Here is a 72,089-nt window from a genome sequence, read left to right as displayed (position 1 = left end):
TTAAATAAAGGAGTTTTATTTATTAGTAATGTTACTGTCTTATGTTAATTGTTTAACTATTGTGTCACTTTGCATGTTTTGACTTCCAAAATAATTGAAATTAGTAGGAATAATGGAATTGTTCAAATTGTCCACAATCGTTCATATGTTGGAAGTAGATATGAATGAAGATTGTCATGAATTGGTGTGTAGATTGTCTAAATGGTTTTAGACATAGCAAAGGGTTGCTGCAACGTTCATGAGTGCTTATGAACTAGTTTTGAGCATTGGAACAAACCCGCGCTTGCTGGAATCACCTTATGGAATATGATATAAAAGGATGATCGCAAGACGATAATATCATATAGTCTTAGAACCTAGATATATGGTTTGTTATTTGTTAATTGATTGTACATTGATAATGCGAAAACGCATCAGTAACTCGGTCTTTTAAAACGCATTGTTGTGTATAGTTGGTTAATGAATAAGTAAATGCATATAAGTTGAAGTTTATCTGTAACTTTTATCTAAGAAGGAAAAAGCGATATCTCGGCCGCTCGATGATTTGATTTGACGTATGTGCCGGGCCCGGTCAGAACTGAATTGATGTGTTCGATTAAGTTCTATGTCGAATAAATCAGAGATTGAGAAACCTAAATGCTTGATTAACCATTCCATAGGATTGTCAGCATGATATCTAACAGAGGACTGTACGATCCCTTATCTAAAGGACAAGATTGATTAGATCAGAGTTTGACAGCGTCTTTGAGAGCTACGATTGCAAACCGAATTGTACTTGTGCATATAGTTACTAGACTTATCCAAGTGGGAGACTGTTGGAATAGTGTCTAAGGCTGCAACTATATTAGGCAAGTATTTGACCCGGTTGTGCATGGTCCTTTTGGGTTGCCTTCACCATAGCAACTTGATAGGATGATTTAATAAGAGAGAGTAAATATTATTAGTATATTATGAGAATAATATAAAGAATAATATATTGTTATTTGATTAATATAAGTCATAGAATTAATTGGAATTAATTTGGTGACTTAAAGAGGTTAATTAAATAAAGGGGTATAAACTGTCAATTGTTTGATAGTTAAGCTTTAGACTGTAAATCCATGTAGATATAATAGGGACGGATTCTAGAAGCTAGGATAGCTTCAAAATCGTCCAAGGAGTTATCTATGGAATGGATTTGGATAGCCTTAAGAGAAGATTATCCAATTAGGATTTAGGTTGTAACCCTTAAGGAGTCTACAAGTATAAATAGATCCCATGGGCAAGGCAAGTCGGCACCTCTCCTAAAGTAAGAGAACCCTGGTCGATTTCCTCCCCTCTCCTCTCTCCTAAATCATCTTTCTTGCTATTGGTGTTTGTAAGCCATTAGAGGAGTGACATTTGTGACTCTAGAAGCTCCAAGACCACAAGATCAACAAGGAACTCAAAGGTATGGTTCTAGATCTGTTTCAATGTTGTTATTTAACCTAATTAGTCATTAGAAGTCTTGGATTCAAAGCATGTTTAATTAGAAAGCCTAGATCCAAGCATTAGGGTTTTGCATGCGCACATAGGAAAGTTCTTATGGCTAAAACCCATCAGTGGTAAGGCAGGCCACAAGAGGCGGATTAAGTCCTTTATATAGGGTGCGAACCCTAAAAATTAGGGTTTTCCTTTATAGTGCCTACTCGTCGAGTTGGGGCCTTCTGACTCGTCGAGTGGGATTTAAATCACACATCCTCATAATTGAACTCTACTCGATGAGTTGGATTTCCCCAACTCGTCGAGTTCCAACACAAAACCCTAAAACTTAAGAAAAATTAAATGATACCTGGAACAGGTGTTACAAGCATCATAGAGGACTTCATAGCATACTTGTCTCATTAAGGACCAAGATGGTCCATCTTGTACCATCATGGCATAATAGGAATATGGATGGCGCAAGAGGTATCATGTGTGGCATAAGAGAATCTAGGTTGAAGCAACATCTCCATCTTGGTGCAACAATAACATGCATGGTGGAACATGGCCATGCTTGGCATAACAACTTACTACATGGCGCAACAGAAGTACCCCATGACGCAATAGGGATACCCTATGGCACAAGAGGGAGTATATTGGTGCAAGAAGGAGTACCCATGGCACAACAACATCCTTCTTGGCCTAAGTCTTCAGCAGATGGCGCAACAAAGTCCCATTGTTTCTCCATATCACTCCCAAGTGCTCCAAGCCTCTTCTAGGTGCTCCAAACCCCTGTATAATCCATTCCTTTGGCACTTGTTTCGTTCCTTTTTCAAACGATCCATTCCTTTCTCAGATGATCCAATCCTTTTTCACATGCTTTACGAACCCCAAGTACTCCTCTGTGATCTAAGTGCTCCATGTTGGACAAGACTTCGTACCTCAACAATCTCCCACTTAAAGGCTTGAAGAACTTCATATGCCATTTAAATTTCACTATTCTTCAAAGTACTCTCCCTTTCTCTCTCTCTCTGCCAAGCCCTTCTCTTTAAACTTCTGAAAGGCTAGTGGAAGCCATACAAAGCTTCAACTTTTCGGTGGTAACCACCTTGGTGAACATATCAGTTGGATTCTTCGTTCCAAGGATTTTCTTCAAGTTTAGAGTTCCTTCATTGATTAACTCTCAAATGAAATGGTACCTCATCTAAATGTGTTTCGTTATGTTATGAAACACTGGATTCTTTGCTAAGTGAACTACACTTTGGTTGTCCCAATACATTACACAATCCTCCTACTGCCTTCAAAGTTCTAACAAGAAACTCTTCAACCATATGAGCTCTTTGGCAGCTTCTGCAAGTGCCATGTATTCTGCTTCTATGGTTGAAAGAGCAACACTCTTTTGTATCCTTGACATCCAACTGATTGCTATACCTCCAATTGTGAACACATAACCGTTGTGCTCTTACAAGAATCTGCACATCCACCTAAGTCTGCATCATCGAACCCTTCTAAAACTACTCCTTTTCTCCTGAAACATAAGGAACGCTCATGTATTCCTTTTAAGTAATGTAACAATCATTTCACTCCTTCCTAATGTTGTCTTCCTAGATTTGACATGAATCTACTCACAACTCCCACTGCATGAGCAATGTCTGGTCTGGTGCAAACCATTGCATACATTAAACTATCAGTTGTATATGCGTATGGAACTTTAGCCATGTATTCTCTGTCTTCTTCCATTTTTGGGGATTGCTTCTTGGCAAGTCTCAATTGACTCCCCAAAGGTGTACTTCTAGCTTTTGCTTCTACCATGCTGAACGTTTCTAAAATTTTCTTGATGTACTTGGCTTGTGAAAGTTTTAGTGTACCAGTAACTCTGTCCCTGGCTATGATCATGCCCAATATTTCATTAACATCCCTTAAGTCCTTCATCTCGAACTCACTAGCTAGCTGCCTCTTTAGCTTGTTGATCTCCTGCATGTCGGATCCAGCAATCAACATGTCATCAAAATATAATAATAGGTTGATATAAGAGGAATTGAATTTCTTAGCGGTGATCCATTTCACATCTATTTTACCTATTTCTCTACATAAAGCTACCAAATTTCAACTACCACTGCCTTGGAGCCTGCTTCAAACTATACAAACTTTTCTTTTGTTTGCACACCAGATTTTCCTTGCTAACTGTAGGAAAACCTTTTGGTTGTGCAATGTAGATGTCTTCTTCAAGGTCTTCATGGAGAAAAGCTATTTTCACATCTAGTTGCTCTAGATGGAGATCTTCAGAGGCCACAATTCCTAAAACCATTTTGATTGTAGTCATCTTCACAACTGGAGAAAAGATCTCATTATAATCAACCCCCTTCTTCTGTTGGAAACCCTTGACTACCAATCTTGCCTTATTTCTCTTGCTGCCATCAATCTCATCCTTAACTTGAAACACCCACTTTTTTTTTGCAGTGCTATCTTCCCTGTTGGGAGCTTGACTAAGGACCAAGTGTGATATTTGTTAAGTAAGCCTAATTCTTATTCCATAGCCTTCTTCCAATGTATGTATTCTTTAATCCTCAAGGCTTTTGGATAAGACTCAGGTTCACCATTCTCTCTTAACAACAAGAAGTTTGCTAAATGAGAATACCTGACCAGAGGCCTTAAACTCTAGTGGATCTACGGAAAGTAGGACTTTCAGTTTATACACCTTCATTCTTTGAAATACTATCATATCTGCTCCCACTATCTCCAATTTCATCAGAGCTCCCACTTCTTCCTAAACTTTCACCTATCTTTGGAGTACTAACAGGTTTTATAATGTCATCTTCTAAAGTTTCTTCTAACTCAACTTGTTCTTCCTTTTCTGGTTGTTTTCTACTACATAATCCCTTAACAAGTTCATCCTTGTATAGCACATTCTTATTGAAAACCACATCTCGACTTATGATAAACTTTTTCTACTCATTATCCTAGAAGTGGTAACTCATGTCGTCCAACCCATAGCCTATAAAGGTTCACTTCTTTGATTTTTTCTTTAGCCTTTCTCTATCAGAGTCTTTGACTTTTACATACGAGACACAACTGAAGACCTTCATGTGTTTGAATGAAACCTCACGACTTTTCCATTCTTCTTATGGAATCTTGAACCCTATGGGAACTAAAGGTCCTCTATTGATTAGGTATGTAGCTGTGTTGACCACATCTGCCCAAAACATCTTGGGCAAACCTGCATGTAGTCTCATGTTCTTCACCCTTTCATTTAATGTTATGTTCATCCTCTCAGCTACTCCACTTTGTTGAGGTGTTTCTGGAATGGTCTTTTGCATCATGATTCCATGTTCAACACAAAAATCAACAAATTCTTTGCTACTGTATTTGCCCCCATTATCGGATCTGCAAAGGTTGATTTTCAAGTTAATTTCATTTTCCACAACCACTTTCCATTTCTTGAAAGCACTAAAAACTTCATACTTCTGCGTCAATAAATAGACTCAAACTTTCCTAGTGCAATCATTGATAAAAGTAACATAATGCAACGATCCTCCCACTGAAGCAACTGAAGTGGGACCATAAAATTCTGAATGAACAAGCTCCAATTTCCTTGTCTTGTGTGGATGTCCTATCTTCATGAAAGTAACTTTATTCTGTTTTCCAAGAACATATGGCTCATATAAATCCACTGTCATGTTCTTCAGATCTGGAATTCTTCCTTTGGAGGCAAGCATCTAAATTCCTTTTTTCACTCATATGTCCAAGTCTTTGGTGCCATAAAATGGATGCCCTAACTTCTTTAACAACATGTACCTCACTATCAGAATCTTTCCCCATGTAAAGTGTACCCCACTTTTGAATGAACAACCTTCCACTGATGATCACCAAAAGTGACATGGTGACCTTCGTCATCAAGTTGCCCAACTGATATCAACATTATTTTCAGTCTGGAATGAACTTGACATTTTTCAAAGTCCACTTCTTACCTAAAGTATTCTTGAGGACCACATCCCCAATAGCTATAATATCAAGGCTCTTGTTGTCTGCCAGTCTGACCTTCCGTTGGTACTGCCTGAAATTTTGTATCATATCTTTGGAATGACTAACATGGAATGACGCACCGGAATTCATGATCCATGATTCAACTGAGTTTTTGACTGCACAGATAAGAGCATCTCCTTTAGAGTCTAATGCAATGTTCATCTTATTCTTGTATTTTTCTTCAAGTGCCTTCGGACATTGATTCCTGAAATTGCCCTTATCTTTGTAGTTCCAACATGTGATGTCGTTCCTGTTTTTCGATACACCTCTCTTCCTCGAATTTGATCTTCCTCTACCCTTACTCCCTCTGTTGGAATTCCTTCCTCTTTCCTTAGTACTAAGAAGACTGTTAGAGGATTCTCCCACACTTCGTCTACGCACATCCTCACCAAGGATTAAGTCATGTATGCCTTCGAATGTCAGCTTGGCACCTCCAACCGAGCTGCTGACAGTTGTCACTGTTGCTGACCAACTTTCGGGTAATGATGATAATAGTAGTAATGCTTGGACATCATCATCAAAGTTAATCTCAGTCGATGTTAACCTTAATAGGATTGAAATAAATTTATTGACATGATTAGTCACTGAGCCACCTTCCTTCTTATTCAAATTTACCAATTGTCGAATCAAGTGAACCTTATTCGCTGCTGAAGGTTTATCGTACATGTTAGATAGCGCTTTGATCAAACCATAAGTTGTCTTCTCATTTACAATATTGTAAGCAACGTTCTTTTCCAATGATAAACGCATCACACCAAGTGCCTGCCAATCTAACAACTCTGAATCCCCTTGTTTCATAAGGAACAAATTATCTTCTGAAAAAGGTTCATGTAAATTCTTCTGGTAGAGTTAGTCTTCATTTTGCATCTTCCAGAAACCGAAATCTTTACCATTGAACTTGTCAATCTTAACTCTCCCGTCTTCAGCCATAGCTTTGATACCAGTTTCTTGGGATACAACAAAACAAGTTAAGCACTTCAAACAAATATGAAAACAAACTTTGGTGAACTCAAAAAACTTCTGAAAAACGTAAATTAAAAGACCATGATATTTAACGTGGTCCGGTCAAGGTGACCTTCGTCCACGGGAGAATGAGAGAGGGAAGATTTTATTAATTTTCTAGAGCAACTACAAGCACTCAAAATTGTATCTCACTTTGAGCTCTCATAGAAATCTAGCAATTTACAATGATAGGGGTATGAGCCTATTTATACTTGAGGGATCAAACCTAAAACCCTAATAGGCCAAGCCTATTGGCCCATAGACCCATGTATGGTGACAACTAATCATATTTCGCCATGCAACATCTTCTGGAACATTCTTTCATCTTGAGCATCATATTTCGCCATGCAACATCTTCTGGAACATTCTTTCATCTTGAGCATCATAGAGGATTTCAAAGCATACTTGGCTCATCAAGGACCAAGATGGTCCATCTTGTGCCATCATGGCATGATAGGAATATGGATGGCGCAAGAAGCATCAAGTGTGGAATAAGAGCATCTAGGTTTGAGCAACATCACCATCCCGATGAAACAATAATATGCAAGGTGCAACAAGTCCATTCTTGGCGCATCAACATACTCCATGGCTCAACAAGAGTACCCAATGGCGCAAGAGGGATTCCCCATCGAGCAAGAGGGAGTATCTTGGCGCAAGAAGGAGTGCCCATGGTGCAACAACATTATTTTTGGCCCAATTCTTCATCAGATGGCACAACAAGGTCCCCTTGTTGGTCCATATCACTCCCAAGTGCTCCAAACCTCTTCTAGGTGCTCCAACCCCCTTTTGTACGATCCGTTCTTTTGACACTTGATTTGTTCCATTATAAGACTATCCATTCCTTTCATAGATGATCTATTCCTTTATCACATGCTCCATGAACCCCAAGTGCTCCATTGTGATCTAAGTGCTCCATGTTTGACAAGACTTATACCCCAACATATATAAGATCGAATTATAAGCCCTTACGACATAAAGATGAGTGTCGAGGGTTCCGCCCCCTTGTTGGGTCCTAGGGCATCACCCCTAGCAGGGTACAATGGAGAGAGCCCCTGGCGATGGTCCCTTTGTGGTCAAAGATGGTCTTATACCACCCTTTGACATAAATCTGGAAAAATGTATAACATGCATGCTTATGAAAGTTACAATACAACCCTTTTTAAGTGTTGCTAGAAAGTCGACTATTTTGGAACTTGTACATAGTAATATGTGTATTTCCACTCTACTCCATATTTGGGAAATAAAAAGTATATGGTCACATTCATTTATGATTGTACTCGGGTTTGCTATGTGTATTTGCTTAATGCTAAAAATGAAGCATTGGAAAAGCTCAAAATATACAAAACCAAGGTGAAATTGCAATTGGACAATCCGGTTAAATTTATTACAAATGATTGGGGAGGTGAATATATGGGTAAACTTCCAATCAATAGGTATCATTCATGAAACCACAACAGCATACTCGTCCCAACAAAATGGAAACATCGAACATAAAAACCAAGTTTTAAAGGAAATGGTAAACTTGATAATTTCATACTCGCGATTAAGTAAGGGATTATGGGGGAGAGGCCATGTTAACGACTTTCTATTTGTTGAATAAGGTTCCAACTAAAAGGAACAAAATAGTCCCATACGAACTTTGGTTCAAGAAAAATCCAAATATAAGCTATTTTTGGGTTTAGGGATGTCGAGCAGCTGTAAAACTCGTTGAGCCCAAAAGGAAAACTTTGGGAGAACATGGAATGGATTTTATATTCATTAGATTTGTTGAACATTACAAAGCATATAGATTCTATGTAATAGAACATAATGATTCGATATCTATTAACACAATTATCGAGTCATAGGATGCAATTTTTGATGAGATACATTTTTCATCAATTCAAAGGCATAAGGATCTGACTTTTGGAACTAAAGAAGTGCAAAATCCAGAAATTCAAGATGGTGGTAATGGACAAGAACCACAAGAGCTTCGTAGAAGCAAAAGATGCCGAGTCGCAAAAAATTTTGGATCCGACTTCCAGCTGTATTTAGTGGAAGGTTCAAGGGATGAAATAAGTCTTCAATACTCATATTTCCATACTATTGAACATGATTCTAAGACATATAAGGAGGCCATGGAGTCTCGATATGTTGTCTTTTGGAAGGAAGAGATTGATGATGAAATGTCATCAATTCTTGAGAACAATACATGAGTGTTGTCTAATTTTACTCCAGGTTCTAGACCACTTGATTGCAAATGGATTTTCAAACAGAAAATGAATAATAATGGGACTAATGACAAGTACAAAGCATGGTTGGTCATTCAAGGTTCTAAACAAAACCCGATGTTGACTATTTTGATACGTACGTTCTGGTTGAACGTATTTCTGCTATTAGATTGTTAATTTCTTTGTCAAGCATTCACAATCTGATTATCCATCACATAGATGTCAAAACAGCCTTTTTAAATGGTGAATTAGATGAATAAGTTTACATTAAACAACCAGAAGGTTTTGTTAAGCCTGTTAAAGAGCATATGGTATGTAAACTGGTAAAATCATTGTATGAATTGAAACAAGCACCCAAACAATGACATCAAAAGTTTGATGAGGTTATTTGGTCTTTTGATTTTAAGTTAAACCAATGTGAGAAATGTGTTTATAGTAGATTCAATGATGCTACTGGTGCAGGAGCAATCATTTGCTTATATTTAGATGATATGCTTGTTTTTGGTACTAATCCGGAATAAGTAGATGAAACAAATCAATTGTTGTCATCTAAGTTTTCCATGAAAGATTTGGGAGAGGCGAATGCAATTCTTGGTATAAGAATTAAGAGGGTGAACAAAGGTTTAGTGATGAATCAAAGTCAATATGTTGAGAAAATTCTCAAACGTTTTAATTTCAGTGATTGTTCTCCCGTGAGTACTGCCATGGATTCAAGTGTGAAATTAATGCGTAAAAATGGCATTCCTATTTCACAATTAGAATACTCTAAGGCTATTGATAGCTTGATGTATGTAATGACAAGTACCATGCCAAATATTGCTTATACAGTAGGAAAGTTGAGAAGGTACACTAGTAATCCTAGTGTTAAACATTGGAAAGTGATCAATAGAGTGTTTAAGTATCAGGGAACCATGGATTATGGATTGAGTTATTTGGCAAGTCCTTCAGTCTCAGAAGGTCATTCAAATACAAGTTGGATAACCAACATGGATGACCATTACTCAACAACCGGTTGGGTGTTCTTGCTTGGGGGAGGTGCCATTTCATGGGCTTCTAAAAAGCAATTTTGCATTACAAACTCAATAATGGAATATGAGTTTGTTGCATTAGCTGTTGCTGGCAAAGAAGCAGAATGGCTAAGGAATTTAGTATATGATATTCCTTTCTAGTCAAAGCCGATAACACCTATATCTATCCTTTGTGATACTACAACTGCTTTAGCTAAGGCTTACAACTAGGTTTATAGTGGCAAGTTTAGACACTTATATGTTAGACATAGTATGATTAGAGAACTAATCATGAATGATGTGATTTCGATAGAGTTCATGAAATCACAACAAAATTTGGCAGATCATTTGACTAAAGGTCTGACAAGAGACTTAGTGAACAAGTCTGTTATATGGATGAGATTAAAGTCCATTTAATTCTATAATGGTGAGACACCCAATTCCCTTCTCACATGAAATTAGGAGTTGAATTCAATGTGGAAAGCACACACTTATAGATTGGAACACATGAAATATACATCCCAGGTATGTGTTTGGTTCTGCAAGTTAGCCAGGTTGAACTTTAACTTTTTAATAAATCCTTTGATAAAATGTATATGCAGATACATGAAGTAAATGAATTACCTAATTGATTGTGAAGTGTAGCCACATTTTAAAAGGTTGAGGATTTGGCCTTTATACAATCATGAGAGGATTAAGACACACGACTTTATAATAGTGACAAGTTGTATTTCGCTAGAAAGTTCAAATAAAATAGTATGTATTTCACTTTCAGGTATTCATTTGGGTTGAAGGGTTCAATTCTTAGAACACCTTAATTCTCGAGTATTTGAATTGTTTGATACTAAAATAAGAATTCAATCGTTACAACATTTTCATTTAGTGTTTAGATAATTTTATGTTAGTTCATGGGTTACACTAAAATGGGGAAGGTTTCTTGGTGATTTTAGTATCACCAGACATTTTATGTAATTGGAATCGACATATGAGCTAAAAGGCTTATCATTGGTACTCTATATTATATGTTTGGAGAATGCGGAGTGCATGCATACATAAGATCGAATTATAAGCGGGTACAACATAAATGTTGGGTTCAAAGGGGCCGGACTCACTTGAAGGGTCCTAGGGGAAGCGCCCCTAGCGGGGTCCAACGGGCAGAGTCGTTGGCAGTGGTCCATTTGTGGTCAAAGATGGTCTTACACCACCCTTTGACATAAATCTGGAAAAATGTAAAACATGCATAAATATCAGTTCGAAGCGCCAAAGTAACCATTGATTATGCCATTAAATTTGTGATTCTCCTAACTAATATAGAAGACGGAAACCCTAATTTGTATGGTATAAATACGAGTCCTTTATTGAGCCGTCATATACCTTTCTCAGCTCTTCTTCTTCTACGCGAACTCAATACCTTCTAGCGATTTGGTTTGTGTTTCTATACCTAGATACACAAGTGTCATTTAGGATTATTCTAGATTGAGTTTCCTGTAACCTAGTCATAGGGTGGAAATATCAGTTTGGAAAGTGAACTTTCCACGATCTAAGATAAATTTGGTTCTCCACCATCACTTTACTCAAACATCCTCCAACAACCAGTTTCTTTTCTAAACGGTTTGATAGTTTGATCTACGACTTGAGATCTAGAATTAACTACAAACAGAGTAATGCATAGATTATTGACTATTTAGTAAGCATAAAATGCAATAACATAGAAATTTAGGCTTTGATTTCATCAAAGATTCAAAGCATTTATATTATACAAAAAGTGAAAATTATACTCTCTGTTACAAGAGAAAAACTATTACAAACCATGGACACTTTGATTGATCAATTACTCATTGTTTACCACAGGCACCATTTCATACCCAACAGTCTCCTGGAATCTCTTTGGAAACATAAATCGACCACCAAAACGTTGCTGCAAGAAGACGATCACTGCAAACACAACACCTCCACAAGCAATGAAAACATCCCAAGAAGGTGAATAGAAATCTGCTCTTGGGTTTGCATATAGATAGAACTGATGAAACTGGTGACTTATGTTTTTTTGACTCCTATAAATATCATACGCATGAGGTAGTGTTCGAACAAAAGTGTTCCCTATGTAAAACAAATAAGACAAAGCATTCCCTTTTGAAATCTTAAACATGTTAAGTACAATCTGTGGGAATAGGAATCCGTCTAGTGTTAACCCTGCATAAGACCTCAAATCACCCCAGATTGATCGATTACTTGAGATAATGTAATCATTGTTCTTCCAATTCGCTAGAAACATCATCAACCCACCAACAATATAAACCGGTAAACAGATGACCAGAGTCCATATCTCATGATTCCAATGACTCTTTCCCTTTCCATTATTGTCATTCCCAGATTTTTTAGACCATGTCAATTGGAGGAGACGGAATTGCAAAGTGAAAGCTACCATTGTAACTATCCTAACAATGACTTTATTCACCTCAAGCAATCCACCACTACCCTCGAGTTGAATGTTTTGAAGATAAGGAGTCTCTGAAAACATTGCCTCGAAATTCAACACTAAAGGAACCATATACCCAAGTGTAAGAATCACCATCATCAAAACCGAAATCAAAGGAATCATATCCGGATTCTTTTTCACATGAAAGATTTGCAGGACAATAAAAAAGCACGAAAGTGTCCCAGAAATCAAGTCCAGTATAATTTCCAAATCCATTCTCCATATCGATTCCATGGCTTCGAGTTTAGTGTAAGTGAGAGAAACAACATTTAGACTTTCGAAATACAAAACATCTGTCTTTTCACGTAAGCTTTCTATGCTTCCCCTGATTAAAAAACTTCCATTATTGCCATTAGTACTCGGGAATTGGAATTGCACCAGAATCTCGCAATCGAAAGATTCATTTTCTGAATTCTTCCCAGAAGAAGGTAGATTTCGACACCCAACCATACAAAGTCTTCCGGTTTCATTATCATAAAACCCTTCTGCAGATATCTCAACTCTACCATTGTTGGTTAAGCATAAGGACGAAATCCCGCTTCCCGATTCCGACGTCGAATTAGCAAACATTCGGAAGCTAATCTCATAGCTGATGTTCATGGGACCGGTGTAACTGGTGGGGTCCTGCCATGAACCAAAATTTGAATCGAAAGCGTCATACGAGTGGTAGAACTGCTCCCCGACAAAGATCGGAATTGCAGAACCAATGGAATCCATGTTTCTGTACTTGACAGACATGTCGAAACTCATATCCCCATTATACCCTGATGGGTACTCAACCCCTTCCCTTTTAGCAACTTCTGTTTTAGGGCAAAATTGTCTTACTTTCTGCAATTTTGTGAACTCATACATTGATCCGTAATACTCCGAACTATGATCAAAGCTTTGAAACTTGATTGGTTCAAAGTACCCGACATCCTCCGCTTTCTTGGTTGACCAAATTTGACCTTCGGTGGTATGTGTGTTCATGATTGACCGAACTTCAGGGAAGTATAAGGTCAGCCTGATCGAACAATCTCCAATATGAGCACTTCCCAAAGGGTCAGTTTGATTCAAGATATGACATGCGACTATACAAAGCTCTTCTTTTGGCCCATTCCATGTTGCATCTCCAATTAACGTTACATTTGGATTGAAAGATTTATCCCAACGGGTATTACTTGTGTTTTGAAATTCTACTAAAAAACGTAGCTTTTTTTCTTCCACTGAACACTGAAACCCATACAACGATAAAAACGAGTAGCCACTACCTTGACTTTCCATCTGGTAAATCAGGAATCGATATGTGAACTTTGAACATAAGTCTAAAGAATCCAGACTAGCTACTGGATGTTCAATTGCGTTTGCCCCATTACAATCTTCATTGGAAACCAAAGAATATTTGTATTTGAACTGAGACACTTGAGGGAATCCCATCATTGAAATCGGCTCAAAGTAATCTGAATCATGGGGGGAAGCTAAACTTTCCAAGGTTCCACTGACTAAGCTAGTATTCAAATTCATTAGCCTAGGTAAATTAAGCTTAAGAACACCATCAAGTTTCAGACTTTTACCTTTTTTGGAAAACCAATTTGCGGATCCAACCATACAAAGCTTATTCGTGGAAACTGACAAGAACCCATCTAAGTTAAACACCAATGGACGATAAAATCGTGAATGGTTAGATTGGAAATGGTATATACTTGGTGGAACGAAGCTTAGTTGAGCTTGGGTTTTGTATGTGTTGGAGTTGTTTGTTTTGAAGATGTTATAATCTTTGGGTCTAAAATGGATATAACTTTGTGAGAGTGAATCTTGGTCGAGAATGTTTTTGGCGCCAGTGTAATGACTGGTTATGGTTTCGAGAAATGGGAATCGGGTGTATGTGATGGTGGTCGGAATGGCTTCGGGGACGAAGGAATTGCAGTGATCGGAATAGGAGATTGTTTTAGTTGAGGAAAAGACTGTTGTAATAAGTATGAAGATGGTGATGGTGATGAAGGGAATGGAAAGGATTTTTGAAGGAAAGAGTGAAGGATTCATGGCTGGAATGAGTGTTGGTTGATTGTTGACTATATTTTGGTCATATAGTGTGTTTAATTGGTCAATGGATTGTGGGAAGTGGGGACAAACTGTCACCTTCTAAGAAAGAAACAAGCATGGATTTTGATTCACTCTCGTTATGTCGATGGCTGGTCAACTTTAACGATTTAACTGTTAAATTGTCACAATGACAAGTTTGTCAGTAAATCCTAAAAGCAAAGAACATTTAACCAAACCAAAAACAAGCTTAGTTGAAGCAAAATCAAAATTAAATCTTAAATTCCAACTCTAAAAGCAAATTCGGGATATTAAGATGTAGGTAACAAAACTCTTTTTGAGGGATGATAAAACCATTTGAAATCTTGAAAGAACCAATTGACTGTTGTTGATACGAGTGAATTATTTATTTGCTCTTTTGGCAGACCGGTTTCAAATTTATATTCACTTCAAATTACAATTTAAAAGGAAAATGATTTTAAAGGGTAATGAACTTTGTATATGTTTAATTATTTTTTTATTTTTATATACAGTTTATCATTAAACTCATCCAAGTTGTTCAAATGCCTATAATTTTGATCGGGTATTGCACGTTAATTGTTTTTTTCATACAAAATTTTACAATTAAACTTTTTTTTTTATACACGATTTACCATTAAATTATGTTCCCGTCATCTTTCTAGGCAACACCATCCACACCCACAACACCATCCATCTCCGACAACAAGCACCGCCTTCTATCACCACCACAACCACCTATCGCTAACATTCACCGTGACCACCAAAAAGCTAATCTAAAATCCTTGAACGGATGTGGTTACAGGTGTGACATTATTCAAGAAGAAATGGGCTAGAGAGGGATGTGGGGTGGGGTGGTTTTCGAAAATTAGGCTGAGATAGGGGCAAGGAATGTTGGGAATTCCGCAAAACACGTTAAGCAACTTTAGACAATAGATAAGCGTATTTGGTAAAACACACGGAATAAAACTTCTAAAAATATGAAAAACATGAACACACATAGAGAGGGAGGGATAGAGAGAGAGAGAGAGAGTTTCATTAACATCCAAGAATAATTACAATCACTCACAAAGGTTGCGCCGCAGTTGCGCTCTCAAAACAAAATAATCGCTCTTAAATGTGCTCACGTAAAACTAGCCCTAAATAATGACCGGGATGTGTGCATAATTATAGAAAAACATGGAAACCCCTAATTATGATGTGTCAAACCCATCCATACTTAAACCCCGAATGGAATCCGTCGATCACAAGACACCATGTTGCTGCATTAAGAAAACCTTCAATCTTGAGGGAAGTGAATGGCCACCCATCATGCACCTAAGAGCACGTTCTCAAGCCCCAACAACACATTCTTAGCTCCAACAGTGCATTCAGGTACTAAAGCATATTCATATACATATGTGTAAATTACTAAATAATAGAGACAAAATACAACTAGAGTTTCATTATTATGAAAAGAAAGTACAAATACAATGAAAGGGAAAAAGAGACTAATAAGAAAACTAATTATGTTAAACCTAGCTAAAGGTCTAAACATAGGGTCCAAACGAAAATATCCTAGTAAACTTATTAGAACTTATTAGGCTAACATCCTTTCTCAAACTCACAATCCGACATCAATAAGCATGGACCCACTCTACTATGACAAGTATGATTTGAAACAAAACACATGACCAAAGGACCTCGAAGAACACTATGAAGCTAATAAAGGCCTCCCGCCCTACCATTTTCCACCATCCCATTCGAATATAAACCCTGAATTCTACAATTATTTTTATTGAAAACAACCTCACATTTGTTTTCTTTGTAAAGTTTATGAATTGAAAGAAGATTTATATTAAAATCTAGGACAACAAAAACATCAAATAGGGTTAAAGAGTTAAACAGTTCAAATTCTAATAGTTTTAATTTTGGCAGAAGAACTATTTGGATCTTTAACAAGAAATATTTAGACACGTCCATAGTGTCATCATGAAGAAGGAAATTAGAACCTGTCATATGTTGATTAACTCCGTACTCAATGACCCTTTTTTGGTAGTTAATGGTAGAATTATAAGAAGTTAATAGTAAAGTACTTGTCATATTTGCATTGATAAGTGCTTCATTAGTTAGGGGCTTTTCATTATTGAGATGAAGAAACTTGTTGATTGTTTTATTGTTAGATGTCAAATTTCAGACCTAGCAGAGTTTTCTTAGAGGTTCAAAAGATGAACAAGTAGATTGGGTAGGACATGAAGAAGTAGTGGAGTAATTTCTACCTTGGTTATTAGGATTATATTCAGCTTTAAATTTAAAGTCTTTTCTAAAACCAACATTCTTATAACATTTGTCAATAGACTGACCCTTTATACCACAATCTTTACATTGAATGTGATTTCTTCCTTTCTTATTACTTGCTTTATTGTTAAAACGAGTACTAAAAGCGGGAGCAATAGTTTTATTAACAATAGAAGAGTTAGTTAAAGAATCACCCTTTTATTGTGGTTCTTTACAAAAGCATTTTTAACATTTGGAAGAGGATCCATTAATCGTATATGACTTTTAACTTGATTAAAAGAGTGTTCCAAACACATAGTAATTGCATTAATTTCATGAGTTTAGCATGATCATTAAGACAAGCAAAAGCTTCATAGGTATACTCAATGAGACTTTTGAGGCCATAAAACTCTTTCCAAAGGGAATCTAATTTATTAAAGTAATCAGAGAAGGAAGATCCACTTTGTGTAACTGAACTAATCTTTTGATGAACATTAAAAGCCACATAACCATCAGATTTATTATATGTTTCAAATAATTCTTTCCAGAATCCTTCAATATTTTCAGAATAAGCATGATTAGCACATATTGACTCAAATATAGACCCCATGATCCAAGAACAAGACCCCATGAACCCAGAACAAATAACAACATTATCACATGTTGAGTAACAACAAACCAAGTTAAGCACTTTAGACAAATATGAAAAAACAAACTTCGATGAACTCATGAAAAATTCTAAAAAAACGTAAATCAAAAGAACACAATGTTTAACGTGGTTCGGTCAAGATAACCAATGTCCATGGGTGAATGATATATATATATATATATATATATATATATATATATATATATATATATATATATATATATATAGAGAGAGAGAGAGAGAGAAAGAGAGAGAGAGAGAGAGAGGCGATTTTATTAACTTTCTGGAAGTATTACAAGCACCTAAAATTATATCTCACTTTGATCTCTCACATAAATGTAGCAATTTACAATGATGGTGGTATAAGCCTATATGTAACATCTCAAAAATCACAACAAATTTTAACTTCTCAAAAACAACAATTCAATCCATAAAATTTTGCAAAACTATTGTTTCAAAAGTGTTTTCAGTAATTGGACTTTCCTAAAAATCCATATAACATAAAACCGAAGGATGTGCATGATCACGCCTTTGCCTTGCCACGATCCTTGGAAGTACCTGAAACAAAACTAAATTGTAAGCCAACGCTTAGTGAGTTCCCCCAAAGTAACAACACATTACATAACAAACAACAACATGCATACAGAGCCTTCAACATTACTGGACCGCTTCTTCGGGCCTTAAACCTATCTGGACCACTCTCTGGGCCTTCGACCTGAGTGGACTGTCTTCCAGGTCCTTAGTCTATCCGAACCGCCATGGGTATCTTGGCCTTTAATATCAGTTGGTCCGCCTCAACATAGTAAACCATAACATATTGATATGCCCATTATCAATCAATAAACAACAAACACAGGTAATCCTATAGATCTACCGGTCTAATCATATAACAACCAGTAATACATATCTCCGCATAACAACATACAACACATCAAGATATCAAATCCAATGAGCCAACCTTGGTGACTTCAACCCATAAGTACAGTAAGGAAAACTCAACTCTCAGTCCGAATACATCTTAAATGAATCTCTACTCCGACAACCAACTCTACCCGACTCTTAATAATCAAAATGTAACATCCCAAAAATACAGACCAAAAGTTTCATTTTTGATATAGCAATTTATAAAACACTTTATAGAAAACATCATCAATTTATTTCATTTCATAAAAATCCATATATCATAAGTTTCAAAATCATGTCATCACATAGTAACAATGTCTGAGTACAAATCCTAAGAATCTCATATGTGGAAATCGTGTGTGTGTGATGACATGATTTTGAGACTTATGATCTATGGCTTTTTATGAAATGAAATAACTTGATGATGTTTTCTGTAAATTTTTTTTATAAATTCCTATATTAAAAATGGAATTTTTGGTCCGTATTTTTGGGATGTTACAAGTTGGTATCAGAACCTTGGTTTGAGGGATTCGGACACACCTTCGGGGGTGTCTGGACTCAAATTGAGGGTTTGAAAGATTTTTACAAAGAAAATAGTTTTTCTAAAAATTTAAAATAAAGAGCTTTGAGAAAGAACAAGGTGTGTGATTCTTGCAATCGGCTGAGCCCAAGTAAGTTTTCCCCAAGATACCCATACATGTTATGTTATGATATGATATGATTATGAGAACCGCATGCTAGATTAGGGTCGAACATCTAGGAAGGATGCCTTATATGCCTATTTTATGTGTATTAGAAATACATGCTAGATTAAGGCTAAGGATCTAGGAAGATGCCTTATGCGCCTGCTATATGTGCGTACTGAATTTCATGCTAGAACTGTTTAGTCAATGATAAGATGGCCTGTATAGAATATGCTTGGTTCTGTTACTCAACGCTCGAATGCAGCTTGCTTTGTGCTTTTTGGAGTTCTAGTTATCATTGACTAACTAGCAAATGAATACGTTAAGTTACCTATTGCGACGAATAAATAATTTCAGAAGGTTAGGTCTAGCCCTGTTTTGCAGCTCTTGTTTGAGTCCAACCGTTGTAGGGTAGGACCTCTCATTCGAAGAATTGTCTGGTCATAGTGATATGTAATGGTATTCGTGAGCTAGTTAGGTAAAGGTATCAGGGATTTCTTATGTAACTAATGGCGGAGAGTAGGTCGGAGAGTTACCCTAGGGTAAGCCTAGGATAAGATTAGTGCAGCGAGCAGTAGTAGTAGAAGGGACTTGGTGAAGTTAAGGCAATCCTTAAGGAAAGTACGAATAAATGTGGAAGGTAGTATGGGCCCGTATTACTGAAAGCAGAGGATTCATACTCGAGTTAAGGAGGGCCGAGATAGAACTTGGGAACTTGTAGAATGTGTGAGACCTCTCGAGGTTATGTATGACCCTAAAAATTATGTTTTTTTTGTTTCAAAATGGTAGTGACATGTCACGGAGCAGGAGGTTCAGGGTCTGGGTCAGGATCAGGTTCAGGTTCAGGTGTAGGTTTCGAGTCGGTTGATGACAGACTACACGAGTTCATCGCGTCTGAGATTACGAGAGGTATCCTTGAGGCGACCTCGGTGATTTTAGGGTCGATCAAGGAAGGGATCATCGAGTTGATGGAGGAGCACCTCAGGGAGTTTAGGAGCGACATGGCATCTGGCCAGTCCGGGACACACACACTCTCCTTCAAGGATTTTAGGGGATGTGGTGCGCTGGACTTCCACGGGGTGAAGGACCCGATTATAGCCAGGAGGTAGACTGCAGACATGGAGTTTGCTTAGTTGAGTAGCTTCTTCCCTGAGGGGTCGAAGGTCCGGTATGATGTAGGATGTCTGAGGGACAAAGCTAGAGATATGTGGGAAGCGGTCAGAGATTTGTTGGAGCCCCAGCCATTGAGGCTATGACCTGGTCAAACTTTGTGACTAGGTTTAGGGCTGAGTTTGCACTAGCTGTGGAGATTTAGCAGCTGGCCCGGGAGTTTCAGGATATGAGGCAGGAGATTGAGTCGGTGGCGGAGATTACCGCTAAGTTCAGGGAGAGGGCCTTACAGATGCCTCAGTATGCAGGGGACGAGGAGATGAGGAAGACTCGATATCAAGACACGTTGAGGGTTGACATCCAGAAACATGCTAGCTAGTCGGCATGCCCGACCGTGGAGGACATGATAGCCAGGGAAAGGGAGAGGGATATTGACATTAATCACCTCCAGAAGAGGAAGGCGGAGGCTGGGCAGGTTAGTGGGGTTTCGGGGAAGAAGCCCAAGGGATCTGATTCTAGGTCGAGGGGACAACAGGGCCGGAGATGCTGTGGGAAATGCGTTAGGCCACATGAGGGAGTTTGCAGAGCTGGGGGCTCAGGCTGCTACAAGTGCGGCAAGACCGGGCACTTTAGCAAGGATTGTACAGCCCCTACCCTACCATTCAGACGTCAGACCTAATTTGCTTTCATTGCAATCAGAGGGTCCATAAAAAGGACAACTTCTACAAGTACGGAAACTAGAGATCGTCTGTGTGATCGTCGGTATTAGGTGAGTCTTCCTCACTATACTTTCTGGTCGAAGGCACCAAGGTCGGCCCATTGGTTAGATAACTTGATATTACTGATATGCTGAGTATGATATAGTATTGTATGCTAGTCTGTTAGATCGGTGGGACTACCTGTAATCCTCTTTGCATGATTATTTGTATATGTTGTTATTTGTCGGCATATTATGTTGGGTTGAGGTTGTATTGCTTTGTGTTGTAGCTAACAAAGCCTAGAGCATTCCAGATATGAGTTGAGGGCCAGGTAGGGCATGCCAGACTAATACTGAGGGCTCAATAGCATTCCAGATACGAGCTGAGGATGCTATTGGTACGCCAGACTCATACTGAGGGCTTGAGGGTATTATAGCAATCCAGATATGAGCTAAGGGCCTGGAAGGGCATGCCAGACTGATACTGAGGACTCATGGGCATTCCAGTTATGTGCTAAGGGCCGGGTAAGGCATCCCAGACTCATAATGAGGGTCAGGGAGCAAGCCAGACATAAGTTGTTGGCCCAGGGGGCAAGCCATACTGATGAGGTGGGTTTAGGCGTAATCCAATCTGTTAGTTGTTGACCCATTGCATGCTGTTACTTTTGTATATGTGTTATTGATTGTGTGTTGGTACTTTGGGAGAACTCACTAAGCTTCGTGCTTACAATTTTGGTTTATGGTTTCAGGTACTATAGTGGAACATGGCAAGGTGAAGGCGTGACCGTATACATCCTTGCGTTTTGGACTTATGATTTCTGGGAAACTATGACAAAATGAACATTTTGAAAACTGTGTTGAGAAAGGTTCTGATTCTAAAATAATGTTTTCGAATTAATGGTTTTTTGTAAACACTTCTATAGAAAAAGGGTTGCTTTGAAAAGTTTAAATTTTATGAAAATTTTATGGATGTTACAAGTTGGTATCGGAGCCTTGGTTTGAGTGAATTGGAGGAACACTCGTGCGAATCCAGTCTCAAAGTAAGGAAAAGGGTTTTCAAAATAAATTTTCAAATGGTTTTCAAAATAATCAAAGGGGATGCGATGTGTACGATCAGCCAGAGCCGAAAAGTTGACCCCAAATTAGCACACGATCATTTGAGATTATGTTATGATATGTTACAATAGCGTGCTTGTGATAGACTAAAGATTAGGAATTGCATGATAGAATTTCCTGATTATATGATGCATGATAGCCTAGGATTCTCCTTTATATGAAATTGACATCATTACTATAGTTGCTTAGTGTATGCATCATGGTTATATATAACTAAGATCTTGTAGCCTGAGAATGTTTGGTTTGGCCTTGTTTCCTGTTCTTTTTTGATGAAGGGCTTAGGGTAGGATCAGATATTTGATTGTCTATAGGGTCCAGTGTTATGTATGGCTAGAAAACACGAGTGTTGTAGGGTTAGTGGAAGTTTCATGGATGAGTTGTATGAGGTCAGCCGACTAGTCGCATTATTGGATGAGGTAGCGGTGCTTTCCTTGGTTTGGGCTCAGTTCATTGTGGGTCATCATGAGGAAGGATTAGCAACTCTTGAGAGAGTGAGGGCTGGGCAAAGATGCGCACGAGATGTTGGGTATCTGAGATTGAGTATTTCATAGGAGAATATGTCTGATCTTATTGCATATAGTTCCAATCGGCTCCTCTAGAAAAATGTTGCTTGCTTTGTGCTTTGTGGAACTCATGAGTGAGTTGAGTTAGCTATTAGGTGAATATGTCAAGTCACATGTGAAAAGGTTGGATAATCATAGAGTGGCAGATTTGACCCTACTGTGTTGCTCTCGTTTGAGTCCAACCATTATAGGGATAAGTTTGTTACATCGAAGGATTATTTGAGCTTTGTTGCATGTGATTATATTCATGGAATAGCTAATTGAAATTGTGAGGATTCCTTCAACAGCTGGTGGCACAAAAGTGTGGAACCCAAGGATAGCCTAGGGAGTATCTTTTAGTGCAGTTGTTCGTTGTTGAACAAGTTTCAGGAGTATTTTATGACTAGGTTTTAGAGGACCCGAGATAATTCTTGAGGAAAGTATGGATAGGTGTGGAAGGTAGTATTGGGCCCGTACTACTGAAAGCATAGGATCCATACTTGATTCAAGGAGGATTCCGGGGACTCTAAGGACTGGTAAGGGAAGATAGCATGGTTGGATACCATGGTTCGAGGCAGTGGTTTTGTATATGTCGATCGTTTGGCTTGGGCTGCTCATACGAGGATGGGTTTTGTGTTTGTTCAGGCCCCTATGGCGATATTGATGTGGGTTGAGTGGTTCAGACCCAGATGAGTATGTTGGTTGGAAGTATCGAGGGTTTTGTTAGGCGTCAGGCCTCGAGCCTCGCGACACGGGGAGGAAGTGGTTGATATGATCGTCTTGGAAATCGCATATGGGATTTAAGTGGAAGATTGTTGGATTAGAATGTCGTTATATGTGGCAAGCATCTTTCCCTTCAATTCTTCTGAGTCAGAAGGAGTGGGCAGGCTTGTGACCTCTCTAGTTAGGTTGGATTCTTAGCTTGGAGTCTGTTGGTCGCAATGGTTAGCGACAATATGTCAGCGCCAGTGTGCACAAATGGATTGATGTGCCATGAGTACCTTAGCGATGCGAGAAAGGGTCCATATTCTTGGGATATGGGAAGGCTAAGTGTCGGATCGTCATTGGTATTGAAAGCAAGGAAGGTATGTTTGGGTCATAGATTGGTAGCTGCCTATGCTTGTAAGCGGTTATAAGTGGGAATTTCAAAGGTCTTCATCTGAAATTCATGTTTATCTTGGGATTCGATTGATCCGTATAGGGAGTATCATTATGCGTATGTTATTCATTCCATCGTCAGGAATGGTTGTACTTGGTTGGGCCGATTGAATTATGCTTTGTCTTCAATACCAGTCGTTAGCGGTTCGAGTTCTAAGTAGGGGAGAACTAGGATTCTCTGGTCGAGTGTCAGCCATAGAGGGGAATTGCCAGTTCGCGTGCTAGATTGTTGTTTTCAAAATTTTGGGCGGATGTTGATCGATGGTCCATTTCCATAAGTGGGTATGTCCAGCTCCAAGTGGGTTTGTGGTTCTTTCGTTTAGGTGTCAAGATGTCCTAGACCATTAGTTTTTGAGCTCATCATTTAGCGGGAATTCTCCAAAGGAGTTAAGTGGTGATAGTTAAAATTCAAGGAATGCGTCAACCACCCTCCAGTGCAGTGTGTTTATGTTTCCCTTGGTCCTTGGGTAAGTTTTCCCTCAGTGGTGGAGTGGAATTTCTGATTCTTAACAGACTCAGGTTTGGCAACCTTGGAGATCGCATTGGAAGTCTTATCGAGCTAGTTTTGTGTTGGTAAGACCTATTCAGTCTCAATCAAATATGGGATCTTGTTTCGATCGTTGATAAGGATGTCTTTTGTTATTGATGGATGTGGTGTGTCGATTTTCCTCGGGAAATTCTTTCCTTTTGGATGAGGTTTACATTTCCTAAGAATGTGCACGGTCCTGTTGGGTTATAGCCTTCGAATTGCGTCGAGAGTTCAACCATTATCCTATTCTCGGGTCGTGTGTGACCATGGTTTCATAAAATTTTGCTTGGCTAGCAGCTTGCTCTGTGGAGGGAATCGGGTGTGGTAGGTTTGCAACATTGTTGTACTCGATTGGTGATTATGATGGACATTGTTTAGGTCCCTTCAAGGAAATGGAATGATGTGAGTATATTTTGGCCCGAAGTGTTTGTTGAATGTTGTAATACCAACAAGGTCGATGTGAGATCAGGAGCATTCCATGCATGGGCTGAGGGTCGGGGAGAGCATTCCAGCCTCATGTTGTGGGCTCGAAGGCAATCCAGACCCATGTTGAAGACCTGGTAGGGGTATTCCAGTCATGGGTTTTGGGCCTAATGGTCTTGATTATTCATTTCATCCATTTGTGATACTCTCAGTATTGACGCGTTCATAGGGATCGGAAGACCCATAAATCAGTTGGTTTGGACAGGGAGCGGTCAAGGGTTGTTGGGAGTACCATTCAGGTATCATAATGAATTTGTAGAATGTCTACTTTGTATTTATGTTTGTTCACAAGTTGTTGTTAGGGATTGGATGAAATGCGGAAATTCTTGGTTTCATCATCTTCTCTCGTCGGTTCAGAGGTTTGTAATGGCATGGCAGAAAGTCAAAGGTTATTCTAAGGTTTTGGTGCATCGTATGGATTCAGATTGGGGGAGGTTCACTATCGACTTGTTTTGAGGATCTTTTCTGCATGTTTTGTGGTATCTTCAGTTAGAGACTTGGGGTGGATTCATGGATGGCCATTTCGAGATGGCTTATGGTGGGAACTTGCTTTGAGAATCGTGTGTGCATCCATGTAATGATTGTAAACCAGGGAGATGTGATTTAAGGAATCGGTATGCTAAAGGCATCAACTGGTGGGTCAGGAGTTAGTTCATGTGTTTGTGCTCTGGGATGATTCTATCAGTGAAGGTCAGGCAGGTCATAAAGTTTCAGAATTTTAGCAACCGCATATCATTCCGACAGTTAAGGAAATTCATGTCCCATATCTCATTGTACTCATGGGGTTATTATCATCACGAGTTGAATAAATAGTTTAATGGATAAGCGTCATGGTTTTGACTCTGGATCAATAAAGGTGGTTTGTCAGGGAGTCAGAACTATTTCAAGTCTTGAGGTTTCATGTAAGGAAGGGTTGGGTTCACATAGGGCGGGATTAATTTTATGCATGGGATTATCGATTCGTCTTCTTCGAGTTAAAAGGATTTCATTTGGGTTTAGTCACCTTTGAGAGGTTGTGATATGTTCATGGTTGTGGTTGTGCCCCTCAAGATGTCGGGTATACCGGGGATGGTAAGGAATGATTTTGAGGACGAAATCGAATTTAAGTGGGGTAGAGTTGTAACACCCCAATCTTCAAGTAATTTCAAATTCATCCTTTAGGTTGTAATTACGTCATTTTTTAGTCCTTAATTTGGAAAGGAGTGGCCACAGGAAGCCCTAGGGGCAAAATGGTAATTTATGGACCAGGAGTTGTATGTTGGGCGTACATGTGAGTACGCTAAGCGTACTAGGGCGCGCATAATACGCTAGGCGTATGTAGGGCGCACTAGTGTCTGGTTGAAACCATAACTTTTAGGATTTGTGGAGTATTTAAGCATCATTATGGCCCTTTTCCCCTATCTTTTCAGCCTCCAAGTTCTTATATTCTTTTTGGCAAACCCTAACTCCTCTAGGGTGTGTGTGTATGTATGAGTTCAGAGTGTGTTTCTTGTATGGTTGAAGGAGAAGTTAGTGCATCAAAGGATTCAAGGAAGGAAGCAAGCTTGTAGATCTAGGATTATCATCTTCTTGGGAAACTTTAGGAGGTATAAACCTTTTACCTTTATGATTAGATTGTTTAGATCTTGATTTGGTAGATTTTTGGTGTTCTTCTTGTCCCAAAAGTCCCATTGTTATGCAGGCTTTGTTTTGGACATTTTGAGATGTCCTCTCAAACCCTAGGAAGGGTTCTAAGTTATAAAAATGAGGTCCCTTTGGTTGGTTTGGCTACATGTTGCTGATAGGGGGTCTTAATGGGTTAAGACCAACCATTAAGCCCTTTTTGGACGACCAAAGTCTTAAAGCTTGAGACTTTATGGTTCTTTAGTGTTTTTGAGCCATGGATCTAAAATTTGGGCTTAAGTGCGTAAGCCATTAAGCACATATTGGACTTTTGGATCTGCGAGGCTACGCCCCGCATAAGGAGTAGTACGCCCCATGTACTTGGTCAGCCTTCCCGTAACATGGTCAATGTGAGGTCTCGTGTACGCTGAACGTACCTCCGGCGTACGCTCTGCGTACGCAACTGTTTTTAGCCTCCTTTGCTTTAGGCTTCGGGTATTGGGCCATCTGTTGGGCTTTGATACTTGGGCCCTAATGAACTATATGGATAATTGTGTTTTGGGATAATTAGAGGATCGAACATTGGATAAGGCCCAATAAGTAGTTGGGACCAATTTGGAAAATTAGGCCAAGTGTGTGCCTTGAGGTAATTTGTGCCTTTTTGGATCAAGATTCAGGTTTGGTTTTCTTTGGGTTGTGTTGGGCCGTCTGGGATTTTTTGCTTTGGGCTTTTGGCTTGATAGATCTTCTTGAGTGAAGGCTAATTGGACTTAAGGAGTTTATTTTGATATTGGGCCTTTTGTCGTCTAGTTTGGTCCTTAGCTTTCGGCTAAGCTTGAGGAAGGGTAAAAAGGTCTTTTACCCTGAATTGGACTCGTAGTATGAGTCAGCGACTAGATGTTGATGGATTGTCCTTTTGGTATCTATTTAGCGAGTGTGTGATAGCGGATATGCAGTTAGAGGTTATTCATGGAATCAACTATTGATGGGGTGTTGTCTTAATGTGGCGGTTCAGGATCTAGCAGCCAGTATCTAGGGATCGTTTGTGTAATCGGCAGTTCGAGGTGAGTCCTTCTCACTATACTTTCGTGTTGAAGGCACCAAGGGCGGCCCATTGGTTGGATAACCTGAAATTCCTGATATGTTGAGTATGATATACTATTGCATGCTAGTCTAGTTGATTGGTGGGACTACCTGTAATCCTGTCTGCACAATTATTTGTATATGTTATTATCTGTCGGCATAGTATGTTGGATTGAGGTTGTACTGCTTCGTGCTATAGCCGACAAACCCTAGAGCATTCAAAATATGAATTGAGGGTCAGGCAGGGCATGCCAGACTCATATTGAAGGCTCAAAAGCATTCCAGATATGAGCTGAGCGGTAGGTAGGGCATTCCAGACTCATAATGAGGGCTTAATAGCATTCCAGATACTAACTGAGGACCCGGTAGGTATACTAGACTCATACTGAGGGCTTGAGTACATTGGAGCAATCCAGATATGAGTTGAGGGTCGCGAAGGGCCACTGAGGGCTTGAGGATATTGGACTTATGATTTCTAGAAACTCTGATAATGTGAACGTTTTGGAAACTATGTTGAGAAAGGTTCTGATTTTAAAATAATGTTTTGGAATTAATGGGTTTTGTAAACACTTCTAGAGAAAAATGGTTCTTTTGAAAAGTTTAAATTTTATGAAAAATTTATGGATGTTACATATTATATAACACAACAAGGTCCCCCTATTGCTACATATCACTTCCAAGTGCTCCAAACCTCTTCCAGGTGCTCCAAAGCCCCCTTTATATGATCCGTTCCTTTGTTAGACGATTCATTCCCTTCTAAAATGATACATTCCTTTGTCACATGCTCCATTGTAACTTAAGTGCTCCATGTTGGACAAGACTTCATATCCCAATAACACATTCCCTTTTTAAAGATTTTCTAGCATCATCATTTTGTTTGACAAGAGTGCCACCAATAAATCCTACTTTATTAGGAAGTTTTAAGCATCTAAGCATAACACTTATCCACATCTGATAGTTTTATGTACCAGTGAGTTTGAATGAAACCAAGGTGGTAATAGTATTATTGGATTTGTAAACGTAAAGAGGATCATTGAAATCAATTACTTCAAACTTGTTAGAACTACCGCCACTCCAGGAGGAATAACCATTTTTAAAATATAAACACAAACTAACAGGTAGTAATGAAGATTTTCCAAACACGACTTCCAAGACAAATAGAAGTAGTAATAGAAAAAAATATATCATATGATACACATGTAGCATGTAAGGAAAAAAAAGAAGTCAATCAACAAACAAATAACTGGCATACTCAAGACAACCAAATTCTCCCACATCTACAATCTAGAAAAAAAAAGAAGAGAACAAGAAGGGCTAAAAAAAGTCAATTAGCCACTTTTGAAGTACCAACTTGGTTCGGGCTTTTAGCCGCAAAACCAAGGTAACAAATGACACTATTAGGCTCTGTATTTTGTTCTCTATTAGATTTAATCGGAGACTAGCAGACATGAGGGTTTTACCAATATACAAGATAAAAAATCGTAGAGTTCCTTTTGGTTCGAGAGTTCCAATCCAAAGACGAGTGGTAAACCTGCAATAACAAGATAGAAGCTCACGGTAACAGAGAACTTGAAAGCAGATAAGAGGAATCCAAAACGATTTAAAAAATCGAAGGTGGAACCTTAAATCAACATCGATAAGCGTCAAATATTCCAAGGATCCACAATCATAACCATAGATTGACACTCTTTGTGTTAGATCTAAAAGATTCACAAAAGAAATAAGAAAAGAAGAAAGAACGATAAAATAACCTAACCTTGGGAACAACGTAAGTTGAAACACCACCGTTGGAGCAACCTTTTGCTCTGATACCATCAAAGAAAATATGAACACAGTAATTCCCAACTTAAACAAATATTTTATTAAGAACTTGTTTGATACATCAACAAGATTATGTAACCTTATTATTGGGAAAGATATACTAATACTCTCAAATATACGAATACTCTCAAATATTTTCTCAAGCTATAAACTTGAATATACAACAAAAATATATAGACCCTAGATTGAGAAGATGAACCATACAAGAAAAAGAGATGACTGGTTCTATGTGTACGAAGATAGACTAGACGAGAGAAGTGATGAATGGTTCTCTGTGTACGTGTCTCTCCACAAGTCTCTCTTTAGGCTTTGGGGCTATGGGAGGATTCCCACGCGTGAAATGTGGATGCGGCATACATGTCCACTGTGTGAACACTATAAAGTTACAGGAGCATGCATGATTAAATCGTGTTTATTACAGAGAAGGTTGGTCATTTTATAGACAATTTACAACAAGGAAATTGAGTGACTATAGGAGGAATATATGGTAAACCTAATTGATTGATATATACATATTCTAAATGATACACTTCCTTTCTATGGAGATTGTGTGTCGCTTATACGCCTCCGCAAGATGGAGGATCCATCGGAGACTCCGATTTTGGACCTGTTGTTGAGAAATGGACTCTTTGCCAAAGGCTTGGTGAGCTTATTTAAGGAGATTCTTCATCCACATGAGCTCAGCACACGCATTAGCTAAGGCTTTGTATTATGCTTCAGTGGAGGAGCGGTAGATTGATTTTTGACGAGTGGATTTCCATGAGACAATGTTGGTACCCAAATAGAGAACATAAGCTGTAGTTGACCGACCGGCATCGTTGACCCTACCCCAATTAGAATCAGAGAAGGCCGAGATGGTGAGTGGAGAGTTTCGTTTGAGAAAGAGACCATGATTAATAGTGCCTTTTAGGTACCGTTGAACATGCTTTAAGGCTTGGAAGTGAGTCTATCTCGGAGCATGCAGAGACTGAGAGAGTTTGTTGACAACAAATGATATATCTGGTCTGGTGAAGGCAAGATATTGAATGGAGCCGACAAGTTTCCGGTAAGGAGTGGCATTTATAGATGGAGAGGGATCATTTAGATACAATAGTTCTATGGTGCTAAGAGGTGTGAGTACATCCTTAGCACCATCCATGTTGAATTGCTGGAGAATGTCCTGGATGCGACGGTGTTAGGAGAGAAATAGACTAGTAGGGGTAGGAATGACTTCAATACCAAGATAATGATGAATTATGCCTAGATCTTTGACACTAAACTTGTTGCTCAAGGCTTGATTAAAGTGATTTAGAAATGTTGTATTATTTCCGGTGAGAACGATGTCGTCAACATAAACTAGGAAGTAGCATGTGATAGTGTTATGTTGATATGTGAAGAGAGATTCATCGGCGAGAGACTTGTAGAATACAAATTGAAGTAGGGAGGTTGTGAGTTCTATGTACCAAGCACGAGGTGCTTGCTTTAGGCCATAGAGAGATTTTTTTATTTTACAGATGTGATTAGGAAATTTGGGGTCGATGTATCCAGGTGGTTGAGTCATGAAGACGTCCTCATGAAGTGTCCCATGAAGAAAGGCATTGTTGACATCTAGTTTTCGTAACTGCCAGTTGTTGGATAGAACAATAGAAAGAATAGTTTGAATTGTGACTGGTTTGATGACAGGACTAAAGGTGTCAAAGTAATATTTTCCATATTTTTGAAGGAAGCCTTTAGCTACAAGACATGCTTTGTATTTTGAAATAGAGCCATTGAGATTTCTTTTGATACAAAATATCCATTTACATCCAATAGGAGTGTGGGAGTGTGGCGTGATAAGTTCCCAAGTTTGATTTTGAATTAGTGCGTTGAATTTTGTGTCCATGGCATTTCGCCATTTTGGGTCTTTAAGAGCCCGAGTTGGATTAGTTGGTTCAAGTGTTAATGGTAGAGGGTGAAGGGTGGTGGTGTTAATGAGGTTTGGATTGAAATATTTTGAATTTTGTTTCTGGTTGCGGTGAGGACGGAGGTTGTATGGTGATAGATGTGGGGAGGGGGTCAACAGCTTGTGGTGAAGGGGGGGGGGGGGTCTGGTGTGGGAGGATCTGGTGAGGGTGGAGTTGGGGAGGGTGGTGGTATTGTGTTGGATACATTAGCATGTGATGAAGATGACTGTGAGGGATTAAGGTTATATATGAGAGTTTGAGACGGGAAGCTAGTGGGGGTGGGATGTTAAGTAGTGGGTGGTGGAGATGAAGGAGTAGAGTCTGGTGGGGAAACCGAGATGGTAGATGTAAAGGAGTCTGCTATTGGTAGGTTAGTGGTGTCTTCGAGTTCTGATATGGAGGGAAATTCATGTTTAACGAACCCAACATATCGGGAATGGTAAAGGCGTTGTGTAGTTGGATCATAGCACTTGTCGGCTGATTTGGCATCGGAGTAGCCAAGGAAAAGACACTTGGCTGATCGTGGATGGAGTTTGGAGGCAGCATAGGGTCATAACCATGGAAAGCATAGGTAGCCAAATGGTTTGAGTTTGGTATAGGTGGGTGCAGTGTTGTAAAGTTTGGTGTACGGGGAGTGAGAATTGAGAATGTTAGTGGGAAGGTGATTTATTAAGTGTATTGATGTTTCAAAAGCATGAGACCAAAATTAGAGAGGCAATTTTGCATTGTGATGGAGAGAGAGACCGGTTTCAACGATGTGTCGATGACGCCTTTCAGCGATACCGTTTTGTTCTGGTGTATGTGGAGGAGTAGCAAAGTGAGAAAAACCATTTTGTTGAGGGCATGAGTGAAGACCAACATATTCTCCACCATTGTGTGAGAAGAGTTACACAAGAGGGGTATAAAAATATTTTTCTACTAGTGTTTTAAACTGAGGAAAGAGGACCGCAACGTCTGACTTGCGTTTCATGAGATACAATTAGGTGTATTTCGAATGAAAATCTACAAATATGACATACTAAGTGTATCCATCGTTGGAAGTTTGAACTGGTCCCCAAACATCAGAGTATATAAGTTCTAGAGGTTTGGATACATGAAAGGAGTTTGCTCCAAAAGGCTATTTATGACTTCTATTAAGAGAACATGCATCACAATGAAATAACGTATTGGATATTTTATTGTAAGAAATGCCTAAAGTATTAAGTAAACTCTTGAGAACTTCAATAGATGGATAACCAAAGTTGTGATGCCAGTAGAGAAGCGATCTGGTGGAAGTTGTAGTGGAATTTATTTGTGACAAACAATGAAGAGAAGTGATGGCAGCATAGTAAACATCATATACGTTCGTTCCCCGCATGATTGGTGCCCCCGTGCGAAGATCCTTGACCAAAAAATGATGGGAAAAAAATTCAACCGAAACATTGTTAGATTTATAGAGTTTTGCCACAGAAATAATATTATTTTGTAATTGGGGAACAAAGAGAACACTTTTTAATTGCAAGGATCGAGATTGAGTTGAAATTGAGGATTAACCGGAGTGAGAGATGGGTATAGTAGTACCATTACCAAGGGCGATTTCCTCAGGCCCTCCATAGTCTGATAGAGTGTGCAATGAGGACCGGTCGGAGGCTATATGGTGGGATGCACCACTTTCAAACATCCAAGGTGGAGTTGTTGAAGCCGGAGTAGCAGCTGAGTGGTTTATGGTTGGAGACGGTTGGGATGTATGGGAAATAGTGATGTTATTTTCTATGAGAAACCTAGCAAATTTCATGCAATCTTTTTTTTCGTGGCCTGCAATAGAGCAATATTGACAAAACATGTAGTTACGGTTATTGTTGAAGTGAGGCCCATTTTTTGATGATCTGGGGTTTCGTGGACCAAAGGTGTTGGGTCGTGAATTATTGCATGAATCACGTCCATTGGGTCGAGTAGATGTCTTGTGGGTATAGTTCACTGTAGCTATTGTGGGTGTTGGAATCTGTTCCTGGAGAGATCGTTCATAGTCGATTAATTTTGCGAATAGATCCGAGAAGGTAAGCGGTGTGTCTCACACTTTGATGGCAGCGGTGATATGCTTGTAATCTTCACCTAATTGAGTGAGGATGTGCACAATTAGGTCTTCTTCAGTGACCGGCAACTGGGCTAGGGCTAGTTCATCCGAAATAGCTTTCATCTCATGAAGGAATTCCGCCATGGATTTAGAACATTTAGGGTTCTGTGCAAGTTTTGATTTAAGAGAAATGATATGAGATCAAGAGACACTTTCATAACTCTCAGTGAGATGTTGAAGGCTTCATTGGATGTCTCTGCAGAAGACACGATCGGTTGAATGGTTTCAGAACAACTACCAAGGAGACCACCAAGTAAGATTTGATCTTGGCGGTACCATTGTTGACACAAAGGATTTGGTTTGTTGTCGATTTTTGCTGGTGGTTTCTCCATTGAATCTTTGACGAATTTGTCAAGATCAAATCCGATGAGTGTGGAGAGGACATGTTTTCTCCAAATAGGGAAATTAGCTGAAGTAAGTTTGATGGGGAAGTGTGTATGAGTGGTGATTTCGACCATGGTGGTCATGGTTAGGGATTTGGTGATGGTTGCTGGAATTTGGGATCGTGAAGGCTCAGAGGAGCATGAGTAGCTCTGATACCATATAAAGTTCATATAAAGTTACAGGAGAATGTATGATTAAATCGTGTTTATTACAGAGAAATATGGTCCTTTTATAGACAGTTTACAAGGAAATTAAGTGATTACAGGAGGAATATATGGTAAACCTATATGATTAATATATACATATTCTGAATGATACACTTCCTTTCTATGGAGATTGTGTGTCGCTTATAAACACCGCCTTAAGGGTTAGTAGGTGTGATGTGGAGTGGAGCTTGTTACGTTTGATTATGCTCAACATAATTCATCCTTTCCAAACAGACAAAAAGCTAGCCAATGAATGCATGTGTTTGTATATTAAAATAATAAAAATAAATAAATAAATAATGTTGAGTGGTAATTATAGATGGTAGTGTACATGTAGTCGAGATGACATGGTGAACAACATTTTTCTTATGGGGATGTAGTGACCGTACATCTTGGTCTTGTACTCTTATATAGATCTTGAAAAAATATCTCAACTTACATAATACCCCAAATGTTTATGGAATCTACACTCTTCTATTAATAACGTGTATAAGATAATTGTTAAGTATTAGTCTACACTTATTTGTATTACCTTTGTATGTTGATTCTTTATTCTTTTAGGGGTTTATATGTAATTATCTCAACTATATAATGAGCATAACCCCCATGCCTTTTGACATGAGATTCATTTACACATGGTAACAGAGCATGACGGGACACACGAATCGCCACAGAAAAGGATTCAAAAGAGTCACCAAGACCACATAAAAACCAATGGAATTTGTCTGATTCATCAACTGCATGACCAATGGCCGCTAGTTGATCACAAATAGCCATAAAACGGCGAACATAATCCGAAAAAGAAGCGGTACCTTTAGAAAGGAGATGGAGTTGATCATGAAGATTTTGAACCCGCTTGATAGAAGAGTTTCCGTAGGCAGACTCGAGAGCCGTCCAAACTGCACGGGCGGTGGAGAGACCCACCACATCGGAAAATGCCTCTTCGATAAGAGATGCTTGAAGCAAAATGAGGATGCATTGGTCCGCGGCTTGCTACTCCGCAAACTCCGGGTTCACGGTGTCTTGTTATCAACCGTAACAGAGGATGGCGGGGCATTAGAAGAGCCGTCAACATGGCCAAGAAGATGTTGATAGGAGAGGAGTGGGGTCATTTGATTCACTCATAGAAGGTATTTAGTGTTCCAACCAAGCTTCAGGTTGCGGATATCTTCACCAAAAGCGCGGATATCTTCACCAAAAGCATGCCTCGTCAGCAGTTTGAGCAGTATTGTCGCATGTTGCGCCTTGGTCCACTATGTGTCGCTTGAGGGGGGATATTAGTCTACACTTATTTGTATTACCTTTGTATGTTGATTCTTTATTCTTTGAGAGGTTTATATGTAATTATCTCGACTATATAACGAGCATAACTCCCATGCCTTTTGACATGGAGATTCATTTTACACATTAAGTTTATTTATTTTATGATAATTGTTAAGTTTGTTATAAAATATTATATCATTTTCCAACATAATCGCTACACTTGGGTAGCGTTTCTCTTTTATACATTTTTTTGTAATAACACACGACATATCGTTCTTGTGACTAGTTTCTTTTGCAAACAGTTCGATAGTTTGATCTACGAATTGAGATCTAGAATTGACTAGAAACATAATAATGCATATATTATTGAGTATTTAGTAAGCAGAAAAACTATTACAGGAAGTGGAAATTATACTCTGTCATGAAGAGAAAAACTATTACAAACCCTGGAAACTTTGATTGATCAATTACTCATTGCTTACCACAGGAACCCTTTCATACCCCACAGTCTCCCGGAATCTCTTTGGAAGCATAAATCGACCACCAAAACGTTGCTGCAAGAACACGATCACTGCAAACACAAAACCTCCACAAGCAATGAACACATCCCAAGAAGGTGAGTAGAAATCTGCTCCTGGATTTGCATACAGATAGAACCGATGAAACTGGTGACTTATGTTCTCTTGACCCCTATAAAGATCATACGCATGAGGTAGTAATCGAACAAAAGTGTTCCCTATGTAAAACAAATAAGACAAAGCATTCCCTTTTGAAATCTGAAAAATGTTAAGTACGATTTGTGGAAACAAGAATCCATCTAGTGTTAACCCCGCATAAGACCTCAAATCACCCAAGATTGATCGATTACTTGAGATAATATAATCATTGTTCTTCCAATTCGTTAGAAACATCATCAATCCACCAACTATATAAACCGGAAAACAGAGTACCAGAGTCCATATCTCATGATTCCAATGACTCTTTCCGTTTCCGTTTTTATCACCATTCCCAAGTTTTTTAGTCCATGTCAATTGGAGGAGACGGAATTGCAAAATGAAAGCTACCATTGTCACTATCCTAACAATGACTTCATTCACTTCAAGCAATCCACCACTACCCCCGAGTGGAATGTTTTGAGGGTAACGAGTGTTTGAAAACATTGCCTCGAAATTCAACACTAAAGGAACCATGTACCCAAGTGTAAGAATCACCATCATCAAAACCGAAATCAATGGAATCATTTCGGGATTCTTTTTTATATGAAAGAGTTGAAGGACGATGAAAAGACACGAAAGTGTCCGTGAAATCAAGTCCAATATGATTTCCAAATCCATTCTCCATATCGATTCCATGGCTTCGAGTTTAGTGTAAGCGAGAGAAACGGCATTTAAATTGTCGAAATACAAAACATCTGTCTTTTCACGTAAGCTTTCTATGCTTCCCCTGATTAAAAAACTTCCATTATTCCCATTGGTACTCGGGAATTGGAATTGCACGAGAATCTCGCAATCGAAAGACTCATTTTTCGAGTTCTTCTCGGATGAAGGTAGATTTCGACAACCAACCATACAAAGTCTTCCCGTTTCACTATCATAAAACCCCTCTGCCGATATCTCAACTCTACCGTTTTTAGTTAACGATAACGACGGAATCCCGCTTTCCGATTCCGATGTTGAATTAGCTAACATTCGGAAGCTAATCTCATAGCTTATGTTCATCGGACTGGTGTCTGCCTGCCATGGACTAAAATTTGAATCCAAAGCTTCATACGAGTTGTAGAACTGATTCCCGACAAAGATCGGAAACGCATAACCCATGGAATTCATGTTTCTGGACTTGACAGACATGTCAAAAGTCATATCCCGACTATACCCCGACGGGTACACAACCCCTTCCCTTTTACCAACATCTGCTCGAGGGCAAATTTGTCTTACTTTCTCCAATTTTGTAAACTCATACTTTGACCCGTAATTCTCCGAACTATGATCAAAGCTTTGAAACTTGATTGGTTTAAAGTACCCGACATCATCGGTTTTCTTGGTTGACCAAATTTGACCTTCGGTGGTATGTGTGTTTTTGATTGACCGAACTTCAGGGAACCATAAGGTCAACCTGATCGAACAATCTCCAACATGAGCACTTCCCAAAGGATCACTCTGATTCAAGATACGACAAGCTACTATGCAAAGCTCGTTTTTTGCTCTATTCCATGTTCCATCGCCAATTAACGTTACATTTGGATTGAAAGATTGGTACCAACGGGGATAACTTGTGTTTTGAAATTCTACTAAAAAGCGCAACTTTTTTTCTTCCAATGAACACTGAAACCCATACAACGACAAAAAAGGGTACCCAATACCTTGATTTTCCAACCGGTAAATCTTGAATTGATACGCTAACTTTGAACATAAGTCTAAAGATTCCATCCTAGCGACTGAATGTTCGTTTCCGTTTGCCCCATTACAATCTTCATTGGCAACCAACGAATATTTGTATTTCAAAAGACCCACTTCAGGGAATCCCATCAATGAAATCGGCTCAAAGTAATCGGAATCATGAGGCGAAGCTAAACTCGCCAAGATTCCACCGACTAAGCTAGTATTTATATTCATAAGCTTAGGTAAATTAAGCTTCAGAACAGCATCAAGTTTCAAACGTTTACCTTTTTTGGAAAACCAACGTGCGGATCCAACCATACAAAGCTTATTTGTGGAAACTGACAAGAACCCATCTAAGTTAAACACCAATGGACGATCAAATCGTGAATGGTTAGATTGGAAATGGTATATATTTGATGAAGCGAAAGTTAATTGAGCTTGGGTTTTGTATGTGTTGGAGGTGTTTGTTTTGAAGATTCTATTTATGGGTCTAAATTGGATGAATCTTTGTGAGAGTGAATCTGGGTCGAGAATGTTTTGAGCACCGGTGTAATGACTGGTTAAGGTTTTGAGAGATGGGAATCGGGTGTATGTGATGGTGGTCGGAATGGCTTCAGGAACGAAGGAATTGCAGTGATCGGAATAGGAGATCGTTTTAGTTGAGGAAAAGACTGTTGTAATAAGGATGAAGATGGTGATGGTGATGAAGGGAATGGAAAGGATTTTTGATGGAAAGAGTGAAGGATTCATGGCTGGAATGAGTGATGGTTGATCGTTGATTATGCTTTGTCTTATAGTCATATAGTGTGATTAATTGGTCAATGGATTGTGGGGAGTGGGTCAAACTGACACCTTCCAAGAAAGAAACTACATTGGATTTTGATATAGACTGGTTTTGATCTATGGTCGGTCAACTTTAACGATTAACAGTCTTTAACTATTAAGTTGTCACAATGAATCGATGACCCGTTCATAAATAAATCATAAAAGCAAAGCACATTTAACCAAAACCAAAATCAAGCTTATAGTTGAAGCAAAAGCAAAATCACAACTTAAATTCAAAAATTAAAAGCAAATTCAGGATATTAAGATATAGGAAACAAAACTCTTTTAGGGACGATGAAACCAGTTGAAGTTTTGAAAGAACCCGTTCATTGTTGTTTGCACGAAGGAATTATTTATTTGCTTTTTTGAAAGAAAAGGTTTTCAAGATATGAAATATGAATTGTAAAGAGAGAATTGTGATGTAAGAGTTTGTGTATTTATCAGTGTACTCATTACAACAATGAAAGAAATCCATTTATAACAACTATAAATGAGCTAACTATGGTTGAATAAACTAACTATCAAGCTAACTAATTCTAACTGAATTATAACAGAATAATTAGCACGTGATTAGCACATGATAAATATTGACATCCTACCCTCAAGTTGCACCTTGATGAATATCATGAAGGTTCAACTTGGACCTGTTATCAAAACATCATCTTCATAAACCACCAAGGCAATAAAATCATCATTTTCACCTTTTATGACAATCTGTGAGTAACTCAGATTGTATGTATGGGAATGTAGGTGGATAATGGAGTGAAGAATAAGTTTTTGAACTTTGATTGTTATCTACTATGCAATGCATTATGTAATCTTGATGCCAAACGGGTTTTATTCTTGTTCTGGTATTGTTCTTGGGAGCATTATCTGATGAAGATGAAGAACTTTGCGATTGAGATGAAGAGTGAGAAATATTATTATTGGTATTGACTTGATCATCATCACCAATATCAACATGATCTGGATCATAATCATCTGAAGGTAAGAAATCATCTTCATGTGTTGTGAAAAACTCATCTTGAGAAGTATCATTAGAAGATGGAACAGAAGTATGATGATCTTCACATAAATCTTCAACTCTGATATTAGGCATTACTAGCTTTATTGTATTTTCATCTTGCTTCATTTGAAATGGAAATGCTTCTTCATAGAATACAACATCTCTGGACATTATGACCTTTTTTCTTTGAGCTCATGTAATTTGTAAGCCCTTTTCCCCTGGATTATATGAAATAAAGCAACACATTATAGCCCTTAATTCAAATTTGGTCTTGTGAGGAGTTACATTAGTACCAAAGCATAAGCCTCCAAATACTTTGACATTTGGGTATGAAGGCTCTTTGTTGTAAAGTATTTGAAATGGTGTTTTCCATTGTAATAATAGAGTTGGAAGAAGATTTATAATGAATTTTTCCATAAGATAAGCATGTGCCTAGAAAATAATTGGCATATTCGATTATGAAAAAAATGCCATAGCAAGTTGGAGTACATGTTGGTGTTTTCTTTCAACTCTCCCATTTTGTCGGGGCTTAAGGTGGGTGAAATGAGGCCATAAGAGTGCTTAAATACAAGACACACCCTAAATAATAGGGTTTCCTTAACTGGAAAGTACGTCCAACATAAACTGATGTATGCCCAACGTACTAGGGCGTGCCTAGTACGCTTAGTGTACACCACGTACGCATGGCGTACTCCGAAGGCCATAATTACAACAATGTCATTTGGGCTCCTTTGCACACTTTGTTGAACTTAGGGACCAAAATGCAACATAATAAATTATAGGGCTGAAATTTGAAGTACCTTATCATCGTGATGTTACACTATCTCACATGACACTATTACAGCCTCTCATTAATTATTTCACCAAACCCTTTACTACCCTGTCATATTGTAAAGTATCATAATATATATATATATATATATATATATATATATATATATATATATATATATATATATATATATATATATATATAGTTTAATTATGTAATAACTATATCAGGTTACACATATATGTTAAACACAACAAGACAACGCACATAGCATTTAAGCATTTAGAATACTTATATCTATATGTAAGCTGAAAGTAACTATGCACTCACTTGATAAAATTGGATAACTGACAATTTCGGTATCGCATCACTTCATACTTTGAAAAGACCGATGTTTTAGTGAAAACCAGGAAAAACGCGCGGACTTGACTCTGAAACCGAAAGCTCCTATTTTGCGAACAACTCGACCCCTCAAAACCTTACTAAATACCCCTAAGGACCTTAAAAAGTCGAACTCAAGAATTTGAAAGGTTTCCAAAGAGAATTTGATAGTTCTTTGTGGAGAAATGAGGATTTCTGAGGGGTTTATAGTTTCAGCAAGGGCGTGCCACTCACCAGACATAGTTGTAGCGTTCATATGTGGTGTGTTGGCTCCTTTGTCGCTCTGCCACGTGTCCAGCTCCCGCTCGCCTGCATCATTTCTTCTAGAAGATGCCACATGTCACCATTTCATGGTGCCATGTGTAACACCCATATTGAGCTACACCATCTTGTCTCTTGGAAAAGGCGGCCTCCCGACATGCCATGTGGTGCACTTTGGTGTTGCCACGTCATCAACATAGTGTATTTTCCCAGATCTTCAGACGGCCATTATGTTCGCATACGAGCTCCATTTCCGGCGTTCTTTATATCCCCGGTATCAACTCAACTATCTCTACAACTTTCGTTAAGGTCTCATCATCTAATTCTTACTCTAACAAAAAATAATATTTAGACCGGTTTAGACTGTTAAAGTCTGTGCGAAATTCATAACTTCTTCATACAAACTCCATTATTAACTGTCTTTTTATTGATGGTTTTATATTCATGAGATCTTCAATTCTTGTTTAAGATTGTTACAACTAACAATCAAATTCTCGACCGAGATACTCTCCTGCACCAGTATGAAATGGGCACTCTTGGTCAACCGATCGACGATGACCCATATGGAATCCACTCGCCGCGCAGTCCTGGGAAGCTTGGTGATGAAGTCCATGGTAATATCTTCCCACTTCCACAGGGGAATATCCAGCGGATGCATCTTTCCGTGTGGCCTCTGGTGCTCGGCCTTGACCTTCCTGTAGGTCAAGCATCGCTCCACATACCATGCTACATCCCGCTTCATGCAGGGCCACCAATAGTCTAGACGAAGATCCCTATACACCTTCGTCGCCCCTGAATGAATGGAGAATCGGGATTTGTACGTCTCTTCCATCAGGACCTGGCGCACACCCCCGTTGTATGGAACCCACAACCTGCGGTGTAGTGTCAATAACCCTCGGCTATCATAGTCGAAGGAGGAAACCTGACCCACAATACACTCACTCTTCCGATGTTCCTCCTTCATAGCCTCCTTCTGGGCCTCTCAGATCTGCTCCAACAGCGGAGTCACCATAGTCATCCGCATGTAGATGTCCTTGATCGGTGTTGCCTTGCAGCTAAGCATGTTGGCCACCACATTGACCTTTCCTGGGTGGTAAAGGATCTCGCAATCATAATCCTTCACCACGTCCAACCACCGACACTGCCTCATGTTCAGATTTGGCTGATCCATGAGGTACCTCAAACTCTTGTGGTCCATGTAAATGGTACAATAGACCCTATAAAGGTAATAAAGCCAAATCTTGAGGGCGAATACAATAGCCCCCAACTCCAAATCATGCGTCGGATAGTTCGCCTCGTGAGGCTTCAATTGCCTCAAAGCGTAGGCGATGACATGTCCTCTCTGCATAAGTATCGCGCCCAAACCCGTAATAGATGCGTCACAGTACACCACAAAATCCTCTACGCCCTCTGGCAGGGCCAAGATTGGCGTCTCGCACAATCTCTGTCTCAGTGTCTCAAACGCTGTCTGCTGCTCAGGCCCCCAACGAAAGACTACGACCTTCTTTGTCAGCCATGTCAAGGGTACGACTATCTTGGAGAAATCCTGGATGAATCTCCGATAATAGCCGGCTAATCCTAGGAAACTCTGAATCTCAGATGGAGACTTCGGAACCTCCCATCTCATCACGGCCTCCACTTTGGTCGGGTCAACCGATATCCCGTTCTGGTTGACAAGGTGCCCAAGAAACTGCACCTCGCGCAACCAGAACTCACACTTGGACAACTTAGCATGCAAGTTCTCCTCCTCAGAGTCACCCGAACCTCTCGTAGATGCTCCTCGTGCTCCTCCTGCGTCTTGGAGTAAACCAAGATATCATCGATGAAAACTATCACGGACCAATCCAGCATCGATCTATATACGCGGTTCATGAGATCCATGAACGCAGCAGGCGTATTGGTGAGCCCGAAGGGCATCACCACAAACTCATAGTGGCCATAGCGAGTCTGAAATGCAGTCTTCTGCACATCCTCCTCTCGGAACCTCATTTGATGATAACCCGAACGCAGATCGATCTTGGAGAACCAAGATGCGCCTTGCAACTGGTCAAAGAGGTCGTCAATCCTCAGGAGTGGGTAACGGTTCTTCACTGTTACCTTGTTCAGCTCCCGGTAATCTATGCACATAAGGTGCGAACCGTCCTTCTTCTTAACAAACAGGATTGGGGCTCCCCAAGCCGAACTACTCGGTCTGATAAATCCCTTGTCTAGTAGTTCCTGCAGCTGCGTAGACAACTCTTGTATCTCGGGAGGAGCCAACCAATACGATGCCTTGGCTATTGGAGCCGCACCATGGACTAGGTCGATCCTGAATTCCACCTGCCTCTCCGGAGGTATCCCAGGCAACTCCTCAGGGAATACATCCGCAAACTCTCGTACCACGGGCACATCGCCCACCATCGCCTTACCCATTTCCCGGGTATCCATAACATACGTGACATACTCGGCACAGCCCTGCTGTAGGTAGCGCCTAGCCCTTGCTGCTTAACACAATGTGGGTCCACGATGTGGCCTCTCGCCATGGATCACCAACTCTCCCCCACCTGGGGTCCTGACTTACACTAGTTGATGTGCGCAATCTATCACTGCCTCATTTGGGCTCAACCAATCCATGCCTATAATTACCTTGTTCCCCCGCAACGGAATGGAAACCAGGTCTACCAGGTAGCACTCCTCGAATAACCTCAACATACAATCTCGGAAAACTACGGATGCTCACACCGATCAATCATCGACAGTCTCTACTTCTAAAGGGCAATCCAACCTGCCCGAAGACTCAGAAAACCTCTTGCTGAGCGCAACACCTGAATCAAACAACACCTGTACCAGAATACCGTTCACATGGAACGATCCTAAACATGTACACACAAAGCATATATCAATATCATAAATATCATATAATAGATCAGGGAGAAAGAATCATGCCCGACACCACATCGGGTGCGGCGCGTGCCTCCTCGGTAGTCAACTGGAAGGCCCGACTCCTCACTACTGGAGCCTCTGACTTGCCCTGCCGGCCATCAGTGATCCGCAGGGTCGTTGGAGTTGGCGCCTTCACTGGCGCTGCTGCTGTCAACTGGGCGCAATTGGCCTTCTTGTGGCCCCTCTGGTTGCAGTGTAAACACAGCAACTCGGATGTCTAAATAGTGGGTGCAGGGGCGGTACGATCCCTGCTGAAGTGCCCCGTCTTGCCGCACTTATAGTAGCCAGACACTCCCAACCTACAAACTCCCTCATGTGACTTACCGCATTTTCTGTAGTGGCTATGGCTCTGTAGGCCTTTCGGCCCAGCATATGATCCCTTAGGCTTCTTCCCCTTAGCCCCAGTCACCTGCCCTTCCTCAGCCTTCCTCTTCCGGATGTGCTCCAGATCGATCTCCCTCACCCTTGCCCTGGCAATCATGCAATCCAGGGTGGGGCAAGCTGAAAAACTAACATGTTCCCGAATGTCAGCTCATAACATGTCATGGTAGCGGGTCCTCCTCTTGTCCTCATCTCCCGCATACTGGGGCACTAGTAACGCCCTCTCCCGGAACTTGGCGGTGATCTCCGCCAAAATCTCCGTAGTCTGTCTCATGTCTAAGAACTCTCTAGCCAACTGCTGTAGCACCACTGTAGGTGCAAACTCTGCCCTGAATCGGGCCACAAAGTCCAGCCACATCATAGCCTCAATAGCTGAGGCACCTAGAGAGTCACCAACCAACACCCACCAATCTCTGGCCCTGTCTCTCAAGCACCCTACTGCATATCTCACCTTTGACCCCTCGGGGGCAGAAGCTGGTTAACTATGCAGACTCAATGTTTGCAATCCACCGTCTGGCAGCAATGGGGTCCTTCGCCTCATGGATATCTGGCACACCACTGCCCTTGAAGTCCTTAAAGGTAAGTGTGTGTGATCGTGACTGGCTGGTCGCCATGTCACTCCTGAACGCCCGGAGGCGATCCTCCATCAGCTCGACAATCTATTCCTTGATCGACCCAAAGATGACCGGGGTCGCATCAAGGATGCCTCTAGTGATCTCGGATACGATGAACTGGCGTAGCCTCTCATCTACTGGTTCGGAACTTGAGCCCGAACCCGATCCCTTTCCTGAGCTGCCAACTGCTGGCCTCGGACGTAGTACCACCATTCTGCAATACATAATGACAACCGTCAGTGATACTGATACATCTAGAGGGATCACAACCATCACAAGTTCCCTGGTTTTGCCTCAGTCTTCCTCGATTCAAGTACGGATCCTCTGCTTCCAGTAGTACGGGCCCATACTACCTTCCACATCTATCCGTACTTTCCACAAGAACCGCCTCGAATCCACTAAGTCCCTTCTACTACTACTGATCTCTGCTATTCTCATCCTAGGCTTGCCCTAGGGTACCCTTAACTCCACCCTAATCAGTCCTCAGCTGCTGAAGGCTTCTTTGTAATGCCAATTAGCTATTAACTGAATACAATCACATGCAACGAGGCCCGAATAATCCTTCAAGTAAGGGACTCATCCCTACAACGGTTAGGGCTCAAACAAGAGCTGCAAAATAGGGTCAAATCCAATCCTCTACGATTATTCAACCCTGATCACATGTGACTTTAACGTATTCACCTAACAGCTAACTCCCATAACTAAAAGTCCCACAAAGCACAAAGCAAGCAGCATAACCTAAGCAGGCTATCCTACTAGCACTAGCATACAATGCTAAGCTCATACTATCAGGCATAACCTAAGCAGGCTATCCTACTACTGTCTACTCAATACTAGCATGCAATTTTCATAAGCTGAAACACATAAAGCAGGAACATAAGGCATCATTCCTAGATCCTTAATCCTATTCTAGCATGCTGTTATACTAAAACTGATAAACATAACATAACTTGTATTGGTACATTGAGGAATACTTACTTGAGTTCGGCCGGTCGTGCACATCACATACTTCGTTCTTTTTCCAAAACTCTTTTAACTTATCTTTTAGAAACCATTTCTTTGAAAAAAAATCTTTTGATCCCTCAATTTGAGTCCAGACACCCTCGAGGGTGTGTCCGAATCCCTCAAACCAGGGCTCTGATACCAACTTGTAACATCCCAAATTTCAAGTCCAAAAATTTCATTTTAATTAACTGAGTATAAAAACATTCATAAGAAAACTACGTAGAAATATATCATTTCGTAAATCAACATATCATGTCTGAAAACCCAAATCATAAAATAGCAACATGTCAGAGTACAATCCCAGAATATCTCAAGTGCGGAAAATCAATGTGTGTGTGTATGATATGCTGCTACCGCGCCAGCTCCTTCCCCTTTCGCAGAAGAGGTACCTGAAACTAAAACTGTAAACTGCAAGCATGAAGCTTAGTGAGTTCCCCCATCGTACCACATACCATACAATCACATAACATACATATACTATCAGGCATATATGGGTGCTAGCCTACCCCTTCGGTCCTGTCGACCGGATACTGGGGACTATTTCACCCCTCTACTACTACCACATAACATGTATCACATAATCATATTCTATCTAGTATGACTGGGTATGACTACCCCTCTTTGGCCCTATCGACCGGAAATCTTTGGGGACTATCTCCCCTACTGCTACTGGCATAATATCATATCATACTAGCACATAACGTATTAGGTAGTAGCAAACCTAGATGAATATCACAAAGACAATCATCTAACATACAACTCCTACTGGTGGGCCGGCATTATGGCCGTAGACCCACCGCTACTGGAAGGTAACCCACCTCGTACGAGTAGCTGCTGATAACCTGCGCGAGAAATCTCTGTTTGCGGCTGCTCCGGAAATCCTCCGGCTATAATCCCCAAAAAACACTCAGTTGGAACCTGATATCTACTCTTAGGGTAAAATGACTATTTTACCCCTGACGAATTCCAAGTCAAAGTCAAAGTCAACTTCCAGTTGATCTGACTCGCCGAGTTGGGCCGCCAACTCTTCGAGTCCCTCTCCTTTTAAATGTCCTCATCTACGACTCTACTCGTCGAGTTTAGGAATGAGTCGACGAGTTCTCCTTCTATACGAACATCAAATGAACCTTCATCCGACTTGCCGAGTTTTATGAACAACTCGTCGAGTTTATCTTCAAGATTTGGGAGATTGCCTTGGACTCGCCGTGTCTGCTCATGAACTCGTTAAGTCCTATGAACTCCAGGACTATGGCTTATCCCGATATATTGGGTCACTCCCCCGGACCCTTTAAAACCTTTCCAGCACTCCACTGGGTCTCTTTGACCCATAACAGAAAAGGGGAGTCTGACCTCGGACTCGCTGAGTCCCAAGAACGACTCGCCGAGTCGATACTGTCCAAGTCTATTTTCTTCGATTTCTGGTGTACAGCTCTTGTCCAAATGATAGATATAGGTCCCTAAACTCGATCTAGCATGTAAAGTTATGAACTTTACGTGCATGCATGGGACTTTGAGCCTAAAAGGCTCTAAAAGAGACTCTTAAGTTGCATGGGGGCTTCCATGGGTGCAAAAGCAGCCTTTTTCTGCCTTGTAACTCCTTCATGGACCTAGATCTGAAGCCTCAACCCCCAACCATGCTTGGAATCATGGTTGGTTACCAAGAATGGCTTATAAAAGCCCTAAATCTCCCCAAAAGGGATCTAGCAAATGAACAAGCAAAGTATCGACTTTATACCTTCTGGGAATTGCAAATGATGCACAAACTTGAACTCCCTTGGTCTTCTCTTGATTCCTCTAGGATTTTCCTTCTTCTGTGAGTTCAAAATCACCAAAAGCACCACAAATGCCTTAGCTCTTTACGCAAACGGTTAGGGTTTGCTATGGGGGGTTTATGGAAGCAATAGGGACGAAGGGTAGCTGGGTGAGATGCTTAAATAGGGTGCAAACCCTTAGATTAGGGTTTTGTCCAATCAGAGTCTACTCGTCGAGTCTGGGAGCCGACTCGGCAAGTCCCGAATCAAATCCGCTTCTACTCGATGAGTTGGGCCTTCAACTCGCCGAGTCCCAGGCCAAAAATGCAAAATACTTAAATCGAATACATACCAGGAACCAGGTGCTACATGGTGTTTCAGGAATTTCTCGGCGAGGATCGGGACTAGAATCGGGTTCTACTACAGTTTCAATGTCACTATAGGAAGCGGTTCCAACATCCGAATCCATGTTAGGGTTACAAGTTTGAGCATGTTCTATTCTCTTTTCTTTTGCCAGAAGCCTGACTTCTTTTTCAATTTATGGATTGTAGACTAAAGCATATGTACGATGAGATATTGGCATAGAGAAACAAATTGATTAAAAATAAATCAGTCCCCAAAAATAGCGCCAAAATTTGGTGGTTGTCGATACCAACAAATATAAACACCCTAGTTATTACCCACTAAAGTAGTGTATAGGGGTAATGAGATCAAATCCTCGGGAATTGGTCCAGTTTTATAACTCTATGATAATCTTGTTGTACAAACACTTATGAAATGAAAATAAAAATAAAATGGGGGTTTTAATGTTTAGAGGTTTTAAAGTAACGAAGTTACACTAAGATTTGGAAAATGTAAATAAACAATAGAAGAATTGATTTTTAAATCAATGAGAGAGATATCGATGACATTGGACTTTCATTACTTGAACATTTGGTTAAATAGTCATTAGAATACCAAGGTGTAATACTTGTGTTTACAATTTAACCTGGCTATAGCAATTTATAAGCATAACTTGTCTAAACTCTTCTTTTATATTCAAATGGCTAGAGAAGCCCATAGCACATTTCCTAAATAAAAGTCACAAAACTAATGAAGCGTGTAATTTTATGAAAATCAATTAGCATTATGTTTTAAGAGTCACCAAGTCTAAATATTGATACATTGCTTTCATTACCACTATGGAGAAAATATTTCCTTAGTCTAACTGAAAATGAAAACAAACATTTAAACTAATTGTAGTTTGTCAAATAGAAGAACCATTACTTAGTTAAGAATTTAACCAACAAACGTAACATTCATATATAAATAATCATGACTAAAGATACATAAACATGAAGGAACTTTTGATAGAAAATATAATCCAAAAACATCAACACAAGTTCATGGTGTTCTTCAAAATAACCAAATTATCCAAGCAATTACATCCAAGTCAACCACAAATTGTTTAGCCTATGATGGCTAAACACATGAAAACAAGATGAAAGTTAGAAATACCAAGCATTCCACAAGTTAAAAGGTGAAAAATCCATAAATCTTCAAATGTTCTTCAGAGCAAAAAAATTTCTTTTCTTCCAAGAGTTCCTCCCCTTCTTTTCTTAAAAATTGCAGTCAAATATGGCTCAAAATCAGATCTGAAAAGCAACTAAAAAGCATCCCACCAAACTTCCCAAAGTAGAAGTAGAAGGCAAAAATCTGGATCCTTCAAAACACCTCTCAAGCGGACCGTTTGGGTCATTCACATGGACAACATGAGTCTTGCTGAATGGACCATTTGGCCCAATTAAATGGTATTCTCCCTCCAAAGCTCTTGATTATGATTCAACACAAAATGCAAGTCTTTATTAGCCCATAATTGCTTCCAAGCTCTTCCAAATTAGCCCATAACATCCATAGATCATCCAAAGCTTCAATTGTCTTCACATCATCACCATTCATCATCCAAGATTAAGCCCAAGTCGTTCCTTCACATATTGACAATAGGCCCAATTGCGCCACTTCAAGCCCACCGATAAAACACAAGTCTCCAGCTTCAAGGTTCCACATTCCCGAGATCCTCCGCTCCACTAGCCTTTCTAAAAATCTCCTATAATGCTAAAAAAAACTAGAAAGTACCCAATAAAGATGAAAAATAATAAAAAGACAAACCATGCATGAAGACTATCTAAAAAGAGATTAAATGAGCTAACATAAACTAGGAAAACAAGTAAATAAAATGAAACTATCACTTCACAAAACAGGGAATAAAGCTCAAAATTCTCTGATGGAGGTTAGAGGTTGGGAGAAGGGACGTTTCATGAGGTGGGGGATGTCGAATGAGGCAAGCCCTAGGGCCAAGTGTCTTTAAATATGGTCCAAAGGCCGAGAATTATGGTTTCATTAAACAATATGGGTGTGTCACGCACTTACTCAGGCGTGTAGCGTTGAGCCACGTGTCCAGCGCGTGGTGCCAAGCCATTGACACGTCGCGCTCTAGTCCAAAAACCCAATACTTGAATAATTTAAAGTGTGTACCGTGAATCAGCTGTTACAATCTCTCCTAAATAGGTTGACATGTTGGTGCGTACTAAGAAGCCAAATAATTGATTACGTAGCACATATAACAAATTTATTTAGGTGAAGGGACTAAAATAACATGCCAATATCGACTTTACCATTCAGAAAACCAAAAAAAAAAAACATAAAAAGAACCTAAGGGACTAATTAAAAACCAACTCGGGAGTGTTTGTCTGTCTCTGTGAAATTATCCCTTTTTTGAGAAATCAACATTTTTTAATATTTTAACCTTTTTTATTTATATTTAATTTAAGTTGCTTAGTATGATTTTTGGTCGTTACATTTACTACAAAATGTTCAATATAAATTTGAATATATCATAGAGATCATTTTTTTTTATTTGCATAATGATATAAATTTGTTTCAACCTAACATATATTGGACGTTATATATTTTTGAGCACAAAATCCATTGAACTTGAGACCCTAAATATAGATTTGACAATGGAACAGGTTTGAAGCTAATAAACCTTGATCCAAACCCTATTAAGAAATTTCAAAAGATCATCAAAACCTGTTCCGTCAATTCCCTCACAAAAATCTTTAATATATATCAAAAACAAAAATGAGACCAAAAGTATCAAGTTTAACAAAATAAAGGGACCATTTATGTAAATTTAGCCAATTCAGGGACCATTTAGCAAATTCCCTTACCAAAATCTTTAATATATATAAAAATTCAAACTTTGTCAAGTTCAACAAAATCTAGAGACCATTTTTGTAAATTAGGCCAATTCCTTGAAATCTGTAATACATATAAAAAATCAAAAATGGGACAAAATGTCTACTTCAACAAAATCTAGGGACCAGTTTTGTAAATTTGACCAATTCCTGTTCACTGTTCATGTTATGTTCATAAGCATGTTATGCTTAAAAAATAAAAAATTGTCAAGTTCAACAAAATCTATGGGTCATTTTTGTAAATTAGGCCAATTCCCTAAAATCTTTAATATATATAAAAAATAAAAAAAATGGACCAAAAATGTCTGCTTCAACAAAATCTAAGAACCATTTTTGTAAATTTGACCCAAAATTCACTATTCATAAGCAAGTTATGCTTTTCATATGTATATTAATTAGCCAAAAGACCTTTTCAAATTTTGTCATCTCGTGGTTACAAAGACCTTTTCAAATTTTGTCATCTCGTGGTTACAAAGTAGCATTGACGTCTCCGGTACAAGTAAACGCAGGCATTGACGTTTCCAGCACAAGTAAAGACTACCATTGAAGTCTCAAGTCTCCAGCACATGTTCAAGCTTTTTAAGTCTTATTTTCCATCAAGTAGTAAAGACTCCAAAACACAATTGCAATTTTCCAAGCTTATCTAGTCATCATCCCATTAAGTTGTAACGACTACGAAAGTCGCTTGCTATACTCCAAAAAGATTTAGGTATTGTTTGTTTTGAAAGTGGTTAAATGTATTTTGTCTCTTTTCATGTTTGCGGAAGAAGACGTACACTTGAGAAACGTCTACCCGATAGAAGGGAAAAGTGCTCAAAAAACACTTTTGTAGAAAAACAAACGAGACCTTAAACTTGAGACTTAACAGTCAGTCATAAGCTAATCAGTATTTTCCAAGTGTTCTAAAGCCAACTTTTTTCCCAATGAATAATTTCTTTTTTTTGAAAAAAGGTATGTATGTTTTTTTATCTGCACAAAAAGATGTTGACAAAAAGTTTGCCTTTTGCATATTTTTTTTAATTTGCAAACAGTATAAATTATAGTAAACAAGCAAACTAGATGTACATACATCCATTAACTGGATTGGTTTGTAGATGATGGTAAAAGACAATGGTGATGACCGTGATGGTAGTGATCGTGTCAATAATGGTGGTGCTAAAAGAGGTAACGGCGTAACGGTACAGGTGGTATTGGTACTGGCGGTGAAGATAGAGGTGAAGGTGACAACAGCAAAGGTGGTGATGGTGACAGAGCGGATGAAAAAGAAAAAAAACATTAACTTATAAAATATTATTAAATTTCAGAAATTAATTGGTATACATCATTTTTTTGTCATTTAACAACGATTTATATTTTAAAATAATAAAAAATAAAATATATTATTATTATTACTATGCACGAGAAAATAGATATAATATATAAATCAACTTTTTTAAAGATACTGAAACTTCATGAAACACCAATGTTATTAGGATTAAGATATTGTTGTTAGTTTAAGACTTTTTACTTTTAAAAAAATATATTAACATTGTAATTACATGACATTAGAATGTCTTAAAATAGATAAAAAAAAATTTCCTTTTATCCAAAAATACTATTAAACTTTAATATAATTAATAAAGGATTTGGTGATTATCCGGTTATTAGATTAGCATGGTTTATTTAGTTCTTATCTTTATTGAGATTGATATCATGTTTGTTAGTAATTGGTAGTTATCTTTTTGTGATCAGACTATATATGTAGTCTTCGTTTGTAACCTGAGATTATAATGATGAATACCAATTAAAGTCAGCTTATACTAATTCTTTATGGTATCAAAGCAGGTCGTTTTCAGGGGACGATAACAATCTTCGGCGAGCATGGTGGGAGATATACCAGAAGGATTTGGCAAGAAAAGTGATGAGGGAATTGATACCACTTCGCTATTCTACATCCATCCATCGGATTATCCCAAACAAGTTCAAGCGAATGACTTGTTGAACGAAAACAATTACAACGAATGGAAACAGGAGATGACAAATTTTCTCTTGGCGAAAAACAAGATGGGATTAATATATGGAACGGTAAAGAAGCCTGAGTCAACATCACCCACGTACAAGGCATGGGTTCGAGCCGATGCTATGATAAAAGGGTGGTTAACCACAACGATGGAGAGGGAGATAAGAACAAGTGTTCGATATGCGAACACTTCCTCTGAGACCTGGTTAAACCTTGAAGAGAGATTCGAAAAAGAAGGTGCACCTCGTGCTTACGAGCTAAAGCAAACACTCCATGTAACGAGACAAGATGGGAGCTTAGTGTCGAATTACTACACTAAACTAAGATCAGTTTGGGACGATTTGCAGATGGTACTTCCCACGCCACGATGCACCTGTGAAGGTTGTAATTGTGGAATTGGAAAACAACTGAATGAGTTGAGAGAGAAAGAAAGGACTTACGAGTTCTTGATGGGTTTGGACGAAGATTTCGAAGATTTCCCCGGCAACGGCGCCAAAAACTTGATGTGCACGAAAGTACCCACTAATTTTAATATTTATAACCTAACAAACTTAAACTAACGATGCACTTATAAGCAGTGTACCTAGTCATCTTACAGTATAGCTTAGGTAAGTCTGGTGTCGATCACAGGGAACGGTTGTGAATTAATTTAAAATATTTGATTATAGGTTACAGGACACACGAAAAGAATAAAGAAATGGTTATTGAATCTCAAACGAACAATTAATTAACAAATCTCGATAAACTAACGGGAAAGCAAATCTCTTCAGGTACTTTGGTTTAAATAAATTACACATTAAAAACATAAACAATTTCATACACAAATTCATTTATTCATGTTCACCGATTCCTAAAATGATTAGATTCGCACTCACTATTACTAATCCTTTAGCAAACAAGTCAATTCAAACAGTGATCAGTTGATTAAACTAACATGTTTTCTAGTGTTCAGTTTGTATCAAGCAAGACTTGTAATAATAGTTAATCAAATTGGTCGTTCAATTAACCTCTTGTTGATGGTCATCAAGCAAGACTCATACGTTAACTTACTTATTTCCAAGTTAATCCTAGTTTCACAATCATTATTCCTAGACTTATAATCTTGATGGTCATCAAAATCATAAGAGACAAGCAACCAAGCAGATGTTCATACAACTCAATTTTCTTAATAATTAACAACAATTAATTATCATTAACACATAAGGATCTTTTGACAAGCTTGGCAAGATAAATTAACCTTAAACAAACAAGTCAATATAGCAATTAGTCCAATAATTAAGGTTTCATTCAATTATAAACACAAAGTAAAAGGTTTTTACACCTAAATCAGAAACTAAACACATAATAGTATCACAATGGAATGCTAAACATGGTCACGTTAACAACCCATATGATTACCGACATGTATCTGCTCTCCAATCCTTCCGATCTCCGCTCCCGTTAGCTTAACGGCCTTCTGGCCGCCTTCTAGACCCTCAAAACGGCTTAAAAGAAGTTAACTATCGACTAAATTAGGTTAGAAATCGAATCCCCCCTCTGGTTAGCTGATAATTGCTTTTTATAGCCCTTGGAACCGACTTACGTGCGCTGGGCGTAATTCGGATTACGCTGGGCGTACTTAGAAACTTATCGCGAAGATGTTATCCAGATGCAAGCAGTTACGCTGGGCGTACTTATAGATTACGTTAGGCGTAACATTACGCTAAGCGTACTTGTGAATTACGTGGGACGTAACCCTTGTTTTGCCATTACGCTAAGTGTTCTAGTCAATTACGCTGGGCGTAATCGGCTCCTCCAACATTTTTTCTTTCTTTTAGCTTCGAAGTCCTAATTCCGCTCCAGTCTTTTCTTTTGTGATCTATCGACAACGAATAGCTGGAAATCATAATTCAAAGCATTATAAGTACTTTTTAGTTCTAAAAGAGAATAATAAAGGCTAAAATATTAAGATATAATGTATAAATATATATATATATATATATATATATATATATATATATATATATATATATACATATATATATAAATACACGTATCAAAATACCCCACACTTAACATTTGCTTGCCCCCAAGCAAATTTACTTTTATTTTACCAATATCGCACTAAACAATCCAATTTAAACTCAGTCATTATGTCAAGACCGCAACACATGCATTTGTGTCTAAAATTTTCCTAAAGTACCTCCCCCCCCCATACTTTAAATACTCACAATCTTCATAAACACTCGTCCACTTCTTTCGAACAATGCTCATTTTATGCATCGCTTCGAATCCATCCGCAGAAAACCTCCTAACCTCAAGGTGTTTTTGGTTGAGTAACCCAAGCATACATAGTCTAGAATTACAATTTATGATACCACTATGGAGCTCTTTTGAATTCTTCACTTCCTTGATAATTTAATCTTTGATTTGTTTGAATTCACCACCTTGTTTGATTTGATTTTTGGTATCTTCAATTTTTGAACTTCTTCGGAATTTTGATCTTTTGATCTTCACTTTAGTTGCTCCAAAATTATTCAAACTTTTCTTGCAATTCTCTCTCTCTTTTTTTTACATGTACCTCACTTTTTTTTCACTCAAAATCCTACATGCTTAAGCAGGGGCGCTCAACTTCAACCTTTATTGGCTAACGATAATAATTTTCCTGGATACATTTCTGGTACACGATGCTAAACATATTGCATCCTTCAAACTAAGCAAGGTTGTGTTTTTGTTCCATGATTTCATTAAAATAAGAGAGGCCACAAATGCACTATAACGTGTATTGGCTAAACATTTGAGTTCTCATCAGATCATCTCATATAATATTAGCAAAAAAAATTAAATTATCACTAGATTTTTCTAAATTAAACTATTATTTCATGTTTTTAAAATTTTAAATTTCCCTAAATCTAGCAATTTCCAAACTATTATTTCATTTGTTTATAATTTACTTTTACCGACCCCCTACCCCACACTTATTTCATACAATGTCCTCATTGTATGCATAAAACTAATTAAGCACATAAAAAGCAAGAAAAAGGAACGGACTCCCCTGGGGTAGTTGTGGCGAGATCGAATGGGGCTGCTACAAGTTGCTCCAAATATTGTTGAAAGACTGGAAACTAGAACTGCTGCTTCTGAATTTGCCGATAAATAAAATCAAGACTGCCGACTTCGAAAATGTGGTGCAAGAGATTGCAAACAAATGCAATGTATAGTAACCATGACGTGGGAAAGTGTCGACCACGTCGTCTCGTCAAGAATGACAACCTCTTCTCGCGATGAAAACTCCCCCACAACATAGGAAAGTGTCAACCATGTCGTGGCAGCCGGGATGATACTTCTTCCTCGCGTCGAAATAAAACTCTATGGTGTGGGAACAGCTCATCCATACCATAAGAGTTAAAAATAAAATGCCACTCTTTTAAATAATCGCTCACGAAATCAATATGCACCCCACACTTATGACAAATCGTGGGTCTTGACTATAATCTTCGAACTCTCACACGACTCTCTCTAGCAACAGTCGGACCTAGCTGCTGAACTTACTGCCAGCTTTCTAATGGCGAAAATTCTGCAAAGATCTAAACAACCAAAGAGCATCAACATGGAAAACAAAAGTAAAACACCCTAAATTAAACTTAATTACATACAAAATAAAAATACTAATACTAAGCAACACAAAAAATAAAATCAAAAATAACACAAAAATAAAAATAAAAAGGATAACTAAATCACTCGGCATCCCCGTCATCATGCTGCTGTGTCCCAAAAGTACCGGCTCCATCAGGTCGTGACTGGAATGGTGGAGGGAAAGGAACCGACTACTGAAACCCCTGGTAGGCAAAGAATGCGGTCAACGCATCCCCATACCACTGTTGTTGTCTCTCCACGTGTGCAACGCACTCCCCCAGGCTCTGAAATCCCTCGTCCATGCGCTAAGCTAGATAACGTATATTAATCTCCGACTCAGGTCCCTGCTGCGCTCCCCGAGGAGCAGGTCTACGCCGATGCGCTCGTCGCGACTGTGGCTCGACTGCACCCTCCTCGTCCGCCACGTCATCTGGTCGTACCCGCAAGACACCATCCTCGCCCCGCTCAAGTACACGCATCGACTCCAATAATTGAAGGCTCATCGGCCTCATATCATTAAACACCATCGATCTCGTAATCTCACGCGTCAACAACTGATATGATCGAGCTAATCGCGTGATAAAATGCCCTCCGCAAATCGGGCTATCCTCTCGAAGTCCCCTGTCCCTCCTACCCAAATACGCGGCTAAAGCAACTAGAAGGTTCAGGTGCCTCCCTGGAGTAACTAGTGCCCATAAGAAATACAAGTCTGTCGAAGGCACTCTCTCACTATTCTTATGGTGTGTGAGAGATATGGAAATCAAATGGTGCAGCAGTCTATATGTGGTAGACCGAATCATCCTCCCCCGTGCAGTAGATGGCGTGTATACTCCCCCTGTAATCTCAGCCCAAAAAGTGTTTTCATTATAGTCATCTGGTCGGCTCGTGAGACAATCAACAAGGAATGCCGGGAAGTGGACACTCCTCGTCGCGTCTGCTGTATATATCCCAACTCGAGTGGCGAGCTCAATCACACTGCACTCCCGACTCACACCACCCAGTGTGAAGGAAAAGGTTGTCCTATCATCGGGTGTCTTCCTAGGTTCATAGGAAACTGTAGCATAAAACTCCAGCAAAAATTCCCGATACATAGGCTCCTAGATCCTGAACAGTCTTGCCCATCCCTGATATACGAACAAATGCACTCCACTCGTGTCCGAGTGCATGTATTGCAAAAAATCCTGGATCAGCGCAACAAGTCCAGTCTGGGTCGCCAATTCCCAGTCAAATGAAGGTGCTATGTCGATCTCCTTAGTGAGCAGCAGACTCAGATTGTTGACATATCGGGCCCGCGTTGCATTGTTTAGAGTTTGCGGAAATTGTAAGAAACGGTGATCGATCACGTCCTCGGGTGGGTTGGTCCTTTGAGTTCTTCGGGCCATAATCTGCACAAATAACCACCAAACAAAAAATCAAACAAAATAATCACAACATTAACAAATTTAGACTAAAAACAATGGTCCTTGGGCATGACTGTATGCTGGGCGTACATCCAGCATACGCTGGGAGTACGTCCAGATACACGAAACTGCCTTCTGCTCGTTCAAAGGGCATAAGCTTCAACAAAATATGCAGGGCAATCAATAAACACGGGATAGTCAAAATGCAGGACCAACCCTAGGTGTATGTCCAAGAATGCGTATCAACCCCTGTTCGTTCTAAAGTAATAACCCATAACAAAGCTTTCAAATTAAGCACATACATAGGCAGTAAACAATCCAGGGGTCAAACACATGGGGGGCATACAATTGTGGACCATATCGAACATACAACTGTGAAATCGGGGCATACACAGGTTTAAAGGCCAAATCGAGTTCAAAGAGTTAGTCTGTTAGTCCGAATCGGTGTATTTAAGCCATAATCAAACATACAACTGTGAAATCGGCCCTTATTCAAGAAATAGATGAACCCTAGAATTCGACAAAGGGAATATGCAGCAAATTTCACCGATTTAAACACAATTCAAAGACATAGAGTGTCCGCATAACATACCTTTGTGTCGATTTTACAAGAAAAGAAGAGGAATTGGAGATCTTGGGGGAAGATTCGACCGTCTCAGTGCGGCGAAGTAGAAGGGAATTGAAAGATATAACCTGTCGCCGACTTACGCTGGGCGTAAAGCGAAGTTACGCTGGACGTAATCCCAACTCCGAGAAGAAGTCATCCGCGATTAGAGGTTGAGTACGCTTGGCGTAAATACACTTACGTTGGGCGTAATTGAACTGAAATATTTCCTTTTCCTTATTTGAAATTCCTTTTTTTCAACTAATTAATTTGGGAAATTCTAAATATAAAATTTTTTTTAATTGCTTCAACAACAGCCATGACTTTCCGATGAGTGACATATGAAAAAAATGAGACGTCATGATCACTTGTCTTTGTCGATATCAAACAACAACGGTTGATTAAAACCCTTGCACGCAAGAAATGGTTTGTGAAAACAACCACTTTCGGGACCCGTTAGAATATTTCCTTTGTTTTCTTCGCACCTTTAACTAAAAGTAGAACAAGAAGTGACCTGACTAGTCAAGAACAGCAAGAGCTCAGTCTTCCACTTAACCACCACAATACGCCTTGCTATACTACGCCTGATGGATTGAGTCGGACAAATCAACAAAAAGTAAAACCAAGCAATGTGTATGATCCCAAATTCCTGCAAATAACAGCAAGAACCTTCCCGACAAGTGAAATGGTATCAACGAAAAAAAAAAAACTAACTAAAAAAAACAAATAATGAATAATCAAATAAACTAAATTAATTACAAGCCGTTCCCCGGCAACGGAGCCTAAAACTTCATATTTTAGCCTTTATTATTCTCTTTTAGAACTAAAAAGTACTTATAATGCTTTGAATTATGATTTGCAGCTATTCGTTGTCGATAGATCACAAAAGAAAAGATTGGAGCGGAATTAGGACTTCGAAGCTAAAAGAAAGAAAAAATGCTGGAGGAGCCGATTACCCCCAACGTAATTGACTGCAACGCTTAGCATAATGGAAAAACAAGGGTTACGGCCAGTGTAATTCACAAGTACGCTTAGCGTAATGTTACGCCCACCGTAATCTATAAGTACGCCCAGCGTAACCGCTTGCATCCGGATAACCTCTTCGCGATAAGTTTCTAATTACACCCAGCGTAATCCGACTTACGCCCAACGTATGTAAGTCGGTTCCAAGGGCTATAAAAAGCGATTATCAGCTAACCAGAGGGGGGATTCAACTTCTAACCTAATTTAGTCAATAATTAACTTATGTTAAGCCGTTTTGAGGGTCTAGAAAGCGGCCGAAAGGCCGTTAAGCTAACGGGAGTGAAGATCGGAAGGATTGGAGAGTAGATACATGTCGGTAATCATATGGGTTGTTAACGTGACCATGTTTAGCATTCCATTGTTATACTATTATGTGTTTAGTTTCTGATTTAGGTGTAAAAACCTTTTACTTTGTGTTTATTATTGAATGAAACCTTGATTATTGGACTAATTGTTATTTTGAATTGTTTGTTTATGTTTAATTTATCTTGCCAAGCTTGTCAAAAGATCCTTATGTGTTAATGATAATTATTTGCTATTAATTATTAAGAAAATTGAGTTGTATGAACATCTGCTTGATTGCTTGTCTCTTATGATTTTAATGACCATCAAGATTATAAGTCTAGGAATAATGAATGTGAAACTAGGATTACCTTGGAAATAAGTAAGTTAACGTGTGAGCCTTGCTTGATGACCATCAACAAGAGGTTAATTGAACGACCAATTTGATTAACTATTATTACAAGTCTTGCTTGATACGAACTGAACACTAAGAAGCATGTTAGTTTAATCAACCGATCACTGTTTGAACTGACTTGTTTGCTAAAGGATTAGTAATAGTGAGTGCGAATCTAATCATTTTAGGAATCGGTGAACATGAATAAATGAATTTCGGTATGAAATTGTTTATGTTTTTAAGGTGTAATTTATCTAAACCAAAGTACCTGAAGAGATTTGCTTTCCCGTTAGTTTATTAAGATTTGTTAATTAATTGTTCGTTTGAGATTCAATAACCGTTTCTTTATTCTTTTCGTGTGTCCTGTAACATATAATCAAATATTTTAAATTAATTCACAACCGTTCCCTGTGATCGACACCCGACTTACCTAAGTTATAATGTAATCTGACTAGGTACATTGCCTATAAGTGCATAGTTAGTTTAAGTTTGTTAGGTTATAAATATTAAAATTAGTGGGTACTTTCGTGCACATCAAGTTTTTGGCGCCGTTGTCCGGGAACGGCTTGTAATTAATTTAGTTTATTTGATTATTCATTATTTGTTTTTTTAGTTAATATTTTTTCGATGATACCATTTCACTTTTCGGGAAGGTTATTGTTGTTATTTGCAGGAATTTGGGATCATACACATTGCTTGGTTTTACTTTTTGCATGGGTTTCGAGAATGCAAGCGATTAAGAAATTCTTGACCTGCTTAGCCTACTACTTTGTTGATTTGTCCGACTCAATGCATGAGGTGTAGTATAGCAAGGCGTATTGTGGTGGTTAAGTGGAAGACCGAGCTCTTGTTGTTCTTGACTAGTCAGGTCACTTCTTGTTCTACTTTTAGTTAAAGGTGCAAAGAAAACAAAGGAAATATTCTAACGGGTCCCAAAAGTGGTTGTTTTCACAAACCATTTCTTGCGTGCAAGGGTTTTAATCAACCGTTGTTGTTTGATATCGACAAAGGCAAGTGATCATGACGTCTCATTTTTTTTTAATATGTCACTCATCGGAAAGTCATGGCTGTTGTTGAAGCAATTAAAAAAAATTTATATTTAGAAGTTCCCAATTTAATTAGTTGAAAAAAAGGAATTTCAAATAAGGAAAAGGAAATATTTCAGTTCAATTACGCCCAGTGTAAGTGTATTTACGCCAAGCGTACTCAACCTCAGATCGCGGATGACTTCTTCTCGGAGTTGGGATTACGTCCAACGTAACTTCGCTTTACGCCCAGCGTAAGTCGGCGACATGTTATATCTTTTTACCCTTTAACTTTTTTGTTATTCTTTCAATTCCCTTCTACTTCGCCGCACTGAGACAGTCAAATCTTCCCCCAAGATCTCCGATTCTTCTTCTTTTCTTGTAAAATCGACACAAAGGTATGTTATGCGGACACTCTATGTCTTTGATTTGTGTTTAAATCGGTGAAATTTGCTGAATATTCCCTTTGTTAAATTCTAGGGTTCATCTATTTCTTGAATAAGGGCCGATTTCACAGTTGTATGTTTGATTATGGCTTAAATACACCGATTCGGACCAACATACTAAAACTTTGAACTCGATTTGGCCTTTAAACCTGTGTATGCCCCAATTTCACAGTTGTATGTTCGATATGGTCCGCAATTGTATGCCCCCCCTTGTGTTTTGACCCCTGGATTGTTTACTGCCTGCGTGTGTGCTTAATCTGAAAACTTTGATATGGGTTATGACTTTAGAACAAACAGGGGCTGTTACGCATTCTTCGACATATGCTTAGACTATGGCTCGAAGAACTCAAAGGACCAACCCACCCGAGGATGTGACCGATCACCGTTTCTTACAATTCCCGCAAACTCTAAACGATGCAACACGGACCAGATATGTCAACCCGGACTAACTATTCATAATGGCAAAACAAGGGTTACGCCCCGCGTAATTCACAAGTACGCTTAGCGTAATGTTACGCCCAGCATAATCTATAAGTACGCCCAGCGTAACTGCTTGCATCCGGATAACCTCTTCGCGATAAGTTTCTAAGTACGCCCAGCGTAATCCGACTTACGCCTAGCATACGTAAGTCGGTTCCAAGGGCTATAAAAGCGATTATCAGCTAACCAGAGGGAGGGATTCAACTTCTAACCTAATTTAGTCGATAATTAACTTATGTTAAGCCGTTTTGAGGGTCTAGAAGGCGGCCGGAAGGCTGTTAAGATAACGGGAGCGGAGATCGGAAGGATTGGAGAGCAGATACATGTCGGTAATCATATGGGTTGTTAACGTGACCATGTTTAGCATTCCATTGTTATACTATTATGTGTTTAGTTTCTGATTTAGGTGTAAAAACCTTTTACTTTGTGTTTATTATTGAATGAAACCTTGATTATTGGACTAATTGTTATATTGAATTGTTTGTTTATGTTTAATTTATCTTGCCAAGCTTGTCAAAAGATCCTTACGTGTTAATGATAATTATTTGCTGTTAATTATTAAGAAAATTGAGTTGTATGAACATCTGCTTGATTGCTTGTCTCTTATGATTTTGATAACCATCAAGATTATAAGTCTAGGAATAACGAATGTGAAACTAGGATTAACTTGCAAATAAGTAAGTTAACGTGTGAGCCTTGCTTGATGACCATCAACAAGAGGTTAATTGAACGACCAATTTGATTAACTATTATTACAAGTCTTGCTTGATACGAACTGAACACTAGGAAGCATGTTAGTTTAATCAACCGATCACCGATTGAATTGACTTGTTTGCTAAAGGATTAGTAATAGTGAGTGCGAATCTAATCATTTTAGGAATCGGTGAACATGAATAAATGAATTTGTGTATGAAATTGTTTATGTTTTTAAGGTGTAATTTATGTAAACCAAAGTACATAAAGAGATTTGCTTTCCTGTTAGTTTATCAAGATTTGTTAATTAAGTGTTCGTTTGAGATTCAATAACCGTTTCTTTATTATTTTCGTGTGTCCTGTAACCTATAATCAAATATTTTAAATTAATTCACCACCGTTCCCTGTGATCGACACCCGACTTACCTAAGCTACACTGTAATCTGACTAGGTACACTGCCTATAAGTGCATAGTTAGTTTAATTTTGTTAGGTTATAAATATTAAAATTAATGGGTACTTTTGTGCACATCACCGACACCCTCCATTGGAATGGTTTACCATTTGTTAGCAGAAGACGGGCAGCAAAGGGCAATCACGGGTGGAGTGAAAAGAACTGGGATTGAGGCATCAACATTTCAGGCTGACTTTAATTCTCAGCGGAGACAGTGACAACCATTGTTGAAGCAAGCCACTCAATCGGTGAATAAAGTGGCACAGAAATTCTCGAAATCAGATAATGATAAGAAGATTCGATGTTCTCACTGTTAGCGAGATGGACATAGCAAGGACGGGTGTTTCAAACTTATTGGGTACCCTGAATGGTGGCCCGGTAAGAAAGACAAACCCAAGGCAGCTTGTGTGGAGCTGGGCCCAAGTCCGATCCCCGAACTTTCAGACGAGAAGTACCGACTCTTTGTTGAACACTTCAAGAAAGGAACGAATATAACAAAACAGTCAATGGCAAACATGGTAGGTAGAAACGGAATCTATGATGGGTGGATTGTCGACTCGGGAGCCACCGAGCACATGACACACATAAGTTATTTCTTGATTAATAAAACCCAAAATCCAAAAGACTCACCTGTTGTTATCCCTAATGGAGACAAGGTTCAGGTCATGGGGGAGGGTGAACACACTTTGCCAGGAGGTTTAAAATTAAAAGGAGTATTATTTGTACTAAGCTTTAATTACAATCTTCTTTCAGTTGGTAAACTTGCAGATGATCTAAACTGTGATGTTACATTTTTCCCTGGTTTCTTTATGATGCAGGAGTTGGGGACGAAGCACTTGATTGGAGCGGGTAGTCGCAATGGAGGATTGTATCGGATGGGGGTATGAAGATGAAGACAAATGAAGCTTTAATGTCGACTTTTGAGGTTTGGCACAAAAGGCTTGGGCACCCATCAATCAAGAAGATCTCGAGTTTAGATTTTGTTAGTGTTTCAGATAAAGAACAAATTAATAAATGTGATGCTTGTTTTAAAGCAAAACACACTAGACTTCCATTTACTGCTAGTGAAATAAAAACTTCTTGTTTTGATCTGATACATTGTGATGTGTGGGGTAGGTATAGGACTCCTTCTCTTAGCAATGCATCTTATTTTTTGACAATTGTAGATGACTTTAGTATAGCAGTTTGGACCTTTCTGATAAAACATAAGTATGAGGCTAGCACATGTCTCATAGAATTTCACAAGATGGTTCAAACCCAATTTGGAAAGAAAATCAAGCGAGTAAGGTGTGAGAACGGGGGTGAGTATGTGTCTAATAAAATGCGTGATTTTTATGCGCAAGAAGGAATTGTTTTAGAGACATCTTGTCCTCATACACCATAACAGAATGGTGTGGTCGAACGCAAGCATAGGCACTTGTTAGAAACTGCACGTGCTCTTCGTTTTCAAGCAAACCTACCAAAGCTTTTTTGGGGTGAGTGTGTTTTGACAGCTACATATGTGATAAACCGAATGCCAACTAAAGTTTTGCAAGGTATTACACCATACGAGATACTTTTCGGTCACAAACCCACTTATGATCACATGCGGGTGTTTGGTTGTTTGGCTTATTATCGAAGTAAAGAGACTAAGGGTGACAAATTTGAGGCTAGGGGCAGACCAGGTTTGTTTGTTGGGTATCCTCAAGGTACAAAAGGATATCGAATATATGATTTATTAAACAGAAAAATAATTGTTCCTAGGGATGCTCAATTTCTAGAAGATCAGTTTCCAATAGGATCAGATTTAATACATAAGAATCTGCAACAAGAAGAGCTTTTTGAGCTAGAAAAAAATGCAAGTTAAACTCATGTTGCCCCATGTGGTGAAGCTGTTTCTCACATAGATTCTCACGAGGATGATCTCACCATTGACTAAGAGGTGACACCCACTTCTGATGATGATAGTAATAATGCATCTCCTATATCCACCAGCTCTAGCAATTACTCCCCCACACACACTGAATCTGAAGATGTTCATTCAGCAAGGGCTACACGGGCTCGAACACAACCACTTCGGTTTAATGGCTATGAGGTTGAATTACCCCCGTCGATGAATCATGCACTACCCGCCACCGATCGACATGCTTCTACGGTACACCCCCTCTCCTTTTATGTTTCTTATAAAAAGTTTCTAAGTCTCATAAAGCATTTTTAGCAGCCATGGTCACACACTATGAGCCAAAGTGTTTTAAGCATGCAACTAAAGATAAAAGGTGGCAGGATGCAATGGTCAAAGAAATAAGTGCCTTAGAAGCAAATAAGACTTGGAAACTTGTCGAGCTACCACCGGGTAAACGCGCCATTGACTCTAAATGGGTATACAAATCAAGTTTAAACCAAACGTGGAGATACAACGCTACAAAGGCTTGTCGCGAAAGGATACACACAACTGGAAGGTGTGGACTACCATGACACATTCGCTCTGGTTGCCAAACTTGTCACTGTCGGAATTTTACTAACCTTGGCGGTCAAAAATAATTGGATCATACATCAGTTAGATGTGAATAATGCATTCTTACATGGTGATCTTGAAGAAGATGTGTACATGAAGATTCCTCAAGGTTTTGGCAAAGAAGGTGACACGAGAGTTTGCAAGTTGAAGAAGTCTTTGTATGGCTTAAAGCAGGCTAGTAGGAACTGGTATCACAAGTTCACCTCAGCGTTGCGAGAACTTGATTTCCATCAATCACATGCAGATCATTCATTGCTCATTCATCGAAATAAAGAAGTGTTTGTAGCAGCATTGATATATGTTGATGATGTAATCATTGTAGGTAATGATTATAAGAAGATTGAGAGTACCAAGTCGAGTCTCCATGCTCCGTTCAGCATCAAAGATCTAGGGAATCTCACGTATTTCTTGGGGATTGAAGTGTCATGCATACAAGAAGGTCTAGTACTTAGTCAACGAAAGTATACTATTGACATACTAGATGATATTGGTATGCTCGGGTGCCGTCCAAGTAAGTTCCTAATGGAACAAAATCTCAAACTGGACAAAGGTGATAAAGAAGAGAAATTGATGCTAATTTGTATAGGCGATTGGTTGGAAGCCTACTTTACTTACAAGCAACATGATCGGATATTACATATTTAGTTAATGTTTTAAGCCAATTCGTCTCTGATCCTCATCAAAATCATTGGAATGCAGCCTTGAGAGTTTTGCGTTATCTTAAAACTACTTTAGGACAAGGAATTCTTCTTCCAAAGGATGGACAACCAGAGTTGCTTGCTTACAGTGACTCTGACTGGTTAGGATGTCCCTTCTCTAGGCGTTCAAGAACTGGTTATTTGTTAATGTTGGGTGGTCTCTTGGTCTTCTACAGAAGCGGAGTATTGTGCCATGGCGATTACAGTCAGTGAAATCTTATGGGTTCGGTGGTTACTTTCTGAACTTGGAGTTTGAATTGACAAGCCCACTCCACTCCTGTAGGATAATGAGTTTGCTCGTCATATTGCACACAATCCGTTTTTTCATAAACGAACTAAACACGTTGAAATGGATTGTTTTTTCGTTCGACAGAGAGTGGAGTCTAAAGCAATAGCTCCTGTTCATGTTTCTACTCAATCTTAGTTGGCGGATTTGTTTACCAAGCCTCTTGGTTCTGACAGGTTACAGTCACTACTTGTCAAGTTGAATATTCAAAATCTTCATGTGTCAACTTGAGGGGGAGTAAAGGATTTGGTGATTATCCGGTTATTAGATTAGCATGGTTTATTTAGTTCTTATCTTTATTGAGATAGTTATCCTATTTGTTAGTAATTGGTAGTTATCTTTTTGTGATCAGGCTATATATGTAGTCTTCGTTTGTAACCAGAGATTATAATGATGAATACCAATTAAAGTCAGCTTATATTAATTCTTTAATTAAAAGATAAACATCATAAAGGTTCTTATTTTTTTTTTCTTGCAATTAAGCCCAAAACAATGGCTATTGTTTATAATTAAGTCTAAAAAATCAGCAACGTCAAAGTTTTACCCTAGCAAACCAGTAATTTTTAGGTTTTTATCCTGGTGAAACGGTCATCTACCGGATGCGAGTACTTTTTCACAAATATGATCAAAATTTAAGGTTTTGCACTAACTATTATCTAATATTTTGTATTGAACTAACTAAGTACATGTTTCATAGTGTACTAACTTAAATTTTGATTACATTTGTGAAAAAAAACCACTGGTATTCGGTTCGTGACCGGTTACCAGGGCAAAAGCCCAAAATTATCGGTTTAACTCGGTAAAAAAAAAACTCAAAAATGCTATTACTTGATATGAGTAACTACAAGTCATTACGATATTCTATATGAGTTACTACAAGTCGTTAATATACTCGTTATAAGTCACCATGATTCGTTACTATACTCACTATGAGTCAACACAAGTCATAACTATATGATTTCATTCATAAGCCACAAGTCTCCACCTATTCCTAACATGTATGCATGTAATCAAAATATGAGACTCAAAATAACATCGTCATTTAATCAAACACTAAACATTAACCAAATTCAAATTATAATCAATCTAAAGGTATATGATCCTTAACCAAAGTCAAAAGAAAATCCATGTTAATAAAAAATCATACACAAAAACATGTCCTTAGTCTAATAGAGGATGTCCCCGAATTATAAAATATAGTCATCAACAAACTAAACAACACATAGTATATATAGTATCCAAGCAAATAAATTTACATATAGCATTTTGCAAAAGAAAACACAAGTCAAAATATTTCAAATAATGGGGACACATGTTCTATGATAAAAGAACTCACCTTGGCCAAATATTATCATTCCAAAATATTTAATGTTCAAGTGACCTTTAAACCTCCTTTTCGTCGCCTAATAAGATATATATATATATATATATATATATATATATATATATATATATATATATATATATATATATATATATATATATATTCTAGTGATTAAATAGTACTATTAGGAAACCTATTATGTTAAGAGAATACAAGATTTGGGTGATATCTATCATTATGCCAAACCTTAGGGATTAACTCTGCCAACTTGTTAAACTTGGACACCTTATCCCCAATATTAACAACACGTGTGTGTGTGAGAGAGAGAGAGAGAGAGAGAGAGAGAAAGCGAGTCCTTCATTCTGTTTCTTGTTACTCCTGTATCAGTATCAGAGTATATGTACATATAAGGAGAATCAAAACGCTCTCTCTCTCTCTCTCTATATATATATATATATATATATATATATATATATATATATATATATATATATATATATATATATATATATATATATATATATATATATATATATATATATATATGGACTGTGTATGTTCTTTGGCAGAGAGTGGGGGAGAGAGAGAAAGAAAGAGATAGAGAGTGTGTGTGTGTACCACCTGTTCTAGGTTTTAGCCAGTCTCTTAATATAAAACTTTTACTTTCGGTGGGGACAACGTGGTTGAGCTACACCACAGCGTGTCGGTATTGAACTGGGTCGTGGATTTAAATGACTCGCTACGGAGTAGTCGTAGGTGCCACAACGTAGCATGTGTTTTTTGAAAAAAAACCCTAATATTTGGGCTTTGGGCCCTATTTAAAGAACATTAAGGCTAGAGTTTTGTGATTATTCAACCTTCATCTCCCTCTCAAGCTCAAAACCCTAACCTTAGCCTCTATTGTGTTTGTGTAACATCCCAAGATTTTCCATTTGTAGTCCCCGGGGATGGAAGGGTGAAGCCATGAAAAGTCTAAGGGCTAAATTGCAATTTTTGAATTAGGAGTACGTTGTGCGTACATAAGGGTACGTTGAGCGTACTAGGCGCGCCCTAGTATGCTGGGCGTACACTTGTGTACACTAGGCGTACCCATGGCAAAAAGAAACCCTAATATTTAGGGTTCTGGGACTATATAAGCAACATTATGAGCACAAAACCCTTCCTTACCCCATCCTCCATTGCTTAGAGTCGTTTTCCCTAAACCCTAGCCATTTCCTTGAGTGTTTTTATTGAGTGTTTCTTGAGTATTTTAAGAAGAAGGTGTTGCATCAAGGATTTGGAGAAGAAGATCAAGCTTGTAGATCTGAATTTGATTTGTGCCCTAGAAGCTCCAGAAGGTAAAAAGCTTGGAACTTTATACTTGTGTGAGATAGATCTAGTATTTTAGCTTTATGGAAGGATTCTTGTCCCAAAAGTCCCAAAATGGTGCATGTTATGTTTTGGACAAAATGAGTTGTCCTTTCAGACCTTATAAGAGGTCCTAAGTGATAAAAATGGTGTCCCAATAGCTAGATTTGTCTCATGCATGAAGTAGGAAGGTCTTAATGGATTCAGACCATGTGTTAAGAACTTTCTAGACGTCCTAAGTGATAAAGTTTGAGACTTTATAGCCTATGGCACATTTGGTCGATGGATCTGGAGTTTGGGCTTAAGTGCTTAAGCCATTAAGCACTTATTAGGATTTTTGTGAAACCCCGCGTACGCCCGACGTAAATCCAGTACGTCCAGCATACTGGGTCAACCACCTTGATGGTGGTCAACATGAGGATGAGTATGCCCCGCATACGTCCTCTGTTGGGCCTTTGGCAATTGGGCTTCGGGTTTTGGGTTTTTTATGGACTAGTTGGGTTTGGGCCTTTGCTGGACTTTATGAATATAATTTTTTGGGCCAAGTTTTGATAATGGATCTTGGAATTAGGCCCAATTAGGGAATTGGGCCCAATTTGGTAAATTAGGCCAATAATGGGCTTCGCATAATGACTTTCAAGGTTATGGAATTGGAATTGGAATTGGGCCTTGGCCCAATAAAGAGAATGGACTGGATGGATTGTGTGGACCCCTTAGTCAGGATTGTTATGTTGTGTAATGACTTGGTATTTATTATTTGGATAGTTCAGGATCTTTAGTGAGGCAACTATTCGGGAGTTCGATTCTTCAGTTCGGATCGGCTTTGTGAGGTGAGTTTTCCTCACTATACTGAAGGGTATAAGGCACCATGGCCGACCCTTTTGGATTGCTATCCTGATATGTTATATGCTCGAGTATTGTTATGATCCGTTAAATCAGTATCCTGGTATTTAGGATGTTATATGTTGTTATGATCCGTTAAATCAATTTCCTGGTAGATAGGATGTTATATGTTGTTATGATCCGTTAAATCAGTATCCTAGTAGACAAGATGTTATATGTTGTTATGATCCGTGAGATCAGTATCTTAGAAGATAGGATGTTATATGTTTCCATGATTTGTTAGATCGGTGTCATGGACGATCGGATGTGGTTATTCTTAGTGACCTATAGTTCGGTCTGACTGTTTGTATGTTGGACGGAGATTATCTGTGATATGTGCCCATGATTGATTGGTAGTTGAGGATATTCCATCCCGAGGATGATAGGACCCTAGTATGTTGTCTTTATAGACTGTTATATGATTAACTGATATAGGTGAACATGCTTGATTGGTTATGGGGGCATTCCAACTCAGTTGTGGGCCGAGAATATTCCATCATGAGGATGATTGGACTCATAGTATGTTAGCTTTCCAACCCAATGGTTGAGGGTCTGGGATATTCCAACCCGATGGTTAATTGGACCTATAGTATGTTGGCATTCCAACCCGATGGTTGAGGGTCTGGGGTATTCCATCCCGATGGATGATTGGACCCATAATACATGTTATATATGTGTTGTGTGTGGGCATTCCAACCCGATGGTTGAGGGCCTGGGGTATCGCATCCCGATGGATGATTGAACCCATAGTATGATGTTTGTTATTTTATGTGTATCGTTGGGTCTATGAGTATTTTGGGGGTAACTCACTAAGCCTTCGATCTTACGTTTATCGATTATTGTTTCAGATACAGCGGATGGCCGCGGGAAGGTGAAGGCATGACCGTACACTTCCTCGATTCATGATTTCGATTTCTGGGAACTCTAATGCTTAAACTATTTTGAAAACACTTTGTAATAATTAATGGTATTTTTATATTTAAAATGTTTTAAATTGGCTTGATTTTTATGGATGTTATAGTTTCTAAGCTCATTCTTAGTGATTTTAGTAATCTTTGGAGGATAAGGAAGCCTTTGGTGAGGAGGTTACCTTGCAAGCATTATCTACATCAGGTAGCACATCTTCTGGATCTTGGTGAGTGTCCAAAACCAACATTTTCCTTGCCAAGTTGCTAGATCTTTAGATTTTGTTCTTTTCTTCATGTGTTGATGGGTTTAAGTGGTGAGATCTCGTAAAGTTTGCAATTTTATGAATCTCCAGGCCATTTGGAGTATTTGGTGCTGTGTAACATCGTGATTTTTTTCATCCAATTTTTTTTTTATTTTTAAAACGTTTATTTAACAAAATACGTTAGCGGAAGTCCTATTTAAAGTTTAAAGGAAACATCACCAATGTTACATTTATTTTCAAAAACATCATTTATCAAAATATAGTTCATAAACCAAATCAAAAACAAGTTCTCAAAAACAAGTGCTAAGAAAACTCAAAGACATGTCCAAACGGTATCAATACTAGGACATAAATTGGAATGTAACTACCCAAATTCCTCATCCTTACTAAGTCGTCAAACTATGCTACCTGTGCCAATGCAAGTCAACAACAAGCAAAGAAATAAGTGTTAGCAAATGCTAATTCAGTCAACCATAAGTACAATGTTAGGAAAATACACATACCATATCATCACATACATCACACACATCATATATCATTTACATTACATGTTCATCACTAGAGTATCATTAGGGTCTACCATTATTATTTATCTTTTAATATTAGATAATTAATAAATTCCTAGCCCTGGGTCCATCACTAACCATCACTATCCCGTAAGGAAGACTCCTTACACATGGGTCCATCACTAACCCGTAAGGCAGACACCCAACACTTAGGTCCATCACTAACCTGAAGGCAAAACCCGTTCACTACTAAGTGACCAGCCCAACCCTACCCCACTGAGTCAATCACTAACGTTGGGTTCATCACTAACCCAAGAGGTAAAAACCTCATTTACTACCGACGTGATTGGCTTTACCCAATGCACTAAGTGAGGCGCGACTCTCACTCGTAACATTGCTCCCGGTTCGCTGTGCTCGCTACTCCAACGTTGCACATACAAGTATGCACGTTGTCGTTCGAGAGTGGTACTTGTCATTGTTCCCATCACTAGAACTTCCCACTCAAACGTGATATTTGATCCAGCGCTATCACCACGCCAATATCACTCCAGTCCTTGAACACCTTAGTGTCCATTAACCATATCCCAAGTGGTGGTCTAGAAAAGCCAATCGGCGTCACTATTGGCTTAAGCTCTTTCCCTTTAGGCATCTTCCAACCTCTAAGGCCCTTACAAGTATCCAGATAGGGTACACAAGTCTAAGTCTAGGTTGCTACCC

At 38.9% G+C, this 72,089-nt stretch overlaps 2 protein-coding genes across 2 annotated transcripts; both read right to left on the bottom strand.

Moving 5' to 3' along the window:
• Positions 1-11,513: 11,513 nt before the first annotated feature.
• Positions 11,514-13,577, bottom strand: LOC111916985 (uncharacterized). The gene has a single exon (XM_023912628.1). It carries the CDS (start codon positions 13,575-13,577, stop codon positions 11,514-11,516), a length of 2,064 nt encoding a protein of 687 aa, XP_023768396.1.
• A 21,477-nt stretch (positions 13,578-35,054) lies between these two features.
• On the bottom strand, positions 35,055-37,912 carry LOC111917013 (uncharacterized). Its single transcript, XM_023912659.1, has one exon. It carries the CDS (start codon positions 37,895-37,897, stop codon positions 35,186-35,188), a length of 2,712 nt encoding a protein of 903 aa, XP_023768427.1. The 5' UTR covers positions 37,898-37,912; the 3' UTR covers positions 35,055-35,185.
• Between the last annotated feature and the right edge of the window lie 34,177 nt (positions 37,913-72,089).

This window comes from Lactuca sativa, chromosome 9, assembly GCF_002870075.4.
Source record: "Lactuca sativa cultivar Salinas chromosome 9, Lsat_Salinas_v11, whole genome shotgun sequence".
In the NCBI taxonomy this organism is placed as follows: Eukaryota; Viridiplantae; Streptophyta; class Magnoliopsida; order Asterales; family Asteraceae; genus Lactuca; species Lactuca sativa.
This window is presented reverse-complemented; position numbering and strand designations above follow the sequence as displayed.

What these genes read in the sequence shown, in the direction of transcription:
- LOC111916985 (XM_023912628.1), bottom strand. Translation starts at nt 13,577, where the DNA reads ATGGGATTCCCTCAAGTGTCTCAGTTCAAATACAAATATTCTTTGGTT.
- LOC111917013 (XM_023912659.1), bottom strand. Translation starts at nt 37,897, where the DNA reads ATGACTATAAGACAAAGCATAATCAACGATCAACCATCACTCATTCCA.